The 70,413-nt window shown below is 42.8% G+C and overlaps 6 protein-coding genes across 11 annotated transcripts; 4 read left to right on the forward strand and 2 right to left on the reverse strand.

Moving 5' to 3' along the window:
• Window positions 1-672: 672 nt before the first annotated feature.
• Window positions 673-1,523, reverse strand: LOC133901944 (predicted GPI-anchored protein 58). Its single transcript, XM_062343499.1, has one exon. The coding sequence runs from the start codon at window positions 1,385-1,387 to the stop codon at window positions 1,022-1,024; it is 366 nt and encodes a 121-aa protein (XP_062199483.1). The 5' UTR covers window positions 1,388-1,523; the 3' UTR covers window positions 673-1,021.
• Window positions 1,524-24,625: 23,102 nt separating this feature from the next.
• On the forward strand, window positions 24,626-26,105 carry LOC133901836 (protein OXIDATIVE STRESS 3 LIKE 4-like). Its single transcript, XM_062343350.1, has 2 exons — window positions 24,626-25,146; window positions 25,434-26,105. Exons 1-2 carry the CDS (start codon window positions 24,821-24,823, stop codon window positions 25,876-25,878), a joined length of 771 nt encoding a protein of 256 aa, XP_062199334.1. The 5' UTR covers window positions 24,626-24,820; the 3' UTR covers window positions 25,879-26,105.
• Window positions 26,106-31,948: 5,843 nt separating this feature from the next.
• LOC133901739 (uncharacterized) lies at window positions 31,949-39,042 on the forward strand. The gene is made up of 10 exons (XM_062343208.1): window positions 31,949-32,112; window positions 33,023-33,201; window positions 33,276-33,350; window positions 33,560-34,054; window positions 34,353-34,718; window positions 36,010-36,110; window positions 36,193-36,239; window positions 36,315-36,376; window positions 37,605-38,041; window positions 38,404-39,042. The coding sequence occupies exons 2-9, from the start codon at window positions 33,034-33,036 to the stop codon at window positions 38,031-38,033; spliced, it is 1,743 nt and encodes a 580-aa protein (XP_062199192.1). The 5' UTR covers window positions 31,949-32,112; window positions 33,023-33,033; the 3' UTR covers window positions 38,034-38,041; window positions 38,404-39,042.
• An 869-nt stretch (window positions 39,043-39,911) lies between these two features.
• Window positions 39,912-41,243, forward strand: LOC133901740 (uncharacterized). The gene is made up of 3 exons (XM_062343209.1): window positions 39,912-40,186; window positions 40,799-40,818; window positions 40,948-41,243. Exons 1-3 carry the CDS (start codon window positions 39,912-39,914, stop codon window positions 41,100-41,102), a joined length of 450 nt encoding a protein of 149 aa, XP_062199193.1. The 3' UTR covers window positions 41,103-41,243.
• A 7,660-nt stretch (window positions 41,244-48,903) lies between these two features.
• LOC133902267 (protein MANNAN SYNTHESIS-RELATED 1-like) lies at window positions 48,904-52,147 on the forward strand. The gene is made up of 6 exons (XM_062343880.1): window positions 48,904-49,312; window positions 50,101-50,245; window positions 50,338-50,405; window positions 50,526-50,611; window positions 50,795-51,377; window positions 51,648-52,147. The coding sequence occupies exons 1-6, from the start codon at window positions 49,202-49,204 to the stop codon at window positions 51,924-51,926; spliced, it is 1,272 nt and encodes a 423-aa protein (XP_062199864.1). The 5' UTR covers window positions 48,904-49,201; the 3' UTR covers window positions 51,927-52,147.
• Window positions 52,148-53,604: 1,457 nt separating this feature from the next.
• On the reverse strand, window positions 53,605-62,930 carry LOC133901580 (KH domain-containing protein HEN4-like). 6 transcript variants are annotated; one of them, XM_062342954.1, is made up of 10 exons: window positions 62,441-62,930; window positions 61,244-61,663; window positions 60,666-60,917; window positions 57,481-57,600; window positions 56,967-57,060; window positions 56,689-56,822; window positions 56,328-56,410; window positions 55,980-56,088; window positions 53,946-55,623; window positions 53,605-53,843 (listed from the first exon to the last, which is right to left on the reverse strand). In XM_062342954.1, the coding sequence occupies exons 1-9, from the start codon at window positions 62,900-62,902 to the stop codon at window positions 55,480-55,482; spliced, it is 1,818 nt and encodes a 605-aa protein (XP_062198938.1). In that variant the 5' UTR covers window positions 62,903-62,930; the 3' UTR covers window positions 53,605-53,843; window positions 53,946-55,479. The 6 variants fall into 6 exon arrangements, with proteins under 6 accessions (XP_062198938.1, XP_062198939.1, XP_062198935.1 ...); XM_062342955.1 differs by lacking the exon at window positions 57,481-57,600; XM_062342951.1 differs by having other exon boundaries at window positions 56,689-57,060.
• Window positions 62,931-70,413: the final 7,483 nt, after the last annotated feature.

Raw genomic sequence — 70,413 nt, forward strand, 5'->3', positions numbered from 1 at the left:
AAGCCCTGAGAGGAAAACTTGTTGCCTGAACCTGCATGATCCACCAACTGCATGTTCTTGTGACTTGGAGCTTGGATTCTGCTCGGTTTTCGATGCATGTCTCAGCTCATTGTACAGAGATAGTTAACTGAAGGCTGTGATGATTTTGTATGGATGAACAGAGGTCAGCCGAACAGTTAAATTTGACGTTTATAGGTGCGGAGTAGAGAGACAGATTGGGAATTAGGCATTCAGAGAGATTTTTACTCTGCAAAGATTGATGCAAATTGAGAGTGAGAAAAAAATCATGTTATGTGATCAATAGAAGATTCTCCCTGTTTCTCTCTAGCGTTCGGACAACAAAAACAAAAGTGCACTCACCATCAGAGGAATTTCTTTTTGTTGTTGTTGTTGAATTGATCTGATGGGCAGGGGGTATCTAATCCATCCACTTCTGAGAGTAATGAATAAATTAAGTTTGAAACAAATTCAAACTTCGTGCAGGATTATCTCACAATTAACAATTCTGGTCCGTCTTGCTGTAAGAATGCTGGATCTACCCGTAATCAAATTTTGTCACTGTGTCATCAGTCTTCATGCGCGGTTTTACATCCACCAAATTTTGATCGACGATTAACGACCGAACTCCCAAATTATTTGGACACACAGCATCAAGAAAGAGCACAGCAAAACTCAGATTATGATAAATAATTCTGGTATGTATCATAATTAACAAGATCAGTGTGAATTTTCTTACAAGCTTTTTCTTTCTTTGAACTGCTTCCATTCAGTAACAACAATATCTTCATTTCTAGATTTACAAATTCTCGCTCACACAAACACAAGAGAAAAAGAAGAAGAAAATAAAACACACGTAAAAATAACACGTTATTTATACCGGAAATTATAATTTATACCACGGCCGTGGATACCAGTAACCAAGGAAGAAAGAAAAAAGGACGAGGAAGAAGAAGCCAAGAACTCGGAAGGATTCTCCAAGAAATTGACCAACCATGAAGCCGGCGACGGCCAGATCGCAGCCTCACGACACCCGGATCCGCTTCTTGGGGGGAAGCGACCGGAACACGGTGGAGAGGTCGCGCGGGACGGCGACGAACACCCGCGCGGGAGAGGGCGAGGGCGGCGGTTTCCGCTTCGCCGACGCAGGCAGCCGCGGCGCCGGCGGTTTGCGTGGAGCCGGCGGGCACTCCGCGGGCGGCTGGAGCCTGCTCTCCTTCGACGTCGGCGTCGACGGCTCTCGGCCCTCCTCCTCCATCTCCTTCGCGCTGTCCCGCGCTGGCGACGCCGGCGCCGGCGCCGGGGAAGCCGAGGCAGACGGCGGGACAGGCAAAGGCGCCGTCTTGATGGGCGGCAGCACCGGAAGAGCCTCGTCGGCGGGAGACGCCATTGCTGCCTCTCGGCAAATAGGGATCGAATTCCTCTCGTTCTTGAAGGGGGTGCAATTGCAAGAAGTGGGTAGAGAGAGAAAGAGAGAGAGAGAGTAGCGCGAAGGCTGTTAAATAGCGGTGATCTTCAATGGAGGAGAGAGAGGGAGTCAGAAGAAAAGAAAAGAATGTAAGAGGGGTGTAATGGTAACTACTGGGGCTTCACCATGAATTATTTATTGTGACAGGCAGTAATGCTGTTTACATGGGTAAATTTTACCAAAAAAAAAAGAAATGGGTTGAGGTGAGTTCATGTGTGTATTTGACATGTGGATCATGCCCAACTTGTTGATAGAATACATATATTTATGTGCACTGAAGTTTGGGTTGTCCCTGTAAATTTTACTGATAAGCAGGCTCCCGAGGTATACAGCCACTCAAAGTCCTTTGTTATGCACATTGATCAAGGTCCAATTTGACAAGTTCGAAAAGCTAAAATTGTTTGCAGAACCTGGATGGTACAATTGGACAAATTCAAGTTCCTGGGTGATGCAACCTCCAAACCTCTAGCTCACATTGTCAAACTTCAGTTTATTCATTATTTTTGCAGTCAATGAGTGATGCATGGGCCTAATGGTAGCGTAGGGGAGGAAATTGTATAAGGGTGGGTTCTCCGTGTAGACCCCCGCCGCTGCTCGACACGCGTCCCCCGTGCGCGCCGTCCGATCGCGGCCTGAAGGACGCGGATGGGGGTCTCGCACGAGTTACGTGGGAGCGGATCTTATACAATTTCCTTCCGTAGCGTAGTAGACTACTTAAAAACAGCCAGTGGCACGCATGTCACACCATACGTACATAGTTCAAGGTCAAGGGTACTCTGAAGTTAAACAAACAAACAATACGAGTTTTTTTTCTTTTCTGATGCGGCCTCTTTTTCAAGAAGTGAAGCTTGGACAGGCATGGATTTTTCAGCCATTTCACTAGAATAAGTTTATTCCATCGAACAGGATTCCTGCTTTTCAACGAGACCTCAACTGGTGTCGTTAGATAAGTAGCCCTAACTGCATTTTCGCAGTATTGCCTCGAAGGAGTCACAATGTCGGTAGTGAACCATGGAACTATGGAAGTGCAGGAAACGAGTACCATTTTGACAACGTAGACTGTTGGTGCAACTGTGGTGAGCTCAACAGATCATGTGCAGAGGCTCTCGTGAATCCACCGGTGCCGTTTCTGCGCGGTGACCGCCGAGATTCGATTGGGGACGGCGCGATCTGCGACATGGTCTCCTGGGTCTGTGGTGGCCGCCGGCGTGGTGGTCGATCCTCGAGGCACCGGCCAAGTCCCGCATGGCGGCAGCGTAAGCGGTGGTCACCTGGATCTAAGGGTGTAGCCGGTCCTGCGGAGTTACAACCGGAGCGATGTTCGCCCGCCGTCACCCGCGGTTTGGCGCGGTGGCCATCGGGGTCCTAGCCGCTTCTGCGGTGACCATCGGGGTTGCCGGCCTCGGCCCTTGACCGTGCTTGCGCTTGTGGCTCGGCGATGTCGAAGATGGAGGCGGCCGGCTATCATCGAGTGGGTACGGCACAAATAATGTCTGCGAAGGGGTGCTTTCCTAATCCCCCCACACGGCGCTGAAAGCATGAACAACATGCATGCTTCCTGCTCACGACGTTCATAGGCAGCGGCGACAGCTACAGGTGATGTCTGATGTCTTTGGCGGGAAGGTGGGGGGCTTTGGTGATTGTCAACAAGTTCGGTGGTGGCCGGCGGTGATGTTGTGGCCGTGGACTTCAGGGCGGATTTGATGGCTGGCCGTGTGCAATGGAGGTACGGTGCAGTGCTAGTCTTGGGTGAAAAATCCTAGGACAAGGCGACGATGGCATTTGTCGGCATCGTTTCCCTTTTGGAGGCGTTGTCTAGGAGGTGATATCGTACTTCATTCGAGCTCTTCTGGTATCTAGGGTGAAAATTCTTGATTGAAAGTATGTATCATTACAGATTCACATATCTCGATCATTGGTGAAAACCTTTATTGAAGTCTCGCATGGAGCGGTCCGTTTGACCCTGTCTGTTTCTGATGAAGACCGTAGAAATAGCTCTCACCATTAAAATAAAAAATCTCGACCTCTTCGATATAGAATAGCTCAAGGAGTGCAGCTTCGGTTTCGTGCGAGTTGTCTTAACGGCATAGTCTGTGCAGGGACAATGTGGATTTTGGATTTTGTGTTGGTCGGCCGATGGGGATCGAGACGATCTTTCTTCAGCTGGTTGGCTTGGACATCCATGCTCTTCTCGCTTCATCTGGTGATGCAGATAAACGGAGGACTTTCTGGAGTTCGTCAAGATCCTGTCGATCCATATTGGAAGACTATAGAGGCCGGATTAGCAGCAAGCAAATGTTCGTAAGTTACGACGTGTTTGGTGGTTTGCAGCTAGAGAATGGAGATTTTTTTCTCTTTTTTGTTTTGTTTTTATTAGAGTGAATTATACAAAACTATAACTATTATGTCATTTATAACACAAAATTACAACTACTGTATCTAATATCATAGAACTACAAGTTCTTACATATTTACAACACAAAACTCAAGTAGCCCATATAATAGTGAGACAATCAAATCCAAGCGGCCCACATGCAGAGAGCATAAATACTGTATCTCACTGGCATATGGGCTACTCAGGTTTTATGTTACACATGTGTGTAAGACTTATAGTTTGGTGATAATAGACACAATAATTATAGTTTTATATTATAAATGACATAATAGTTATAGTTTTATATCCTTCACTCTTTTTTATAAAGCCGATTTGTTTCAATTTTTCTAGCTATTGGATGTATAATAACTATATATACCCTTGAAGTTCTATTAGTATAAAGATCAGAAGTTGTAGCTACTTTAAAAAAAAGGAAACTGAAATGCAGAAGGGATGGTTCAAAAGTTAAGGTTACGAGGTCTACCCATGAGCAGATTGCAAGAAGGGCCATGATGACTCATGAGCAGTTGAGCACAGCCGCCACGGGGCAGTTCTGTTACAGCACCCAACATGAGTCATGACCAGCAATTGGAAGGGTGAGCTAGAGAACAGCAAAGAAAGAAACAACATGGACTGGCTTTTTGCTGCGCTTCTAGTTCTGAAAATTTCAGCCGCTGCACCCACCACCACTTTCCCCGGTCTGGCCTCACAACGCTGTCCTGGGCTACGCAGGGTCCGGCCGCGCACACGGTCCCTGGTGGACCAGCACCGGCTGCGTGGCCAGGTAATGGGGATGGCAATAGAGATTCGACCTCCTATTTCTCACAAGGAATTCCTATATTAGAGAGGTTTTATTCCCCATGAATTTATATAGGGATAGAGATGGAAAGATGTTTATCGTCTTGCTTCCCGTTATATCCTGATATCATATATATATATATATATATATATATATATATATATATATATATATATATATATATATATAGGACACCTATTTTATACTCTTAGGAGTATGTACTCCCACATGCAATATACCACCTAAACAAACACTTTATACTCTTTTATCATTTTTAGTATACTCTAATACTAATTCTAAGATACTCCAATATGAGTTGTATGAAAAAAAATTCAATATTAACCTTTCATTTTTGCTATATACTCTTTTTTATACATAAAAGAAGTATATACGTAAATTATGATAAAAATCATGAAATTTCATAAAAAATTTCGTGGGATTTGTATTGTAGTATCTTATAATTACTAATGAAGTATATTTAAAGTGATCAAGAAATATAACACACGTGTAAAAGTGGTATATGAGAGGTGGGAGTACATACACCCAGGAGTACATACTAGTTTTCCTATATATATATATATATATATATATATATATATATATATATATATATATATATATATATATATATATATATATATATATAAGTTTTTATACGTAGAGTAAATAATAAATTATCATTATTATTTTTGTCTAATCTACCATATTTAATCAATCATGTATTAATTGCCCTCATATGCATCAATAAATTACTTATTTATACTACATACACATTATTAATATATAAAAATAATCAAATATAATTTAATTTTACATTCCTATTAGGAACCCGATCTTCACAAAATTCCCCACGAGTATGATGATGAGAGAAACTTTCACTCGAATAACTAAATGGGAACGAAGATTGAGAAGTATTCCTCGGCGAGGATTGGCCCGTTGTCATCCCTAACCAGTTTTGTGCAGGGTTTCCTCGTGGGAAAAATAATGGGCAGGCTTTTCAGCCATCAGTATGCCATGGGGCAAATTGCGTTGATATTTATTCTTTCAGCTATTTCAGATTTTCATAGAAATTATGGGAGCATCTTCTGGTTGCATGTGCAGATTAAATGTGTTTTCCGAACCGTAGGCTTACCGTTACGTACCGTTCCCCTCCAGGAAATAAATTAACTATCATTTTAGTCAAAAATCTAAAATTAGATAATATATATAAACGTATTTGTTAAAATAGACAACATATTATCGTATTTACAATTTTAGCATTCATATTTGGCACATCATTTACCAAAAATGAAATTTCGTTACACCATACGCCGAAAAACTGCGAACCCAGTCATATTCGGTACACCGAGTGCCGAATATACGCTAGAGTGCCATATTCGGCACACCATGTACCAAATATCAACCGTATTCAACACACCGTATGCCGAATACGGGCTATAATACCATATTCAGCACACGATGTGCCAAATATGGCATTTGACTACCGTGCAGTCACTAATTCAGCACATAGTCATATTTAGCACACCGTGTGGTAAATACGACACTGTAGGCCTTATTCGGCACACCGTGTGCCGAATACAACACTGTAGCTCGTATTCAGCACATTGTGTGCCGAATACGGTTAATATTTAACATACAGTGTGCCGAATATGGGTTTTTTGACGTATGGTGTACCGGAAATCCATTTTTGGTAAATGATGCGCCGAATACGGATGTTAAATTTGTAAATACGATAACATATTGTCTATTTCGATAAACACGCTTATATGTGTTACCTAATTTTAAATTTTTGCCACCATTTTGATCTCGAAGAACTTAAGTGCACTCTGCCAAATGCATTGTAAGATCGATATAGTAAGACCATTTCTCATCATATTTTCTTTATTTCATTTTTTTCCTAATTTTCTCTCCATTTTTATTCTCTTTATTTCCATCGTATCTTCAACAGCTTTACCTCTGAGATGATTTATAAAGGAAAATGAGATAATCTCAGTATAAAAAGAATAAAGTTAAAAATTTCTTCATGATCAGAACTGTAAAGAAAGACCATTAAAACGCTGAAAGAAATAAGAATCTCTTCGTGAAAGAATGGAACAACGAAGAGATCCGGTTAGAGATGACTAAGAACAGCTAGGACAATATTAACAATATCGTTTTTTTCATGCGTGTGTGACGGTGAGAAGAATAGTAGCCCTCAATTGTGAGACAATTATGAAAAATAAGAGAGAATCTCAGTATAAAAAGAATAAAGTTAAGAATCACTTTGTGACAAGAACCATGAAGGGAGACGTTGAAACGCTAAAAGAAACAAGAATCTCTTCGTGAAAAGAACGGAACCTCGAAGAAATCCGATCAGCGATGACATAAGAACAGTTAGGATAATATTAACAGTGTCGTTTTTTCATGCGTGGGTGATGGTGAGAAGAATAGTAGCCCTCAATTGTGAGACAATTGTGAAAAATGCCACTGACTTGCAGAGGAAGGAGGGTTGGATCAGTGGAAGTGTGAAACCCGTGGAGACTGGAGAGGAAGACCAGATCTCGCCTCCCGCCCCACCGGATCGCAAAGGTGGTTGGCAACAAGAAAAGTTGATGCTGCCACATGGGTCGTGTTTCTTTGGAAGGGTAGGCTTAGCCGACCGTTTATCAGGATTGTAGTTTTCAGCTTCAAGTTAGATATTTAATTAATACGTAAAAATAAAATGTTTTAAGTTTATATTTTTAAATTAAAATAAAAACAAAATAACTATCAAACATTTTTGATGTATCTACAGTTATAGCTTACGAATTCCTAAAGTTAGTAACCCTGTCTCTAGAAATTCTTGAAGCTAGAAGTAGATATTTAGTCTCGCTAATCCTCCACTTTTTCTTATCACTTTATTCCCATCACGGATTAACTAGCTTGCACATTCTTTACATTGCATACCCATGACAATTGCCGGTGCACACTGCCCGATGAAAAATCTATCCTCGGCAGAAAATTTATCTCTTCTCGTGGAGAATTTTACTGCGCCATACGAACAATGCATGCATCTCACATTGTCAATTTCTAGTAGGATGATCGTCTTGGGTGATCTTATAAAATGTGCCCGCAAAAATAACTGAAGTGAAGAGTACGTTTGTGTTCTACTGTAGATGCAAGTATATACTAATGATGTGTCTTTTCGTGTGTGTTATAAACTATATATGCATGTGATGCAAGTTGATAGATACCTGCCAGGATATAAATCATTTTAACAATTGTATAGATCCGTATCTGGCCACATAAAACTGTATAATATACTCTATCCTTTTCAAAAATATAAGCGGGTATTTTTTTCAATTTTTTTTCTAATCATATAGCATGAGTGTTGATTCACTGACCTTTTTTCTCTTTAATTTGCCACTGTCAGTGACATGGGAACCAGGGATCCTGAGTCCCGAGAGCAGGACAACATAGTGCCACGTGACGCCCTCCCTCAGGGATTATTTTTCCGATGTCCGAGAAGATCAAGTTCCGGGAGAGGATGCTCGGGGCCATGAACAGTGGTTCCCGAGTACCCGAGTTCCCCGATGATCCGAGAAGGCTAAGTTCCGGGAGAGGGTGCTTGGGGCCATAAATAGTGGTCCCCGAGCACCCGAGTTCCTTGATGATAAGAGAAGTCAGTTCCGGGAGAGGGTGCTTGGGGCCATAAACAGTGGTCCCCAAGCACCCGAGTTCCCCGAGGACCCGAGCAATCAAGTTCCGGGAGAGGGTGCTCGGGGCCGTGAACAGTGGTCCTCGAGCACCCGAGTTCCCCGAGGACCAAGAGAATGCATATTTGGGAGAGAGTGCTCGATGCTGTGAACAGTAGTCCCCGAGCACTCACAGTTCCCTGAGGGCCTGAGAAGTCCTTCGTCGGTGGTCCCCACAGGGGCTCAGCGGTGAGGTATCAATTGGTGAGAGACTCGATGCCGCATTTAAGAGGGCGTGTTACCTGTCACTTCTAGCCACTCCCCCCACGCCTGCTGTCAGTCCCTGCCACGGTCTGACAGGGAGGCGTGAAGACATTTAATGCGCGGGTCCTATCGCGCGTCATCTGGCGCGCCTCGGGATAACGTCGCAGGGCTCGAGGCACAACGCCTGCCGCCCTGCTATGTCAGAATCGCTCTGACCGGGCGGGCACGCGGGGCTGCTCGGTGGTTGTCCGGCGGGCCCTCCTCGCTGCACCCTTTGAAAAGCGGAATGATGACAACGAAGACCAGACGGGGGCGTATTTTCAACTCTCCCTGTCATCTCAAGCTGCAGCCCATGATGGTTGCTTTTCATTTATGACGCCTTGAAACTTGCGCCATGCTTTCTGGGCACGCCACCCGCCCCGACCGGGTATAAAAGAGGGGTGGGCTCCCCGGAGGACAGAGGCTGAGCTCTGAAAAACACCGGAACACGTCGGACAAACTCATACGACGGCGACGGAAGAAGCACGAAGCTCTAGACTTAGATAAACATTCTTGTAACATAGCAAATCCTCAGAGAGACATTCTCATAGCATTTATAGCATACACACAGGAGTAGGGTATTACGCTCAGTGCGGTCCGAACCTGTCTAAAAATCCCCTGAGCATTTACTTCCCCCTGCATCCGATCATCCACTCCACCTGCATCTCATTTACTCCCATTTATTTCACGTACGAGGCAGACTCGGAATCATCCCCGGCCGAATCTCAAAGGGGTCCCTCCAAATCCTCGCTTGAGGAGTTCACCCTCCGACAGCCACCATTTATCTCCCTGCACCATGACACACCAGAGATGTGATGCCCACATGTGTGGATTTACTGTCTTTTTTTCTAGATGGTAGAGAAAGAATTAATCTTTCTTTAGAGAATAGAAAGAATTAGTAAGTGTGGGTATTTATTCATAAATTTTAGAGAGAGAAAGATGGTAAAAGGATAAATGGTGGCAAAAATTAGAAAATGTCTTTAAAACCGCATTCATGATGTATATTTATAAAAAGCTTGAAAACAATATTGGCTTTGTATTTTGAAATGGAGAGAGTTCTATATGGTTTATATCACCATATATACATACGGATCCAAACAATTTATTATATTAATATTTGGAGGTTAAAAGGAGCCACTACGTTCGCTCTTAATGTCACGAAATTAACATATTAATTAAAAAAGAAAATGATCTACACCATTGATTGTTGTGGATATCTAATGGTATAAATTAAACCAAAAATTCTATATCAAATATGATTAATAAATAATTAAATTTAGAATTAAATAATATGGAAAATTAGCAATAAGATTTCCATACGGATTGGAAATCAAAATACCTAAATAAAGAGTCCAAATCAAATAAAATTAATAATAATTGAAATTAGGATTAGAATAGAAAAAGAATGATCCACATCAAATATAGAATTAGAAAAAAATCCAATTATTATAAAAATCAAATACCTAAATAAAGAGTCCATATGAAATACAATAATCAAATATTATCGTGATAAAATATTGCAGCGAGCTTAGCTATGTTATTAGCGTGTGCCACCTTGCTAGTTAATTGTTAAAAAGGTATACCTTCCTAGCGGATCTATCAACTTGCATCCCATGCATAGTTTGTTGTATATAATGCGATAATATGAGTATTGATATTATTTTATATGTATAAAAACAAGAACTTAACAACATGAATCAAGTATACATGACATTTGAATGTAATTGCAGGAAAGCAGAACTATCAGATTCCATATTCATGTATATCTCAAAAGAAGGACAACAGATACATATGATGTATAAAAGTGCTCTCAGTAAAAATATAACAATTGGCCTCAGGACTTTCAACGTCATGTTCCCTAATTGTCCTAGAAAGAAAGTCATCGATTAGATAATGTTTCTAAGATCTCGGCTAACAAAATAACCTGAATTTAATTATCTAGTTCTAAAGGCTCATCAAGGACAGTGCTGTAGTTCAATATCAGAGTGCTCATAAACAAAATAATAGAACAAATCATTGTCGAGCCATATATGAGATTGAACATCAAGTTGCACAAAACACAGATAGCAACTTGCACTAGCAAAACAACTAGAAACAAACATGTAAAGATCACTTAGAACTCACTGCATCACTAATCCAATGATAAGAATAACAGGTAGTATATGGATGACCCAAATCAACAAGTGTATCACTGTGAACAGGAATAGAGCTGATGCACACAACACTGAGCCTCTAGAACTACTAATTTCAACCAATCCCAATCTCAAAACAATGAATCATCTTCGAGCATACAAAAGTATGAACCTATTGTATAGAACATAGAAAGGGCAAAATACTCATAAAGTGATTTGCTCAAATGTACAGAGAAGTGAGTCAAGGCATAGCACACCTGCCACTGTCCAGAAATCCTATTCGACGTTGTTTCTGCCGACAAGGAAAATGGAGATACATAGCCTCACTACACCATATCGGCGCGTGCGGGCGAGCCTCGGCAACTACAAGACCAAAGAGCCCAAACAACCAAGCTCCTCCACACAATCACTTTCAGCACCGAATCACAGAACCAAAGCACAAGCTCCACTCAAATCCTGCACAGGAGGTGAACCCCCCAAAACTGAAAGAGATAAAGATGTGAGAGCAAGAACACGGAAATGATTTTCAATCGGTGAACAAGGAGAAGGAAACTGTCGGTGACATGGGAACCAGGGGTCCCCGAGTCCCGAGACCAGGACCGCAGAATGCCACGTGGCGTCATCCCTCGGAGACCATCTCTTCGAGGACCGAGAAGAGCCAGTTCCGGGAGGGGTGCTCGGGACCATGAACAGTGGTCCTCGAGTACCCAGAGTTCCCCGACGACCCGAGAAGAGGCAGTTCTGGGAGGGGTGCTCGGGGCCATGAACAGTGGTCCCCGAGTACCCAGAGTTCCCCAAAGACCCGAGAAGAGACATATCCGGGAGAGGGCGCTCGGGGCTATGAACAGTGGTCCCCGAGCACCCAGAGTTATCTAAGGACCTGAGGAGCCCCTTGCCAGTGGACCCCACAAGGACTCAATGATGAGGTGTCAATTGGTGAGAGGCTCGATGCTGCATTTAAGAGGGAGCATGATCTGTCACTTCCAACCACTCCTCCCACGCTTGTCGTACTGAGTACGTTAGTTCCTGCCACCTCCTGGCAGGAAGGCGTGGGGACATTTAACGCGATGAGTCCCATCGCACGTCACCCTGTGGGACCCATAAGAGAAACGACTTAGAGATATCGTCGCTGGACTCGAGGCGTATCGCCTGCCCCCCTGCTGTGTTAGATCTGCTCTGACCGAGAGAGCATGCGGGGCAGTTCGGCGACTGCCCGGTGGGCCCCCTGCATCTGCTAAACGGGGGCACGAGTTCCCCCGAAGGCGTAGTTTTTCAACCCCTGTAACATCAAATTGTAGCCACATGAAGATTGCTTTCCATTTATGGCTCATGGGAACTCGTGCCCCCGTTTCTGGGCACGCCGAGCCTCCCCCGACAGGATAAAAAGGGGGGTGCACTTCGTAGAAGGGCGGACTTAGAAGAGCAAGACGACTGATAGAAGTCGAAGAAGCTGGGCAGAGGTTTACTAAGCTCGAAGCAAGACCAAAGCTCTAGACTTAAATAAAAAACCTTGTAACACAAGAGATCTAGAGAAAGATATTCTAAGAGCATTAATAGCATATCATACACACAGGAGTAGGGTATTGCGCTCTGTGCGGTTCAAACCTATCTATAGTCGACGATCATCCGTCCCGCCTAGATCTCGTATATTCGCATTAAATCCACATACGAGGTAGATCCAGAATCAGCCCTCCGACCGAATCTTAAAGGGGGTCTCTCAGGATCCCCGCTTGCGGTGTTCACGCACCGACAGAAACCGGCCTCCATATAACGGCAGCAGCGCCCTCCAGCACCACCCGAGCCCCCGAAAGGGTCGGAGGGTGGTTACGCCGCCGCCGTCGCTTGAATGACGCCCGCTCCCCTCTGCTCTTTTTCGGTTTTTTTTTTCTCAACCCTAGTTGCACCGACGCCCCTACCCTTGTACTCCCAGCCGAATGGGCCCAGGCCAAATAAAGGCAAAAAGGGTCAACCGGTCCAATTGAGAAAAGCTCATAAAAACATTAGATTTTTATGAATTTCTCAACATAGTTTATATCTCACTCGAGAAACACATATAATTTGTATATGAGATGAGGTCAGATTGGAATAATGGATGTGGTGGGTCTCATAAGCATGCGTGAACGCATCATACATAGACATCTCAGCATAAATCATTTGGGTACGTGATCGCCATGCATGTGATCGTGCGCCCATCGCCTAGCTTTCGATGAAAGGATCGGATCAGTGGCGAAGCATGAGCGAAGAAGATCCTGGAGCATCACTTCATCATGTATATAACAACCATTTCATTTTCAAACAATACAACATAAAATAGCATCGCAATTTCTTGAGGATCTAGTGCATGTACGGTGTCGCCGCCACTTGATCCGATCGATGCACATACTGCCGGTGTGTCATGTGGGCGCGTAAATTGTTTAAGCTCCATCGATCATCTGAGCCAATAGAATATGCTCTTGTAATCATGAAACGGCGCCGTCGATGTCGGCCACGTGTACCGGCGTATGAATGGCAGCTCTTATCTACTCCAGTTTTTTTTAAAAAAAATTACTATCGTCTCGGAGAAACTTAACTCATCTATTTTTTTATCGAATGGTTTAGATCGGTTAGAATACTACCTATTATTTAGAGTAGTATGAGTAGTGTATGGGAGAAGTATATATAGTATAAGGGTATTTTGGGAAAAAAAAGAAATTGCATGGTAGTTATATCGTGTAAATTTATAGGTTTAATGTTTAGACTAGTCTGAATGCTGATTATTTGGTTGAACGATTATTTAGGGATTAGATATAAAAAAAAATTACAGTGTCTTTCAATGGTATTATGGATAAATATTAACACTACTGTCGTAATTACAGAAATGTCCAATCACGTGAACGATCAAATTAAATTTATACTACCTCTTACTTACAGATAATATGGATCACCGTAAAAGGACTATTTTTTTTATGTTGATTCTAGAGCATATATATAATCTGACTGGTTTTTGTTTCGAGTGAAGACAGAGCAGTCTAGATGTCTTTGACAACCTTTTGAAATTCCGATGCGTACGTGGCCAACTGCTGCTCCTGGACGGCATATGAATTCAAAATTAAAAAAGTGCACAGGGTTGATTGGCCTATTTGTTGGCATTGCGCAAATAAGACAAGATTGACCAACTTGTGCCATGTACAATGTACATATACGAGTGATGTTAAGTAATGGTTCGTTTCATTCGTATCCAAGCTAGCGTTACAAAATTTTGGTTGTCAACATTTAACTAAGAATTGGCAAGACAATGTATGAGGTCGATGTACCCAAGGGAATGTATATGTTTTTTGCCAAAATTTTGGAAACCATTCAAATTGAAATGTGTGTCGAACGAACTCTTGAAATTAGCCAAATCTCGGCAAGATTGAATTGGACACGAACCAGACACAGGTACTCGAAATCATCCATTCAAGACCCCCTGGAGAAGAAACGAAACGTAGCCTCCACTGTCAATTTGCAGGGCATCCTCCTTTCCTTTAGTTCACTGTTCCTGTCGACAGGAGGAACCTAAAAAGTTTAGGTCATACACACATGCATGAGTGAGTGGCCTCTCCACAGTGGGACCCGGATCCTCTGAAGAAGGCAACGTATACTGTAGCATTTGAAACAGTAAAATGTGGGCAGATAAATAGTGATACGAAGTGGCACTGTAGCAACAGTATTCATTTTACTGTAGTACTGATGATCAAGTTGCTAATTGTAACTGCAGACCCGATCACTCCACTGTGCTAGCTCGCCTTTAGTTAATTCGCATGATTCATCGAGCTAGGTACGCATGCAGCTAGTGATCCCCCCAAATGATATGACATGTGTCAATGTGATCCAACCCGGCCGACGTGGTCGCGTACGGCCGCACAATTATCGACGCAGCCGGCGGGGACCGGCGGCCGTCCATCTTGCCGGCTGGAGAGAAGAAGACAATCGGATGCATGCATGGTCAAGTCAGGCCGTCAGAGGTCGTCAGGCTACGTATGATAGGGATCCATGGGCATGATGAATCGGAATTCGGAGGTAGCTGCAGACTGCGCCGCTGCGGAGACAATCAAGAGGACCACCTGAGGAAAGGCGAAGTTTGCAGGCTTGCAGCTACCTCTTTCGATTCTCCTTTTCCCCTCTCCTGCAGGCTTGCACTGTACTGCATGCACGCAGACGCATCCAGTGGCACCGTGTTCTTGGGGCCCTCCAGCTGGCCGGCCGGCCGGCCGGCCTCTGGCCTCTGCACAGTGACGGCAGGAGCAGAGGAGGAGGAGATCGGTCGGGTGATTTGCAGCGCGGGAAAGCGAGGTTTTGTCAGGCTCAGGCACGTGCTGCAAGAAAGAAACTCGCCATCTCTCAATTGTCTCCCGCCCATGCAATGCAATTACTGAATCACACGCAGCTACACCTGCAAGGCTGCCTGCAGCTGACTCTTTTTCCTCCTCTGATCGCCTGGTTTCTTTCTAGCCCTGAGCATCTGATCATCGTCTCATCGATGCATGGATCTCCTGTCTTGCAGTTACTTCCGTTCGGCATTGCGAGTCAGAGCAGTAATATAATTTATCAGCTCGATCTGCGCGCGGTGCAGTAAGTCAGTACATGTCAATGGTGGGTAAGTTCCTCCCGGAAGAATTACAGTTTTGAAGCTTGTGATTTCCGGCTCCAATCATCTCTCTGACAAAGATCTCTGCAGCTGCAATAGCCGAACATGCGTTGGTCTTTAGGCCCGTCAGGAGTCAGGACCGGTTTGTGTGACGAACTGGGAGCAAAAGCACTTTCTCTGGGATTCACTCGCCAGGCCCAGCCAGTTGAAAGGCCACAACAGAGCCTACCTGGCTTGGGCCTGATTAGTTCACAACCCTACTTATTGTCAGTAAGACAGAGCAGAGAGAGATGTATCTCAGGCTCGGCCCAGACAATGCTTCGTCGGATCAGAAACGTTCCTGGCCAGAGGATCGAGGGAAAAGTATTTCTGACTTACAACATTGATTTGCGGTGATCGTTTGTCTTAAGGAAACTAAGATTGAAACTCTGGTCCCCGTTTTACCTAGAACTTCACGTGCCTATCATCACGATTCACGAGGAACTGTCGGGGGCATTTTGCTTGCTTGTTGGGATTCCTTTTTCTCTCTTTCTGACATCCGAACCACCTGGACATGATCTCAGCAAAGATTACTATGCAGAATGAGCACACCACTCGGTCCTTTGATTGGGGTCTACTGTCCCAATAAGATGCGGATAAGCGACCTTTTCTGCAGGAAATACAGAACCTCAGATAATATATAAACCTTTGTTAGATGATTTGTGATGATTTTAATTTAATTTATAAAATAGAGGATAAAAGCAACGCGAGAGTTAACAGAACAATCATGTTTCCGAGAAGCTTAGACAACCTGCAGCTACACAAAATGAAACTCAATGGTAGGAAGTTTACCTGGTCGAAGCAGCAGCAGAACGCGATGCTTACTAGGATTGATCGTTGCTTCTACACGTCGGACTAGGAGTTGTTGTTCCCGAACACATATATGAAGGCTTTATCTTTTAACAATTCAGACCACCGTCCGTTATTCATCATAGGAGATTATGTCAATAAGGGTTTTTAAGGGTTCAGATTTGAGTCATACTGGGTGAAAATGCCAGGCTTTGCTGAAGCGGTACAAAGAAGTTGGGAAATGCATGTGTACTTGGGTGATCCAATGTTCAAACTCCACATAAAGCTTTCCCGGCTACAGAAAGATCTACGTAACTGGAAGCGTAGTACAATTGAGGATACTAGACTAAGATTAGTTGTCACACATGAGGTAGTTTGAAGGCTGGACCAAGTGGAGGAAAAACGTAGCCTTTCACCAAATGAAATTGAGTTTAGGAAATTCCTGAAAAGTAGAGCAATCGGTCTGGTGGCCATCGAAAAGACTCGTCTACGGCAACACTCTCGCCTCACATGGATTTGGAAGGCCGACGCAAACTCAAAGTTTTTCCAGCTGAAAGCAAATGCAAGGAAGAGAAAAAAAAACTTCATCCAAAAATTAGAAACGGATACTGACATGGCTATCACTAAGGAGGAAAAAGGCCATAATTGCACGTGTACTTCGTCAGCATATTGGGACGGCAAAGGACAGATCGGTGGGGCTCAACTGGGAGGCCCTGCAGTACTTCCAACGTGATCTCAATGAGCTGGAGGATCCTTTCGAAGAAGAAGAAGTCCTATCGACTATTAGATCTCTCCCCTCTGAAAAGTCGCTAGGACCCTACGGCTACATTAGGTTGTTCTACAAAGCATGTTGCCATATTATCAAGCTGGATCTTCTGGCCGCTTCGCGTGCCTTCTATGACTTGAGATGCGCCAATCTTCACCTCCTAAATGATGCCAACATCGTCCTGCTTCCCAAAAAGACTGATGCTTCTAAGGTATCGAACTATAGACCCATAAGTCTCATTATCAGTTTCTCGAAGATCGTCTCTAAGTTTCTTGTCAATAGGCTTGTGCCACGCCTGAATGATATTGTGCCGAGGAGTCAAAATGCTTTTATCAAAACAAGGTGCATCTATGACAATTTCATTTATTTACAAGGTGTGATATAAGAATTGCATAGGAAAAAGGTGGTGTCCTTGTTCATGAAATTAGACATAGCAAAAGCTTTTAACTCCGTAAGCTAGTCATACTTACTCGAGGTCCTCGTTGCGTTGGGTTTCGGGTCTGTTGGAGGGATTGGATTGCACAGCTTCTAGCCACGGCTTCCTCATGCGCTCTGCTTAATGGGGAGCCTGGAAATAACGCCAATCATGCAAGAAACCTTCAGCAGGGAGATCCCCTTTCTCCGATGTTGTTTATCATTGCAATCGACCCGCTGCAACGTTTATTTCAGCTGGCTGAGCCGAAGAGGCTTCTTTCGCCGGTCCTACCCAGAAAGGCAAACATCAGTTGCTCTCTATATGCTGATGATGCGGCTTTATTCTGCCAACCAGACAGATCACAGTTATGGTCTATAAACAGAATCTTACTAGTGTTTAGAAATAGCTCAAGTATGCTGAACAATGTCATAAAAAATGAAATCTTCCCGATTAGTTGTGATGATGCCCATCTTGCCAACATACAAGAGGAGTTTCCTAGAGCAATCAAGAGCTTCCCTTACAGGTCTTGGCATGCCCCTCCATACAAGAAAATTAAGAAGGGTTGACGCACAACCTCTATTGGACAAGCGGGGGTGGGGTGGGGTGGGGTGGGGGTAGATTACCGAGGTGGAAAGGAAATTTGTTCTCTTTGGCAGGTAGAGATGCTTTGGTTAAATTAGTTATGTCTTCTATCTGCAAAAATGGCTCCTATGCCAAATTAACCGTATTAGGAGAGCCTTCCTGTGAAAAGATGGAGAACCTCAGAAGGTAAATGATTCATATTCCCTAGTAAATTGGAAGGTGGAAACTAGGCCTAAAGGACTCAGGGGCCTAGGTATTCTTGATTTAGAGCGTTTCGCTAGAGCTCCGAGAGTTCGGTGGCTTTGGTTTCGATGGGTGGACGAGGAAAGACCTTGAAACAAGTTACAAATTCTGTGTGACAGAATGGATCAAGATCTCTTCATGGTCTCCACTGAAGTTTCAATTGGCAATGGAAGAAAAATCGCTTTCTCGGATGATAGTTGGCTGAACGGGATGGCACCTAGGATAATCACCCCTAATCTCTATAATTTGGCTGAATGTAAGCTATGCAAGGTGCACAAGGAGCTACAAAATGGAAACTGGATCCCCAACCTGTGTCCTCTTACAATGAGGGACGAGATAGCACAATTTATAGAGTTGTGGATTGCGCTGCAGCATGTGCATCTTGATCCGGATGTCGAGGATCAAATCTGTTGGAGGTAGACCGAAGGAGGAACATATGATTCGTGGAGTGCTTACAATTTATCAAAGCTTCCAAGCGTTATAACATGAAGCCTATCCGGCTTATGCTGAGCCGAAATGCAAAACGTTTGCTTGGCTTCTTATGCAAGAGAAAATTCTAACAGCTGAAAATTTGGCAAGGAAGGGTTGGCCACACACACAGCTTTGTTCCCTATATCACACGGCAAATGAGGATGTCACACGCCTAGCAAAAAATTTCCCCTATACGAATCATGTGTAGTGCACTTATCTCTTTGGTTCGGATGGAGTGATCTCCATACTCTTTCCGACCATAATAGTGTCTGGTCGTGGTGGCGACACGCACGTATCAAGATTGCAAAATAAAGTAGGAGAGAGCTCAATGGAGCTGTCTTTTACTTTTGGTGAAACGTTTGGAAGAAAAGAAATCGACATATTTTTCAGGGCAATGGCTTGACCTGAAAACAGTGGCTATATTGATGAAAACAGATATTAATTAAAGGAAAAGAGCTTGGTGTGAGTGGTCTCCTATGTAAGAGGTTCATTTGTTGTAGTTCATAGCTCAACGGCTGTTGTCCTTGTTGTTGTAGTGGTCTTTTATGCTTGTTGTTACCCCCGCTAGCTGGCGGGGTTTTATTATGTTGGACTTCTCTCTTCTTTAATAAAACACGACAATCTTCTTATTGTCATTCAAAAAAACTGACAACATTAATCCATCGGTAATGGTGGTAGCAGAGTAGCAGTGATTGAACATGTTAGCAGAAGTGTTTCCTAAGCTGAACTTGGGCTAACTTTATCGAAATTCTGATGGATTTTGAGTTTGGTTGCATACATGTAATCCTGCTTTAAATATTAGACGAAAAGAACCGCCCCAGACGATGGTCAACACAGCTGAACTACTGAAGCCGGCGCGTGTTCCTTGTCCTAGGCTCCCTTTTGATCGAGGGGCCAATGCTAGGGAAATGCGTATTTTACTGGCATAAAGGGACATCTCTGTTTAACCAAAGGACATTATTTAGATCGAGTTCAGACAAGATTAAGCGGAAACATACAGTGTATACTAGTCGTACGTATGTGCCGGCTTCCTAGCCAGTAGCCAAGGCTTTGCATGTGCATACGTGTACAAGGGTTATCTCTAGCTTCTGGTTCGTAAAGTTTTAGCTTAGAAATTTTTAAGTTAAATATTTTTAATTCTAAGAATTTATGGAGCTGAAACGGGTGAGACACTAGGCTATTTGAGCGAGATAATTTATTCACATTTCAGACAAACCACTTTAATTTAATCTATAAACTCCAAAACTGAGGTAGAACTGTGATTTGAGCCCTACCAAGCCCTAACCTTATCGCGGAAACAGAAAGGATTATCTCTCCACCTGCAGTCAGCACTCATCAGCAAGGCTCGTGACTCCTCAGCTAAGCACGCCGGCGTGGGGTCGCTCTCGCGAAATGATAAGTGGAGCAGAGCAGCGCGGAGCGTCTTTGCGACCGGCAAGGCGGCAACCTCGTCCACGTCGCTGTCCCGGCTGGGTCGCCAGCCTGCCTGCCTGCTGCCGTCTCTCCCTCGTCCAGGTCCACCGCCAGTGCGGCGCGCAGAGGAGCGTGTCAAATACGCCTCACCACCTCAGCTCGCCTCATCCAAACCCTATCACAGATAATCTCCAATTATATTATATTTATTTTGTTCTCTTCTTGATTTCCCTCTTCATTCCTATTTATTTTATTTTATCTTATCTTCAACAGATTCTATTTGTGAAAGAAAAGGATAGAGAATCTCGTCCTGAAGAGAATAAATTTGAGAATCTCTTTGTGACGGAAACCGTAAAGTAAAATTATTGGAGTGTTGAAGTGAACGAAAATCCTTTTATAAAAATAATTTAGTTCTTGACGAAAATCCTTAAAGATGATGTAAGTAAATTATATAGGATTCTGTTTAGAAAGATCTTAGTAAGATCTCATATATACTATTTATCTCATAATTTAATAATTATAGGAAGAAAAAAGAAAGAAAGAAAGAAAGGATAGGTAAGTAATTTTTTTTATATAAAATTATATTTTATAAAATCATATCTTATAAAATCTTATAAAATCTACTTTCGACCTCGTGCGGCAGGCAGGAGGGAGGGCCCCGGAGTCAGTGCCCGGGCTGACGCTGCTCCAACTGTAACGGATAGGGACGGCACGGCTGCTTCCTTCGTCGCCTCGGCCTCTCTCTCTCTTCCGGCCCCGAGCCCACAGGAACACGGAGTGGGGAGGGGGAAACCGCGGGTGGACGCGGTCCAACTAGCCACGCAAGGGAGCTCATCCGCCCGGCGTGCGGGGCTTGGGATCCTCTGCGTCAGAAGAGCTGAGCTTTGGATCGCTGGGATCTACGTGCCGGGGTGGTCTTCCGACGGTTCGTCGGACAGCTTGTCGTTTTCTTTTCGTTTGCTTTGCTGCTATAATGTGTTTGTACGTTTTTTTTTTTGCGAGGAATAAGAGAGCTTTATAACTCAGGTAACAGGTTACAATCAGCGGCAATTGCCGCACTAATACAGATTGGGTAGTGAGACATCACAATATCTGAACTACCACTCACCTTTGCAAAATTCGCTAACTGATCTGCAGCCCTGTTTTGTTCAAGCATCAGCGCAATGTGGATAGTAATTCCACGCTGACACCAGGACCTCTCCTTCATTTCTGATCGACTCATTCGAGCTCCAAAAGAATGAGAGTCAGAGATCCTGTTTAGTAGAATTCTTTTTAATTTAATTTTTTTACGAGGAGTGATCCTCTGGAGAAAGTGATTTTGTGGTTAAAAATGATTCTCTAGTGATTCTTAAAATAAAATATATAAATAAAGTAATTCTGTGCGGAAAATAAATAAAAAAAACTGTTTTTTTCAGCTCTCTTTTTCAGCTCTCTAACTTCTAGTTTATTTTAGAAAATTATTTCCACAGATTCCACTCAAAAAGCTAAAAACTAAAAGTTACTATTTAACAAAGCTCCCATAATTTTAATTTAAAAAAACTACTCTAAAAACTCTACTAAACAGACCTAAAATACTACATCTCATTGCCTCAACGGCACTCCTGTACGTTTGGCTCACAAAATTAGCGACAATAATGGCACTCCCTTACGTTTTGCCTAGAAAATTAGTGACAAGAGAAAGGTTATAGGTTTAATGGCCGCAACGAGATAGTGCCTGACCTGCAGGGTTTTGTTGTCGTGGTAGCATCTAATGTATGTTTTTTAGCTAAAACTCTATAACAAAATTTCACAAAACAGCGTACGTTAAAACAAGCACATCTTTTCTTATCATTGACAACTCAAAGGTAGATGGTTAAGATATGACAATAACATCTAAATTAAGCGGCTCGTCAAAATTGTTTCAGATACTCTAAAATACGATGCTAGCTTTTACTTCCAGTTTGACATAGGGCACCACTGCCAATGCCTTGTGAACATCGTACGGTAATACGCTGATGTGTCCTGAAACAATCAATTGAGATATTTTGAGATACAGTACCAGTTGTAGCTTTCTATTTGGTGTACCGAAGATACACAGTAGAACAAGGTATTATCTTCTAAGAATACGTAGAAGAGATGTGCATCGTTGTATTAAGATATAATATGAATTCAATATTGTACAATACAACGGCCTTAATCGAGCCAAGATACACAGTAAATTTGAAAGGAGATTATAAAATTCTCAAACAACAATAACAACAAAATGTTAACAGGGTGCTAATGAGGCAACGGTGCCGAAGGAGCGCAGCCGTTCCATTAGTACATTAAGTTGTCTTGCGCCTGCTTCACACCATCCATCAACGTCATCCCAGATCATGGAGACCAAGGAGTCGATGGAGATATGGTTTATTATCGAATATGATGCTGTTCCTTGACAACTAAATCCTTCAGCAACTAAGTAGAATTATCGAGTCTAATCCCTTTCTGAAGATTGAGCCCACCCTTTCACGGAGGTGAAGCCACCATTGAAGGATTGAAGAGTCTGTCTGGGGCGTCTGAACCCCCCAACACATGCCACCACACCTGTCTTGAGAAATTGCAGTGCAGCAGAAGGTGATCCGTCGTTTTCGGTAACTAAGAACAATGTGTGCATAAGTCTTCATCCCGGAGACCATGCCGGCGCCTTCTGACAGCCGTGCAGAGCCGACCTCGAAGCATCAGCCAGGCAAAGAACTTGACTTTAGCAGGTGCCCAAGACCTCCAAATCAGATTGGCCCCCTCGAAGCGAATACTCCCTTCAAACATAAGACGATAAACTGAGCGTGCTGAGTAGATGCTGGAAGAAGACCATTTCCAAACGGTCTTCATCGGCACACATGTTGACAGAATCAAGTTGTTCCCATAAGTGCAAATATTGGGCTATAGCCGAGATAGATAAGGGTCCACTGATATCCTTGATCCATTTTCGATTGCTCAGGGCATCATAAATTATTTTGCTCTTGCAAGCCGAAGGGGCGACACAACCGAAGAGCTATGGGGCGATGAATTTGATTGATTGGCCCTCAAGCCAAGCATCAGTCCAGAACATGGTCGATTTGCCGTTGCCAACCACAAAGGAAGTGGAAGCATAAAAAACTCAATGACCTCTTTCTCATGTCTCATCGGTATAGCGGCCCAGGGTTTAGACGACTAGCTTCACTGCCACCATAGCCACCCTAAGCGCAGAGCCACACCGACCAAACGAAGGTCCGGAATACCCAGGCCTCCATACTCGACCAGTCAGCACATAGCAAGCCACGCAACCGAGCTACGGCCCCCAAACATAGCATTGTCATTTTCCCAAAGAAATGTTTCCCTTAGTTTGTCGATCTCCTTGATCACCTATGGCTGGACCTTGATGGCGATGAGAGTGTGTATTGGAGTGGAGGAAAGCACCGTCGTGGCAAGGGTAGCCCTACCTGGTTTGGAGATAAGTTTAGCTTGCCACACCGGAAGCTTAGAAGCAACTTTTTCCACTAAAGGTTGGAGATGAGACTTGTGTAGTCTACCCGTTGACAGAGGAACACCAAGATACTGAATGGGGAATGAACTCAGCACGCAAGGAAGTGAATCCTGGAGAACTGCTATGTCTTCATTAGAGCAGCTAATAGGGACTACCGTACATTTGAGAAAATTCATTTTCAGCCCAGAAACAACACCGAAGAAATCAATGATGGCCAGATGAGCATGGATATCTGAAGGTGTTGCCAAGAAGAAGAGAACCACGTCGTCCGCATAGAAAGAGTAGCGATGAGAGATCGTTCCATGGCCCACATTGTCCAGGACACCAGCCTCACATGCAACGGAGAGAATGCGGTCGAACGTATCCATAACAAGCACAAAGAGGAAAGGGGATAACGAGTCCCCTTGCCTTAGACCTCTTGCGTGAAATAGAGAAGGACTCGGAACACCGTTAAGAAGGATCCATATTGAAGAAGATCGAGGATACCCACGATCCAGTTGCACCATATATGACCGAATCCCCTAGCACGAAAGACCTCCAAAAGGAATGGCCAGTTGACAAAATCAAACGCTTTGATATGTCCAGCTTGAACAAAACTTCAGGCCGTTTTGCTTTCTTGAGAAGCTTGGCAATCGAATGGACCAAATTCAAAATGTCCAACGAGTGCATTTAGATATAGAAATAAATGTTACTTACTGTCTGGAGTGCTAAAGATTTAGCATATAATGCATGATGCAATGAGGTAACCTTAGTGATCTATTAGAGATACATTGAGATATGATACTGACTAATATAATAATCGTTACACCTAACATCCACCAAGACGTACATAGTGTATTACAGTATGTTGTATCCTATTGACCTATTCATTGGATCAGAGAAACACCAGTTGTAACATGATCTGAAATATTCATGTGCTATACATTGAAATATAATACCACTATTACTTCTAATGTATATGATATTTGATACGGTAGAGATACATTGATATACGGTGCCAGACTTACCATTTGGAGTGCACATCGTGTATTTTACGCTACGCTGCAAAGGATCCTGGACATTGCGGCCTCCTTCATCCTACAAAGACCCCGCCTACCCAAGTTCCCTCGTCCTTGCTCTTATCCTAACCTGCGTTTCTCTTCTTTCCTCTCTCTCTCTCTCGTACTAAGTTGTTGAGTTCTGGTCCCTGTTCTTGGACGGACACATATCCAATTCGCCCGAGATTTGCTCAATTGCTCTAAGCACACACTGGCATCTTCCGAACTGTCGAATCTCGCAGCTCAGGCGACATGTCGACGGCTGTGGCGGAGGTGCGGCCGGCCTACGGCTTCCTCGGATCCAGGAAGAAGAGCGGCGGCGAGCATGAGGATACGGAGGTGGTGGCGGTCGGGAAGAGGAGGAGCGACGGGTTCTTCATAGAGGAGGACGAGGTGGAGGAGGAGGTGCTGACGGAGAGCTCGTCGATCGGGGCGCCGTCGCCGTCGTGCTCGTCGATCGGGGAGAACTCGTCGTTGGAGGCCGGCGGGGAGGAGGGCGAGGAGGAGGTGGAGAGCAAGCTCAAGGAGGGGGACGGGCTGGGCTGCTTCGACGCGCTGGAGGACTCCTTGCCCATCAAGTGAGTTCATAAAGCTTTCATTTTTCTCTTGCTTGGATTGTTCATGTTCTTTTGGCTTCTGCAAAATGCAAACTTTTTTTTAAAAAAAAAGTAAGCTTTTTTAGACAGTCTTAAAATGCTATAAGCTTGTTTGCGATGTGAAATGAAGTTCTAGATCGCGGAAATGGGGTGAGAACTTGTAATCCATGGGTTTTCCCCTTTCTAAAAGAGAAAATGGTAGCTTTGATCCATAATTGCCTGATGAAATAGCGCACAGAATTAACTCGTGTTTAATTTGGAGTGATCAGGAGCGGCCTCTCCAACTTCTACTCCGGCAAGTCCAAGTCGTTCACCAGCCTCGCCGAGGCGACATCGACGGTGGCGGCTGCCAAGGAGCTCGCCAAGCCGGAGAACCCCTTCAACAAGCGGCGCCGCATCCTGGCGAACTGGTCCCGGCGAGCCTCCTGCAGCTCGCTCGCCACGGCCACCTACCTGCCCCCGCTCCTCGCCCCCGACCACGCCGTCGCCGAGGGGGAGGAGGGAGAGGAGGACGACTCCGACGACGACTCCGACGAGTACAACCACCTCCCGCACCGCGGCAAGAACGTTAGGGACGCGCCGGCATTGCCGTTGCCTCCCCCTAGGCTCAACGCGAACGCGCAGATGGACATGGCGAGGAGGAATGGCCTTGGGACCTTCAGGTCTCCTAGGTCCTTCTCATTATCTGATCTCCAAAATAGCACTGATACTTAGTGGCTGCAGATTTGCAATCAGCTCTGAATTCTGATGTATCTTGCCTAGTAGAGAACTAGAGATGTTACTAGTTTAGTTATTACTATATAATTGCAATGTATAAGAAAATCCAAATTTGATGTGTTTATCATGGTTTTCTTTGACCTGAGAAGGTGTGTATGAACAGACCTCACCTGGGGGTATCAATAACCAATGATGATCATAACTTCATGATGGGGGTTAGTTAATTGGTTTGCTTTTGATCCAATGTTAATCTGTTTCTGTGGTATGATTTGCTTGATGAGGCATCCTATGATTGTAGTACTACTGCGCCGATTGCTCATGGCAAATGTTATGCTTGCTTTGTGAGGTGAACTGGTCAATGAGAGGATCAAAGCCTGATCTGATCCCAAGAACGAAAGTCACTTTGCAGCTAGTTAACCTTGTTTTGAAAAAGCACCAAACAGATCCGTCCATGCTTGTTTCCTTCATCAATCTGCGTGGTGCGTAGATCGACTACGATGGAAAAGGTTCTAAAAAATGCACAAGAACGCCCTCTGTTTTCGCCAAACAAGGGAGACCACCAGCGAGTTGAGTTTTTTTATTAAGTACAACCGAGAACGCACACGATCTCATATACACATATGCGTATTCTAAACAAACACTAAACTTATACTGTATGAGCACGCATATCCTACTTAACACGTATATATATACCTACGTTGTGCCTGAGAGCCATTATCCCAGAGCAACCGAAGGGAACCCGGGTGACGGTGCTCACGCCTGGAGCGACTGACCAACCGTGCCGCTGGCTCGTTCTCAACACCAGCGAGTTGCCACATAAACAAATTGAAAGGCACCGCAAACCGATTGTGAATTTTTTTGTTTCGTTATTGACGGCTCTGCGACATTGTTTCCATACATAAAAACAGCGTCGCATGAGCTAGTTTCTTTTTGAAGTACTAAGTCGGACACACTTACGCTCGCACATTATATTTATGCTTATATATATTTATGTAGGTGTGTTTTAACACATATATAAATAAAATTGAAAATATAAACTCATATAGCGCAGACACGTGTTTTGATCCCTAAACACATTCATATATACATGTAATTATTATTAATCTTAAGATTTAATCCAAAACACAAGCAACTGTGCCAAATCTATGACTCGTAAATCCGAATGAATATGTTCCATCATAAAAACTCTAACTAGCTCAATTCGCTACGAGCTAGTGTTCTTGCTGATTGTATGTTACAGTATTCTTTTAGGTTTTCTTGTCGAGTAGTTAGTCAGAGAGAGAACTGACGAAGGGTGGTGATGAAGGATCCTATGTTAATTGTTAATACTATTGCTCTTTGATGTCCTAATCCATCTGCAATATGAGCAAATATGATTGATAATTCTACTAGGTTAGGTGGAGAGAGAGAGATAGGGCTGGGGATGACTGTGCATGTGCAATATGATCTTATCCAGTTGCACAATTGGCATCGAAAAATATTCCGAGTTCGTACGATGGATATGCTTTGCTAGGACATTTTAATGCTTAGTAGTTGGGGGCCTATCTTTCCAACTTGAGGACTGGAAAGTTAGGTCAGCTCCAGCCTCGAACGAGACTAGCTGGAAGAACTAGATTTTTCTTTTTCTTTTTAATATTAAAAGGCTGCCATTTTTTAGTTATTATTAGCGTGGTTGGCTTGAAAGTAGATCCACAAATAAAAATCTTACACATAGATGGAACTATTTTGTTGTTCAATATTTGTGCATATCCAACTTCGAACCACCTTGCTTAAAAATAGGTTTGCATTAGATACTTGTGCGACATAAATACATTAAAAAAAATCATGATTGAGCCACCTAGCTATGGATAAACGAAATGCGTTGCTGATATTGGGACATGTGATGCATGCCTTCTAGATGTGAGCGACTTTCGTTGGGACTCGTACATCGTTTGGAAAGGCAACTGAAGCTGAAAATGAAATGAAAATGAAAGGCAAACCACATAGGAGTACTATCTGATGATCATCTTCCCCTGAAACTAAGCGTGGCGACGAAAGCACACATCACGCTATCACATTGTCCTCGTGGATTGTGGCCTGACTATACTAGTAGCAATCTGTGTAGCCGCATAAACAGAAATTAGAGTAACATATGAGAGTCATGAACGCGATTTTTATACATGCATATATGTGTTGATGCGAGAGAGCTGGCTGCTGGCAATGCGTGCACGTATTTGGTGAACCCTGTTCATGGCATCTCGATCGTTTGGTTCCCACATCATACATTCCATTGAAGTTCAAACTTGCACATAAATAAACTCAAATAACTAGAGAAAGGACAAACAGGCGCAACAACATAATTATGCAAAGATTTATATTTAACAAGTTTTTAATTCGAGGTAAGCTTTATATTCTAAATATTTTTTTAAAAGAAGATAAGCTTAAGAGTTTTTGACTTACTATTAAGCTTTACAATTGATCTTAATTTATAACTAGGTTTGAAACTAGAACAAATTATACAGAAAGTTCTTAATTTCCACTGATTTTCATTACAGGAATTATATTACAAAACACTGAGCGTTACAAATGCCGTAAATACGCCGGCTCACACCTCCAGCAGATGCATCCACCGCGAGCGCACGGCGGCGGGCGCAGGAGAGGCCAGATCACGGCGCGGCACGCAACTTTAATCTTCTGCATCACGTGTATAGCCGGAGGGGTCGGCCTTTCAATCCGGTACGTGAGTGCATTTTCGAAAAAGAAAAAGAAAAAGAAAACCTAATGCTGCATAGGTACAGATTGGTATTGGTTCCCCAGCTTGCGTGTGTTCTGATCGTCGTTGTTGGATCTGTTACTGTGTTCTTGCTTTTCTCCTAATATCTGTATAATTTTAGATCGACTCGGGAATCCGGATTTATCGTCTTTTCAGTTTTAGTTGCTTTGTAATCGCAGTTATTACACTAAATCTCTATGAGCGCAATACATAACTTTTGTTACTGGAACCTCACTGCTGTATTATTATTAGTAGCAGGCAGGGGCGGATCTAGCCTAATGCTAAGGGGTGCTGGGTCTCTTGCTATTGGATCAAATTCATAGTTTATAGACTAAAATGATATATGTTTTCTGGGTTTTTTTGTTTCTTTCTCTTGAGTTTTCTGCGCTTGTGGGTTAAAATAATATATTTTTTAATTTTTCTCTATCTTCCTCTTAGCTTCCTAGATTGGATCCGTGCTACAGCCCCCAGCATGGCCCTAGATCCGCCCTGGTAGCAGGTAAAAGTGATAATCCTTCGAGTTGGATCCTGATGCGATCACTTTTTGTTCCTGGTGCTACCGGAGTCGCCACTGGCCTCACACTACATGGAGATTGAATAGTGAAGTTTTGTCTGGGACTGGTATATGCTCTGGAAAACTTCCTCAGATTGGCCAAATGAAAATAAAATCGATAGTGTTGTCTATTTCCTCTTTCTGATTAGTGATTACTACTATCTTGGACGGGGTAATATGTTTTATTTGGAGCCAATTTTCAGTTTAGGAAGGGATTCAAATTATAAAGAATTGTACTAACTTTTTTGCTTTACAGGCTCAGTGCTTATGCTTATGCTACTGTTGATGTGTCACATATTGGTTCAACTCCCTTGCAAGCTTTTCATACAAGGTAGCTTTTATTTGCAGCAATTTCCCACCAAGGAATGGTTGCACATAATAATAAAATGTTCATGTTTTCCTTGCCTTAGTGCTTTGATGCTGATAGGAGACGGGAAATTATTTTTTAGGTATGCAAACTTAAACTTAGGCTCACTTAGGTCAGCAAAACATCATATATTTCCTAATCTTTTCCCCTAACAATCTTTCTTAGATGATACACTAGGTTTAATATTTAAATGTGTCTTTTTCTTGCAGATGCCAAAAAAAATTTTTTTGGCTAAGCAAGGTGGCACATTATGGCTCCGAGGGTTGATTATTGAAGGTCTGTGTTTTGGTAGTAGCCAGAATGAAAAAGATCGGTGTATTGTAATCAATGAAAAGATAGATGTATTGTAATAAAAAAAGTTTTGTTCTGTTATTGCACAAGGAAGTTGTTTACGGAATTTTAGGACATTTATGTTGGACTTAAGTATTGTTTCCAGAATAATGTTTTCAAAGTACGTTTCCTTGTTCTTTTGATAGCCAAGTGCACATTAGCTTATCTTGAATGCATGCATGGCATCGACATTAGCAATACCAATGGATGTGCTTACGTTAAATGAAAATATTGTATTTCCGTAGCAAGGCATGTGCACTCGGGTGAAAGTTTTGTGTGTGGGGGCATTCAACTAGTAGTGTGAAAATTTCCTTGTGAAACACTGAAACAGCAGCATATTACTACACATTACATAACCTGCTGTTTTCAGAATTCCATGCCAGTCCAAAAGTACTAGGCAGATTGACGCGCCTACATCGTGCTTGTTTTTTCACAGAATATAACAAAATAAGTCTAAAAAAATTACGTTCACCATTTTTAGGTATCTCAATATTTATTTATAAATTTATTAATATTTAAGACATTCATTTAATTATGGGAAAAATAATACTATTTTTATGCATGCACATAATTTTAATAGGTAGACGAAAATAATACGAACCTAACAAAATTTGTTTCATATTTTTTTTAGTTTTAGATATTTTCTGTGCATTTTAGATTATTTCAACCGATTGATCAATATAACTATTATACCTTTCACAATTTTTCTAGATTTCCAAAAATTATATTATACATGTAACTATATATATGCATATATACATACATACACATATATGTACATATATATGTATCTGTATATATACATATATATAGGACCCACATAAACAGTATCTACAGTACATAAACAGTATCTACAGTAACTTGAACCTTAGAATCACTTCAATTGCTTTAATATATATATAAGTATTGATGCTCAGCGAACTTGGTAGGCACAGACTCCTATTCAGCATCGTTACATTCAAACAGAGATGTACTTGGAGTTTTACTCGGCGTTTCACGCTGGGTTAAAAAGGCATACACAAGCGAACCACAAATTGCAACTGTGAGAGCTAACTTTAAACAAAGGGTCTGTCCAGAGCCCATTCTGGGCATTTTAGGCCTAGCCCACACTCGAGTTTTAGTCCGTCCGATCTTTAGAGCCAATGGCCCATCTTTCCTCCCCAATATCAGCCCTATCGTCGTCCTCCCGAGATTTTTTTTTTAATTTCAAAAATAAAAAATTGCAAAACTAGACCTCCGTTTGAATATTTTTTTTTTAAAATAAGCTACTGTCGCATGTTTGTCGTCCGTTGTAAAGACGACATTTGTATTTTGTAAAGGTGTCGTCCGTTTCGAAGGGCAACGCTTAAAAAAACAAAAACAAAAAAACTATTACGTTCGATTACTCTCAAAATTTAAAATACTATTGAAATAGTTATAATTTTTTTGAAAAAATGTATGTTGTAGATGATACTATAATCTAGGTCTTAAAAAGATTTCAAACAAAAATATAATTTATACAATGAGAAACAAAAGGATAAATTTTATATCCAGTCTAACAAATATCATTGTCCACAGTTTGTACAATGAAATTTGTCTTTTTTATTTCTTATTGTAAAACTAATTGTTAGAGTTGATTTTTTTTTAGAGAAACAGATTATAGCATCCTGTACAACATATTTTTTTTTTAAAAATGTTTATGACTATTTCGATATTATTTTGAATTTTGAGATAAATGAAATACAATGTTTTTTTTAACATTGTCGTTCGTTGGAAGGACGCTATTTTTATTTTATTAAAGGTGTCTATCTTTACAATTTTTTCAAACTAGTTTTACAATTTTTTGATTTTCGAAATATAAAAAAAGGCTCGTCCTCCCGATCCCAACCCGACGTCCCTGCTCCTCGACGTCACCCGATACGTATTTGCGAAAAAAATAAATCAGCAAGATCGGAATACGTCGAGGCTACTTCTGTGATACTTCTTCGATACGGCCCGGCGCGGCCCAATATCTGACTCTCCGGCCCTGATCTCAACCCTAAATGACTCGTCTCGCCACACCGCCGCCCGCCCCCGCCCCCCCCCCCCCACTCGTCACCCCAGCCGCCGCCCGCGCCCCGCACCGCTCCCTCTCTCTCGCCGGTCGCCACCGCACCGGCGACGCCGTGCGAGCCACCGACCCTGCTGCCTGCTGTCCTTCTGTCCTGCCGGCGGCGAGCCGGAGCATTGCGACGCCCTCCACCTGATCTGGTGAGTTCCTCACTTCCTCTCCTCTCCTCCCTCTTTTCTTCCTTCTTTTTTCCCTATCCCCTGCCGTGCCATGATCTGAATGAATCCGTTTGCCCTGATCTGCTGTGCCCTGATCTGTTTGCAAGGAATGTACTTCATTCTGTCATATTAGCCCTCACCATGTATTTTTTTTTTATTGAGACCCTGTCATATGTTCTGAGTACTGATGTTGGTGTTCTTTACAGCTCTATATTTAGGTTATGTCTGTTTGTTCTCCTCAACCTAATTATGTACTTCATTCTGTCATATGTTATATGCCTTATTATTAGCCCTCACCATGTATTTCTGACCTTTTTAGTGGTTCAATCATTTGGAAGGTCATTTGTTTGGTTGGTATGTGAGCTTCATCTTTTTCCGTGTAACCTTTACATATTCTGTCCATCTCTTGGCATGTCATTACCAGACTATCAAAATTCGGCTCTGATCCAACTGTTTCTACTGTTCTGTCTAGTGTGTTGATTTGCTGAATGATGAATTGAGTTAAACCAGACTATCAAAGTTCTGTCAAGTATGTTATGTAATAGAACTTAAGTAGAACATGGGAGCAACTTATTACTGCTTTTTTTAAAAGTATTAAAACATATCCGCGTACTGAGTTTTCTGGAAAAATGTTGTATCCCCATATCCATATCGGTGTTGCATAGGTTACCACATCCAAATTTGTGGTGAAAATTTAATGTTTTCCTTTTGCAGTATAAGATATGTTTTATGTTTCAGTTATGCATACTCCATTTTGAAAATAAAGCCCCATTGTCTTCGTGGTCTTCAATATCATTGTTTAACCATTTGTATGTCTTACAGTATATTACTAACAATACAAAATTATAATGTTTTTTTGAATGTAATTTAAGATCAAACCTCCTTGTTTCAGTCGAACAAACTATGGTGAAGCTGCAAGCCAGTTCTGCACCAATGGGGAATAAGGAGGCAATGCAAGCTTCTTGTCACGCAGATAATGATAACCGTGAAGAGGGAGCAACCACAGATAACATGGATCCTTCCCGTCCTTTTCTATATCTCGAGAAATTCGATGTGGAAAAGATGCGTGAGGTATGGTATCTACCCATATGTATCTTCCTCTCGACTTCTACCCTTAGTATTGCTTTTGATATTTTCTCTTCCAGTGGAGTCGTTTAAGGTCTGCTTGGCTCGCCAAGTCCAAACCAAATGATATAATCATCCCAGACCCTACTCCCCAGGTATTTTGATATCTTCATTTACAGAATTCAGTTGGCAAATCATTCTGTTTTAGTTAATTCTTTTAATCCTGCAGTACTTTAGATTACTCAAGTTGTCTACCGAAACAATATGTTTTATTGTCATAAAATGCCTACTTCTGTTGTTTTGGTTTGTTAATCGGATAATTGATTGCCTTTCGCTTTTTCCAATTGTGAATGGATCAATCTAGCGGGTGATTGATGCCTTCTATAATTTATGCTCCCACTTGGGGCCCATCCTGGAAAAGGATAGTGTTCAGTGCTTCCTCCGCTTATTCGTGAAGAAGGCAGGCATGCGCTGGGATCATGCCGTCACTTCACAAACCTTGACCTTCCTGATCATTTATAATGCCTTGCAATGTGCAAAAGCTGTATTAGAGGGCAAGGAACCTGAGCTCAACGGGAAGCGTGCCAATCCCAACTGCATTAACCCATATGGATACTTCCCCCTTCATGAAGCTGCTCAAAAGTTCTCTGTTGACATGATCAAGTTGCTCTTCTGCCATGGTGCATCAGCCAATGTACGCACAGTTGGTGATGTCGTCATTGCTGGCCTACTCCCACTCCATGTTGCAGTTGAAAATACTTGCCTGCACAAGTACCTGGAGGACAATCTTTTTCCTCCTACCAAGGATCATCAGGATTATATCTACAAGCTTATCACTCTGCTGTGCCTACCTGAAATGGTTTGTTTCACTTCCCTCTCAACAGAAAGTACTACTTTCGCATCATGACAAATAAAAAATAGCGGTGGCCATGTCATATATTAGAGACCCTAAGGGCTTAGTATGTTTACATCGCCGCTTGTTTTTTTATGTGTTCATGTGTCGTGGCAAGTTCTTATTTTAAATTCAAAGGCAAGGAGAATTCATACTTAATACGTTTGGGGAAAACGATACGATAAAACAGGACGTTATTAGGTACTGTTTGCCTGCATACAAATGTTAAAAGGCCCTCAGATTTGGTTCCTTGTTTTTTTAACAGAAGATCTTCTTGGATACGGTTAGACTGCTTGCGGAAGAAACAGATAATATAGTTGATGAGATCTGGAATTACATAAAGGATGAAAAGCTTGTACAGACTGCAGTTTTACTCCTGGCAGCCCAAAAACAGATCCGCGAGGACTGTACCTCCGAGATAAACGTCAATGGCAAGCAATCAGGGCTTGATATTATCGTGCAGCGTATAGTGGATCGCTCTCTTTCCCTAGGATGGAAGAAAGGTGAAAATGGAGAGACACAGCAAGAGCTGGAGGAAAGTGTAACATTTAATCATTCTGCATTGCTGCTTGTTCGAATAATTTCCCGAGCTGGTGAAGTTCTTGATGCGTACATTCAGGGACATTCAGAGGTACTACATTTTGTGTATTTCAGTTACACTGCCTCTGATCTATTCCTTTCACTTAGCATTTTACATTAGTATTTTACTATATAAGCTTTGGCTTTTAGTTTTCCATGCTCTAATCTGAGCAAGGATGCTAGTTATTCTCACGTTGATTGAGAAAGGGCTAATATACGTTCTCTTTGGTGAATTCTGAAGTTTTACGTTTCATTCAACCTTATATTGAATATTATGCTTATTCTTTTTTATGCTTTCACTGCAACCTTTTTGCCCCTGTTATTGTTTTGATGTAGTCTCGCTGATACTGATGAACATTGTTTACAAAAATTATCTAAAATGATGTATCAAAACTGTCACTTTTTTTCATGTAGTAAATATGTATTAGAGATACATCAAATCTCTATAATTTTTGTTGTAGGTCAGCACAGCTTAGCCTTAATACGGTGCAAGTATTCGTAATCTTTTTAATATAACTGGTGGCTGATTAGTAGATATTGGTCAGTGCTATTGCACATGGTGTATGAATAGAGAGCATGCCCTTGCATCATTTTTCCTTGTATACGTTCTGTATGCATGACACGTAAGGTAGTAAAAAATGAATACTAACATGTTAGTCACTGGTTCTTGGTAGCAGCTAGTGGATTTTGTTGCATACCTTAAGTTAATTGTGTCCCTGAGAACTGCTTAGTTTAGTTTAACACACAATGGATGCTAGTCACGACTCACCATTTTGAAATATGTATATATTTTACTGTTAGAAACCCTGAAATAATTGACAGCTTTCATTTTTGAGAAAATCCAGATAACACACTTAAGATACATTTGAATACTTTTGTCCATTTATTTTAATATTTTACAGATCAACTACATTTTTAAAGTTGAAATGTGAACAACCAAACGACTGTTCAATTGAGTTAAAACATACGTGAGAGCGATGCGATTCATGATTCATACCTTTTGAAGCATCTAGATTGTAGTCTTCGGTTACAAAGACTGAAGAAACGAGTTTCTGCTTTAAGAAAACCAATTAAATGTTTGTCTATGTACTTTATGAAACCTGGTACTTATATTCAATGCGATTGTAAGCCTGTAACCATGCTTGCAAACTCTTCTATTGCTTTGCAACTAATATGGTATAATTGCAGTTTTCTCCTCCAAACCATTCTCTCGATCATCTCTTTGGTGGCATTAGTTATATGATGGTGCTGCATGATATACTGTATCAATATATGTTATCTATGTATTGCCTTTTCTTTTTCACCTTTTCTGTATCTTATACAATGGCATAAATGTCATGCAGGTGCCCCATGTGGCCCATGTGGAGATCCTCAAACATGTTTCATGTATTCTCGAGGAGTTTGGGTTTTGCCCTGTTGGCGAAGTCATTGATGTGAAAAACCTGTACTGTTCTTTTCACATTGTTTCAATACACGACATGGTTTGTTTGTTGATTATTTAATTATTTTCCCACTTGTTCTTGAAGGCGCCCCTATGACTGCAAAAAGTTTGACAGAGTGTTGCATGACCAAGGTTCATGTTTATTATTTAAGTAGTTCTTCCCAAATTTCACAAAATGCACCCTGATGTTATTTTCATGGAAAACAGGGCATGTAAATGCAACCACTGAAGTTACAGAAACGGCTTATCTGCATGCTGCAGAGGAAAAGGTAAAGATGTTCAAATGTTACTGGAGCAGTTCAGACAAACAGTATCACGTCGTACTGTAGCACGCAGGGGGCAGCAGCAGGACAAGTCACATCCCATGCATGATTAGTTTCTTATCTTCCAAATTAGATTTGGTTGTTAGTTGCCATCTCTTAGTTGCATTAATATCTTAGTTATCCACTGTTACAGGCTGGCATATAGAAGCCACACCATTATTATAGCTGGAAAGTCAAGAAGAATGGAAAGTAGATATATTTTTCTCTCCTGATTTGTGTGCGTGGTCTTGCGGGTAACTTTAGGTCTGGAATGACCTTGTTCTGGTTGCTTGGATCATTATTTAGGTGAAAGCTGTTAGAACAACAGCATGATTGATCATATTGCAATTGAATAAAGAAAAGAAAGCTGTTAGAATAGTTACTATTGTGTTTCCCACCAGGCACTTGACAAAAAAACGGGGAAATAGATTAAAAATTCAAAGAAAAGGAATGCAAATAATAAGCTCTTGGTCACAATCCTTTTTTGGGGAAATTGGCTCAATAACATGGTTAAACTGTGTAGATTGCCAAGTAATAAAACTTGACAAATGTGCCTGGCATACTATTATTCTTTTCCAACGCAGTGGTGGAGCTTCTTGAGGCCCAAAAGGGGCCATGGCCTCCCCTTCTCTATAAAAGTAGCTAAAGAAGTGCCTAATTTTACTGCTCAAGTACTAAGTAAATACTAATATGGCCCTCTCTTGCTATGTTGTCTAAGCATGTGATGTTAACTTGGCCCCCTCTCTGTTTTCGTCCAAGCTCCGCCACTGCCAACTAGCATGACCTTTAACTCACTTCACTGTTAATTGATTAATTTGTTCCATCTGAAGCTTACCTGATGCTTGTGAGAATGATTCTGATGAAGGAAATTGTGGAGTAATATAATCTCTAGAGACAATAGCAAAAGCATGTTTCACTTGCTATTTTTCTGCCATGCAGCTTGCTGGTTCAGCAGCTTATCATGTTGCTTAAGCACGGTACTCAACTATCACACTACATTAACATCATTCATATCTAACTAAAAATACAATACTGCAATTAGCTTAAGTATCACATTTTCCATTAGTAATGCAAATACCATTTTCAATTAGTAATGCAAATATTGTGAGTCGAGTACTGCTAATGTTGATTGATCATTTATAAACTTGGAGTTTTTCGTTTTACGAAGGTTAATATTTGTCAGACTACGTGACAGGCTGTGAGAAAGAAACTCCCTGTAGGATGGGATCCAGCATACAGGAGGAGAATGTTTCTCCCATATTGGAGATCGGTGTTAGGAGCCCGGTGTCGCGTGAGGTTGTATCCACCCTATGCACCAGCAGATGCGTCTAAGGAGCTTGATCCTGAACGGCTCCGTAGCTGGATTAACTCAATTAGCAATGGATCTTCGGTGAAACCAAACCATAATCTTGGTCCGTCGGGAAGAACTCCTGAACTAGCAAGTAATCATCAATTCAAAAGGCCCTTTGGTACTGCTGCATTCACAGGAAATGGATCTTCTCGAATTCCAAATCATAATCTTAGTTTGTTGGGGAGAATTCGGCAACCAGCAAGTAATCATCAGTCAAGGAGGCTCTTTGGTACTGCTGCATTCACACTCTTGAAGGTGCTAAAGAATGCATGACTCGAAAGGTATGATGTGATTTCTGTTTTTTGATTTGAAGTTTCTGAACATGTCAACATAAAACACATGGATGGAAAGAATTAATTGTGATGCGCCTAATACCTCAGTAGATTTTTTGCCAATTGAATTGATCGAGGTTTACCAAGTTGCTTGTTAGGGATAGGGCCTAGGTGTTTTATGATTGTGAAACAACGTCCCCCTTGTTTCTATATTTTCACTTATGGGGACGCTGGTTTCCCTGTGCACCAACCAATTTCCCTTTCCTTTCCTTTGTATGGCTTCTTGCTCCACCTTAAATCTTGATGAAATATCTGTGCAAATACTCAAGACTTTATCCATTCATCTCGTTGTATTGTTTTTGTCCATGCAGGTGCCTGGTGGCAAGTTTGTTATTTATAAATATTTCTGAAGCTGTTAATCGGTGCAGTTTCTCCAAGATGGGGCTGGTTAGTGATAGAGGGTATGTGGTTTGTGGACACCACTTTATAAGAAGGTTGCCGAATAAAGGGCCGTCGATTAGCAAGTGCAGGGTGGACGACCGCACAGGGCCCCACACTGCAAGGGGTCTATGTGGTCATCAATCCTATCTTACTAAAGTTAATTTCTATATTTTTAGGTTATTAATTAGGTCAGCAGCACATTAACTTGGTAATTCATCTCACTGCGAACAGCCACATCTCATGAATTTTCGTGCGAAAATTAGATAGAACTATACTACTAGTACTAAGCATATTTTAGCCTTTAGGTGCAACTGAATTTTCGTCGCCCGTTCAAATTGGACACTATTGTATAGCATATAGAATATAAATAGACTTTTCACAAACCACAACTCTCCTAGATTGGATATTATTATATTTTTATGAATTTATCAAATATTCCTCTTTTATTTATAAATATTAATCACATATAATATTAATTCTGTTTTTAACGGTACACATACAATTGTATTCGAGAAAAGATGTTTTCTTTTCTAAGAGTGTAATTTTAATTTTACACCCCTATATACTGCGGTACGGCCGTGGCCGAATATACATGACCTGTCCAAACCTTATTCAGTGTCATGCTAAGTACCTTATGTTGCTGTGGCCTGATGTGACATGGCGTGTATTTGGCTTGGACCTTTGGAGGTAACTGTTGTGAGACCTGGACACGGATGTGGTGCTAACAATGAAATTGCATGCTGTATTATGCTATTATGCAAGTAATGGTATTTTTCAGGTTCGACGTTGACCTAAGCATTAAACACATAAAACGTTTGTCATTTTTCCCCGTCTCGGTAGTGGGGTTGATATGTTGCTGTCCGGTATATGTGAAGATGGCACTGATGTTTGTGTAGAGCCGGGCAACGACTGCAGATCTGAACCTGTGTCCATTTTTTGTGTGCTCTGTTTTCATTGGTGTTCAGGCGATACAGAAGGGAACACCTGTTGCTTGTTAGAGTGATTTTGTTCCACACCAGATTGCGATGCCACTGTACAGTATTATCGACGATGCAAAGGTATTCGATGCAAAGAGATGGAAGACAATCTCTTCTTGTTTTCATCTTTCCAACCTGGTGGAAAGAAAGGGGCAATTACGGAGGGACCTTGGGAATTTGGAGGGGCTCTGTTGACCGTGATGGACTTTGATGGTAAGAAGAGGCTGCAAGATCTAGAGTTCTCGTTTACACCGGTCTGGATCAGCCCTGCAAATGGTTTGGGCTGAAACTGGTTTTAGCAAGTTGGTTTTTTTTGTTGGGCTGATTTGGTTTGGTGAGGAATGGGCTGAGATAGGTAATGGGCTGGTTCGATTTGGGCTAGCAATTAAAATGGACTGGTTTGGAATGGATTGGCTCTACCTTTTCGGGTTGAGATCGGTTCCAAGCCGCGGGTTGAGACCATGGTTTGGACCCAGCCGAGAGTGACCGAATCATCGTCGAAACCCTCGACTCCGTCTCCTTCCATCGCGGCATCGCGCCGCCCCTCGTTGGCTCGCCACCGCGTCCTCCTCCCCGGTTGGTGGCTGCCCTGGGGATCGCCGTTGTCCGTGGAAGGTCCTAGTCGTCACTGGCGCGGGCTACGCGACCTCTATGGCGCGCACCACAGCCAGCTCGTGCGGGTCAAGCAGCTGCGTGCCAGGGAGGAGCAGGCCGCCGCCGAGCTCATCAAGAACCAGTAAGAAGCCCCTCTCCCACCCGTGTGGCATACTTGGATTTTTTTCTCCCTACTTTTGCTGTGGGTTGTGTGGCCATTTGGGTGGGGATTAGCAGTTGCGCGAGAGGGGTAGATTCTGCAGAATCAATTATAAGTTCGAGATTAGCTGTTTGCTAACCGGAATTCAGCCTAGCTGTCTGAAATTATTTTTCTTTGTAGACTTGTATATCTTCCTGTGAGGCTGTGATGTAGCCTGCAGGGGCATAACTCACACGGTTGCCGATAAAGAATGTTTTGGGGATCAGATTATTCGATTCCAACTCCAATCCTTGCCGTCATATTCTTGCACCTGAAGATGATTAGTTTACTCGCATCTGAATTCTGATTGCTTCTGCTGCGAGGGAAAATACCACGGAAAGAAAACGAAGCAGCAGGGGACAACACTTCATCATCCCTGTTCAGTCAATCATGTCACTGTTCAGTAACACTAGATCCTGAAAATTGCAGTTTTTGCAACTTTGGAGTAGAGATATTAGTTCACATTGTCAACTTATTTGACTAGTTTAATTACTTCAATCTGTTGGCTCATTACTCACATAAATGAGTTAATTAATTGCTCTTTCTCTATTTCAGCTCACTCACACTCAGTTCAGGTACTTAATACTCCCTTGCATTTGGGTCAGGCTGCATATATATACTACAGTCTCTTCATTTTCTGTAATGGATGTTCATTTCGTGCTCAGCTCTCTTGAATTTATCGCATCTTATGTTTCGAGGTGTAGGTCCGGTGTCGGCTGCCCCAATGCAGCCATGCGTGCGAGTGCAACTGGTGAACAAAGCACAGACAGGGAATCGATGTGAAAGGGCGACCATACAGTCCCATATGGGCTTTTTACTTTTCTTCCCCTTTTTTCTAATGGGCTCGCAGTTGAGCTAACTACTAATGGTCTGTTTGTTTCGGATTCTGAATTTTAGACTGCGCTCCACAATCAGATTATGTAAACAAATGGACGGATTTTGGAAGCAAATTGCAGTAATCCAAACCTAGAATATAGCATAATTCATAATCCACATTAAAGTAGCTTCTACAATCCACAATTCAAATTCTTACAATTTGCAGGGAAATAAACTAGCCCTAATAGAAAAAACAGCAAAAGTCGAGGGTAGTCATAGGCATACCTGGTGTACCCATTGGCTTCGTCCATGGATGTGATTTGACCCCAATAGGTGGAATTGGGTCCAGCCAAAAGGTGAGCTGCACGTGTCCGATAGGTACTGACACATTGTTCGATCGGAGACCTGTGACCCACGAATTGATGGGGTGTGGCGCCTAGCCCAAAGTTTTTTCTTGGGTCGCACTTAACGGAACGACTGGCTGGTGGGTAGCATGACGGGTTGAGGCACGGGGATGCGCATGCCATCATGACTCTTGAGGCACGTGGTGAGGCGATGTGTGTTGTGCCCGCGGTGCACTACCGGCCGATCCACCAACCTATATATCACATACATATCACCAACCTATATATCACATATATATCAGAGAAAAGAAAAAAGAAAAAGAAAGATGATATAAGCCACTACACATATCAGCCCAATACCTCTTAGAAGCCTAACAACCAATCTAAACACCCCCCTCCATGTTATAACAGCACCGCCAAGCGAAAAAGAGCTCGTGAGTGTTCCAGAGGTGGCGAAGAAAGAGGCGACTTCGAGGTGGAAAGCGTTCTCACCGCCGATTCGGCCAGACCCCTCGCCTCCGACGCCCTCCCGACGTTGGAGTTGAGGGTGGCCCGGTCCCTCAGTGGTTAGTAGTGGTTTTAGCTTTATAGTCTAGTTTAGCATCTAGATCTGTTGTTTGTTGGGTAGTTTCGAGTTGTTTCCTGTGGAGTCGTCGCTGATGATCTTCGACCCGCTTTTGTTTCTCTGAGCGGTTGATGGGGTCTTCTCCTTCCTTGGCGGAGTCTCTGGCCACAGCTTTGGGAGGGTTGTTGTTTACCATAGCCCAGGAAGAACGGGTTGTTGGTGTTTCGTTCCCGTTTTGGGACATGCTCCCTCGCCGGTTTGGTCGCCGACGTGGGTCTCGGCACCGATGTTGAAGTTGGAGATGTCAATTGGCTTGTGGTCTGGTGAGGGGTCGATCGGAGGTCGATTCATGAAGCATGTACGTTCATCGTTCCCAAGGCTTGTTTGTGACAAGCCGTCTCTTGTGCTGCTGAAAACTAAAGCTTACTCGTCGGTTGAGTGCATGATCTCCAACTCCTTCCAGTGTGGTTCACCGTCTAGCGCCGGCGAGGAGATAGCGTGTCTGGTTGGATCGATCGGAGATGAAGCAGCAGATGAGGAATTCTCTGGTGTTGAGTTATCTAGAAGTTCCTGTGGTCTATATTGTTCATGCTTTATCAATGAAATACCACTCGTTTCCTAAAAAAACAGCACCACCAAGCAGCATGCAGCTGCCACTCCTGTTGACCAGATCTAGATAGATGGATTTTCTCCTCCATCCATTCCTCTTCCCCTTCCACAGATCTTGATCGCTCTCCCTCCCTCTCCCACTTCTATAGTTTTGGATCGGAACTCCATCCTCAGGGAGAATGCTAATAATTGTCACATCGATTGAGAGAAAAAAGAATTATATTTGATAGACTTTATATTAAGAATTAATTATTTTTTACAAATCTATGTAGGTATGAACTTCAAAAAACCAACTTTTTTTTCAAGATCGTTGCTTGTTTCGTAACCTGTCGAATCTGGTTTGTTTGGGGTAGCTTAGCTACCATAAAATGTTCTATTGTTCTGTTTGGTTGAATTTCAACTTTGTCTATTAAACATCACACTATTAAGGATATTGTCGGAGGATTAACTACTATCGCAGGGATCCCGAGAGACCCCTTTTTAGAGATTCGGCCGGAGGATGATCCTGAATAAATTCGTCGGAGAAATGAATGAGAGTAAATGTAACGACCGGTGGCGGGGGAGATGACCTAGTGCAAAAAAAAGTAAATGCACCGGAATTTTAACAGGTTCGGGCTGCACGGGGGCGTAATACCCTACTCCTGTATGGATGTAATAACCGTCCTGAGGAAGTCACTCAAGGATGTTGCTGGTTACAAAAATATTGACCTAACTAAGAGCTTGAGGCTCCTTGTTCTTCGGCAGGGACTGTGCCTTATGCTTTGTGTTCGTCTATGGTTCGGTTCTTGCTATGTTCGTCGATCCTTGGACCTATCTTCTCTTCTGTGTGCCGGCTCTTTTTGTACTCGTCGGTTGAGGCATGCCCCGAACGGGAAGGAGGGGGGCACAAGTTCCAAGACGCCATGATTGGAAAATGCGTCATCATTTCTTCTGGGTCAAGTGACCGGGGGTGAAAAAAATGTCGCATGCCCGGTCACCTGTCACCATAAATGCCCTGGCAACGGGCGCCGTGGAGAGGACCCACCGGGCAGCCGCAGAGCAACCCGGCGTGCCCGCCCTGTCTTGTTCCTCTGCCACAGCAGGGCGGCAGACGGAACGCCTTGATCCTTGCGATGTTATCCCGAGACGAGCCGGATGATACGGGACGGGATCCGTGCAATTAATAGCCCCACGCATCTCTGCCAAAACATGGTAGGAACTGACACCGCGGCGGGAGCAGTTGGAGATGTCAGGCCACACACGCTCATTAAATGCGACCTCGAACCTCTGACTGATTGACACCTCATCGACGGGCCCCTCGGGGGCCTTTCTGGGTCATCGGGGCACCGGGTGCTCGGGGGTACTGTTCACCTCCCCGAGCACTCTCTCCCGAGAATGCCTATCCTTGTCCTCGGGGTACCGGATGCTCGGGGGTACTGTTCACATCCCCAAGTACTCTCTCCCGAGCACTCTCGCACGATCCTTCGGGGAACCGAGTGCTCGGGGGCTGCCACGTGCAGCCCCGAGCACTCTCTTCCGAGAACTCTTACGCGGATCCTCGGGGAACCGAGCGCTCGAGAGCTGCCGCACGCAGCCCCGAGCACTCTCTCCTGGAACTTAGCTCTTCTGATCATCGGGGGACTAGGGTGCTCGGGGGTGACCGGGTACCTCCCCGAGCACTTTCTTCCCAGCACTTGGACTCTGTGGATCATCGAGGAACTGGGGTGCTCGGGAACCAGTGATTGTGGCCCCGAGCACATTCTCCCGGGACTTGAGCTTTCCTCACCCCACAGGAGGGATCTCGCGGGATGGCGCCATGTGGCGGATGGCTGGCCTGGCCTCGGGACTCAGGGACCCCCGGTTCTTGATACACCGACAGATATGTTTGGTAGATTTCTTCTTAATTTAAATTCTCTGCGGAGAGTGATTCTCTGGAGGAAGTAATTCTTTGGCTGAAAGTGATTTTCTAGAATAAACTATATAGAGAAAGTGATTCTGTGCGGGAAGTAAATCAGAAGAAGCTACTTTTTTCAGCTCCACAGCTTCTAGTTTATTTTAGAGAATTACTCCTACGGATTCACTCAGAGAGCTAAAAACTGAAAACTGTTGTTTGATAGAACTCCCCAGATTCTAGTCGGGAAGCTGTTCTGAGAGCTCTAACAAATAGAACCTAAACTTCCCCAAAAGTGTTGTGGCTTAACAGTAATGTTTAAGTGCCCCCGTTTGGATTGAGAAGCTGGAGCCCCTATCTCAACGAGGCTCCAGTAGTAGTGTTTACCGCTTAGTTCATTGGTGTCACGCACAAGGTTTCACTTACCGATCGGAGTTCGGTTACCGAGTCCGTCCGGTAACTAAAAATTTGCGATTATTGTGATAATTGTTTGAAATTTGGCTGAAATTCAGATAAAGTTCATTTTATAAAATTTGAAATTTGGTCAAAAATTTGTCAGAATCGCCTCTCGGTAACTGGTCGAATCGGACCAGTTACCGAGCGATTTTTTCGATTTATCGAGCGGTTTTCTCAAATTTTCCGTATTGTCAGTAATCGCTCGGTTTTGTCGGTAATCGCTCGGTTTTCTCGATTTATCGAGCGGTTTTCTTGATTTTTAGTGAAGTTTAATAAAAAATCTAAAAATTGGCTCAATCTTGTAAAATCAATAACTAATTCATCTAAGCTTCAAATCAAGTGAAACAAATTTTGTTGGTTTCCTTGTAACATGGTCTACATGATAAAAGTATTTATACTCATAAAAAAGATGAAAATTTTCTGTGAAAAAATGTATTTGTTAAACCAAGTTAAATACATAGTTTACTCTTTGATAATCCAAAAATCATGAAACTAATTTTTTTAGTCTTTTTACATGATCCTATGTCTTTTAAAAATATATAAACTCATGAATTAGTTATTGTAACATGCATGATTGTGTAAATGTGTTGCGACTAGATTAATTCATAAATGGTCCATCACACCTCGAAAATTAGTTAAACCACTTTTATTAGTTTATTTATGCTATGCTTTATGTAGAAAAAATAATAGTATACATGAAAAAGTTAATACAGTTCTGTTTCTTAATATATTCACTTTATGCTTGTGAACTTTGTAAAAATCATGGAGAAATTAATAAAACTCTAAATGAAGTAAAATCAATTTTAAAGATCCTCTTAAGATACTTCCTAAAAAAAATATGTGTTTGCATGTTAAACTTTTCCTTAATCTAAGTTAATAACTGAGCCGCACGCTTCAATTTTTTTTATTTTTTTCAAACTTCCTCCCTATAGAATATGATGCAAATGACATTGTTTTTGAAATGTTTTTTCACATAAGGTCTTAGAATTGTGTCTAGTTTTTTTAGGATTTTTTTATTTTTTTAATTCAAATTCGGTTACCATTCGGTTTCTGAAATCGGACCGGAGCGAGAAGCTTTGTAATCGCGAATTTTGACCGGTCACCATCAATAAATTGAACCCTTGTCACGCATACCAGCGAAATCTTGCCTGCGGTTCCATTAGTTTTCCCGTGGAACTGTTTAGGCCTGTGCCATGCAGCAGTGCCACCAGGCGCACACGATATTAACACCAAGCCGCACCGTGCAACTCTCATCCAATGGTTACAGGAAGGTAGTCGTTGTTTCGTCTGGCAACCACGGTAGCTGGCAGGGGTTGATTCACGGCATGTCTCCACCGAGCTCCTTTAAAGTTGATAAAGGTGTGATTGGTTATCGTTATTGATGGATAGGTGTGTATAATCTTAGGAAGAAACATGTTTGATTGTTGTATGCATTGTTTCAATCTGACCCGATGGATGTAAATGTACGTCCATAACCTGCTCTGGTGGATGCAGGCTCATACATCCATTCATACAGGTAGATCCAGTGTCACAAAATCAACCTAATACAAGCAAATAATTAGAATCTCAGCTTTTGCATCCTCTCGTATGAACTCAGATTCAGTCAATCAAATAGAAACTCAACTCAATCTGTCCAAACAGATAAAACCAACAAAATATTTATTTTTCAACAAATATGACTCCACTCGACCTGCTTCCCCTTAATTTGCATATACGGTACATGCAGGTAACCAATCGCACCCTAAACCTTCCACTTGGATCTGCATGTGAGGTGACCTTCTTTTGCCTGGGAAAAATGAATATGGTTCACAAAATTGGCTGTATGAATGAATCGGAAATAGGGTTTTCACTATCCCTGTCCTGTTTTACAGAAACAAAATCATATTTCCGGAAAAGTGCAAAGGTAAACTATTACGGTTTTACCTGCCATCGCCACCCCCCCCCCCCCCCCACACCACACACAACCATCAGAGAAAAGATCCAATATTGAATCTTGTCCAACGCGGCCAAGAGTGTGCCAGTTTCCCGCCAAAATCATATGGCAGCTGCATGGACTGTAGTGGGTCTAGGAAGCTTTCCATTGGTCATTGGAGTAACTTTTTTTCACGCATTGGAGCGAATTCCTGTCAAGCTTCTTTGCAATACCATTTTTGCCGAAATCCTTCATAGCTGGACTTGAATCTCGTGAAATGCCACTTAGGACAACTGCGTTCGATAGCCAGGACGTCAAAATACATCAAAATTAGATTCTTAATTCTCAAATCTTAATATGAAGGAGCTGATGCTGATGATCATATGCACAAATAAAAGGTAGATTATAGACATAATTTACCTTGAAGCATCATTGCCAGAAGACTTTGTAACATCGAGATGCATCTGAAGGTACTTTCATTCGAAATATTTTTGAAAAATTCAAATTACGTTTGAAATTTTCATTCAATAGAAATCCAGAAAGAACCTGAAAATTCTGGTTACCGGGTTTACCGGTGACCTCAAGATTTCACAAGCTACAGATATGGAGAAGGTAATAACGATCCATGATGAAGTTAACTGAAACATGGAGCGTGTACCCGGTTCCACAACAATAATTATCAATCAGCCGGCAAAGCAACCAAATGGGCAAGTGCAGCACCTCGATCTCTACAGTTGCATCAATGGCCGCAGCAAATTCGGCATGAACAAGTTCAAGAATGCTCGAAATTACCAATCAGCCAGCAAAGCAAAAACCAAATAGGAAAGTGCAGCACCTCGATCTCTACAGTTGCATCAATGGCCGCAGCAAATTCAGCATGAACAAGTTCAAGAATGTGCACGAAAAAACTCAATGCTCTGAAGCATGTCCAAAGCTTACACTTGAAGAGAAGCTAAAGCTGGTCGATCGAACGCGCGCGTCCACGTGCAACCGGCGGCCCATCGCCACCGCCAACTGGCCGGCCGGGCGGCGTTTCACCCCGGGGCTGCGTCCCGTTCGACCAATCAAGGTGGAGGGCTGCCGGCCGGCCCCGCGGCACTCGACGGGAGGACGAGCAAGGGGGCCGTCGCCCGTCCGGGCAGGAGCGGCCAGTGGAATCAGTGATCGTGAGCTTTGTGAAGCCAACTGGTCGTTTTGTACGCACATACGAGTAACTCGCCTTTAAGATCTGTTCTCTCAAGCAAAAGGAGTTAGTCAGCGCCGGATCTTCAGGGTAGGCTCAAATCCCCTACCGGATGCCACTCCCTCTATTTATTTACGAGAGAATGAGAAGAAAAGAAATGAGGTGGAGAAAGAGAAAGAAGACAAATCCCTGCATGATTTCGTTGCGTCCTGTCACTGGAGTTAGTACTAACACTCTGTAAGGCCATCTCCAGCAAATTTGCAGATTCTGTAGCTGTACTGTTCATAGAGGCTGACAACGAGACTGAAGAGAGAAAAAGAGAAGTAGAAAGTAGAAAATAGGGTAGCTGCTGGAGATAAAAAAATAAGTGATACTGTAATAGTGATAGGGGATGCTGTAATTGTATTTTTGAGAATGAAAATTTAAAATAACTACTGAAGATGACCTAAGTGTTAGATCCACTCGCCCAAGAAAAAACTTGATATGGCCTAATGGCTAATGGCCTGTTTGAACTACTAAACACGGTCAACTCTAACATGTTGAGGTAGTACGTACCAGAGTCTAATTTATTCGAGTTTTTTTCATACGTAACAAGTTAAAGTAAGATCTGGTATGAGAAATTATAAATAGTAAAATTCGTATAAATTTTGAAATATATGCTTTCTTATCTAAGAGCTAGCACTAGCTCTAATTATTGGAGTCCTCTAGCAAGCCCCACCTCAACATATTAGCTATAAAAAATATAAATAACGGAATCGTATAAATTTAAAAAAATATGCTCAAGGTAACACTAGCTCTAACTATAAGATGGTCTTAGAGTTACTCCACTATCGACTGACAACTGGGCCCCTGTCAGAACAACAAACTCGACGGCGGAAACCCCCACCCCCACCTCGCCACACCGACGCCGCGCGATGCCCGCCGCCAGTCACCCACCCACCAACCCAGCAGGCCCCAGCGCGCGCGGCGGTACAGGATGCAGTCCACATCATTTACCACCGCGTGAGCCGGCGGCACCCTCGGGCGTCGCATCCGGAAGGGGTGTGTGACTGTGACACAACTGTGACTCTCTCACTCTCTCACTCTACTCTGTGTGCTCGCTCCTGCCGGTGGCCGCCTGCTTCCTTGCTTGCGTCGATCTTCTTCTCCTTCCCCTGCTTCCACTCCGACTCCTTCCCCTCCCTCTTGGCTCGGTCCAGTTCAATGGCGGTGGACCCGCGGCAGGTGGTGGCGGGGTTCCTCACCCTCTCCATGTTCGTCATGCTCGGCAACATGATCAAGCACGACCACTTCTCCTCCGGCTCCGGCACCGAGGTAGCATCTCTCCTCCTCCTCCTCCCCTCTCGCCTTCATTTTCTGGCCCTTGGTCTCTGGCTTGCTTGTGATGGCCAGTGGCGCCCTCTTGGTTCTTGATTTGGTTTCCGTTGTGAGAATCGATCGCTTGTTTCTAGTAATCTGTGTCGTTGGTCCTAAAGGGGGCGATTGATTTGCTTGCTGGTCTGATCTGTAGAGTGTGGTGTGTGAATTAGGATTGAGGTTTCCATTTCCGTTTGATTCTTGCCAAATCTGAAGTGATTTGGGGATCTATTGCTGAAGAGGGATCTCGCACTGTTCTGTGACCTTGACTTTTAGGGCATAGCTGGGGTTTATTATTCAATTCCAGTCCATTAGCACGTTGGCCAATGGCTATTAGCTAGACAGTCAAAAGAATCAGAAGCTCGGTATCTGTAAAGTGTAAACAATAGTACATTGCGAGCTTCCCCAAAAAGGCCCGTTGGTGGGGGCCGCATCATTGATAAACAAACACCTATTGCAAAGATATAAAGCAAAAGGAGGAAGCCATCATTCTTAGATTTCTTTACAAAAAATCACTATCCTTAATCACATTTTGAAATTTGAGCTAGCGCCCTCAGTCTCTCCAGGAAAAAGCAAACAGATATCCTGAACTAGCCGGCTGCATCTAGTATGCCAAACTGCTGAATTATTGCATAGTCTCGGGAAAAGGGAGCTGTTATTGATATCTGATCAATCAGGGTCATTGGAAAGTTCAGCTTTTTTCCCAACTGATTCGGGCGCTGTAATTGATCCCAATTTCCAAACAGCTGGTTTTGGATGCAACAGGAGAGGAGTTCAATGCAGCGAAGGTTGCAGACGATGCTGAAATGACCAATGCCAATAGGGTTGGAGTGGAGCACCAAATGGAGGCTGACGAGGAGATGAAACCTTGTTGGACCAAACCAAGTCCAAGTAAGTAATGCCGTGTTCTTATATTTTAGTAATTCTTTATATCCGAACCTTTCCCTGAAAAATGTGGTTACTGATACTAATGATATCTGCAGAAGTCCAGCCGTCTAATGGTTTTGTTACATTATCGCTGACTATGGGCCCTGAATATCACATCTCACAGGTGAGCCTCTAACTATGAGCTTGTTGGCATAACTGATTATAGAAGCAAAAACTAGCAGTGTGCCTGCACATTCTGTTTGACTGAATTCCTGGAGCACCACCTCACAATTTTCATCTGCAGATTACAGATGCTGTGGTTATTGCAAGGTATCTAGGTGCGGCACTTGTACTTCCAGATATCAGAGGAAATGAATTAGGAAATAAGCGGTATGTTTCTTGAACAAGGAAACAATTTTCCAGTTCCTTAAGATAAATCCTCTTGCAGATAAGTAAACACTGAAAATTTATGTGTTTACTATATGAGCCTCTAGCCTCTAGGTATTTAGAATTGCTTTCACAAATGTGACAATTTTTGTCTATATCAACTAATGGCATAAGTTGTTTAAACAGAAAATTCCAAGACATGTATGATGTGGATAAATTCATGAGCAGCTTGGATGGTGTTGTCAAAGTAGTACACGAACTACCTGATGAAGTGAGTGCTAAGAAGCCAGCGGTTATTAGAGTACCAAACCGGGTGACCGAAGGCTTCATCACAGAAACCATTCAGCCCATCTTCCAGAAAAATAATTACTTAAGGCTTGCAGTTGTTTTCTCTTCAATAAGTTTAAAACCAAACGAGACGGATAACAAGGACTTGGATTCAACTGCTTGCCTTGTAATGTTCAGTGGCCTCGAAATGAAACCTGAATATTCTGAAGTGGCCAAACAGATGTTGGGCAGGCTTAAAGAATTAAGCAAGAAATCAGATGGGACGGTCTTGGCAATCGATATGCGGACTGATTTGCTAGGAAAGAAGAGTTGCAAAACAAATGGAGGCGCTAGAAGAAAAGGCTGTTATAACCCTCACGAGGTTCTGGGTTTCCTGAAGAATGTCGGCTTCTCTGCTAATACAACCATCTACTTAACTGAGACGTGGTGGCACAAAGGCCTGAATGCTCTGAAGGAAGCATTTCCAAGCACTTACACCAAGGCAAGGAACTTACCACTCATTTGATTCATGTCAATTACATTCTGTTTTATCCCAAGCAATTCGTCCTAACTGCTACACAGTGAAAGATAATGTCTTGTTGCCTTGCCATGATGTATTAACTGACATAAAAGCTAGTCTTATACTGCATAGGAAAACACTCATAAAGTTCAGGTGATCCACCCAATTTGATCATTGCCTTGCGTTTCGGACTTCATCCGCACAACCATGTTTTGGAAGCAAATTGAGCTGCACAATTTTGTGTTTCTGCAGGATGACATAATGCCAGCTGAGAACAAAGGCGAATTCCTGAAATCCGTCAACGCAGACCTAGCGAGAGCTCTGGATCTCGAGATCTGCTCCCAGAGCGACGTATTTGTCCCTGCTATCGATGGCCTGTTCTACGGGCATGTCACGGGTAAGAGGATTGCGTCGGGGCGGACCCAAATCCTTGTGCCTGCTCTGGCGTCCAGCGCTTCAGCTCAGGCTTCAGACTTCATCTCGACATACATCTCCAAGAAGAGCCACCTTGCCTACTCATGCTACTGCTAGTGTTGCTTTTGTACTGTTATTAATAAGATCGGCTGAAGTGGGCCGCTTGGCAGTGCTTTGGGCGCATATATAAGTACCTTTGTAGTACACTAGTTAAGGTTTTGTTTTGAGAAATATTAGCATATGCTGTATGTTGGTTACTTAATGTTGTTTGACATTGGAACAAATAGTGAGGACCATAGAATTGCAAGTGTGCTATGAAATGAATGTAAGGTTAGGCATGTGAAAAGAGTGTGCTTCATGTAACCAGTAGTGCTCATCACCTTCTGTCGGCTCACGAGTTGCCGTAGAAATGGCTCTGAAAATTTCCATAGAAATTGTGTACATGTGTCCGTGAGCGCTGCTGACCTGCTCTGTAGATCGCGACGACTGCATGATGTCGAGGAGGGCGACGCAGACGGCGAGGCATTGCGTTTCGTGGGCGGCCGCCGGCCGGGGTGCTTTGAGCTAGCGAAGCGCCGCGGTGGTCGCAGCGAAGGGGTCAGGGAGCTCCGCATCCACGAGCTCGAGCCCCCTGGAGGCGGCGCGGCGTGGGCGTTGGGCCCGGGGAGAACGATGCCGTCCGTCCACGACGCCGCGGTTGCCCGCTGGCTCCAGGTGGGGAAGGCCGAGCTCGCCGGTCGGCGGTTGCGGGACCCACCGTTGACCAAGTCAGTGGCGGCGCAGGCTTGCCAGTTGCCACGGTGGAGTGACTGAGAGATGTTTTGCGCAAGAGACCCTCCGGTTACTCGAAAATTCCTGTTGGACTCCCGGGACTCGGGTCGCGATTATTCATCGCGTACCCACACCTAGGCTACCGAGGTCCCTCCGATCACACCTAGACGGCCCAGATCGATACAAATGGAGGCGTGGAGGGAGGTTTTTAAAAACGGACCCTCGACTACGTATGAATATCGTTTAACCCATAATATATTTGGATCGCGATCAAGGGGCCTTCACGAACCGTCCGATCACACTTTCACGAGTAAATAAAATGTTTCTGGAGTACGATCCTAGAGGCCGCTCAGGGCCAGGGGATAACAAATGTTTCTAGAGAAATCGAAGGATTTTCAACCACAAAGATCAACGTTCTTCCCAAATAGTTCAAATGATCAGCGTCAGTCTGGGCGTTTGCAGGAGCGTGCCACCTTAGGCAACTAGTAATATTGTGAGAATATCCGTCATGTTGCCTTTTAAGATTCCTAGTAGCTAAGCGGGCTATGTGAGCTCCTCACTTGTATTTTTGCCATAGCTCCGTACTCAGTTCGTCGGGCTCTTTCTTCTAATTAATATAACGAACAGCTCTTCTGCTGGTTCTTTTAAAACACGATAAATTAAAATCGGTTAGGAAGAGCTCTCAGAGCAGCTTATCGGTTGGAATCAGAGGAACTCTGTCAAACAGCAGCTTTAAGTTTTTAACTCAGTAGAATCCGTGGGAGTGATTCTCTGAAATAAACTAGAAACTAGGAGCTGAAAAAAATAGCTTCCTCTGATTCACTTCTCCAGAGAATCAATTTCTTCATATATTTTATTTTAAATAATCACTTTTAGGTACAGAATCAATTTCTCTAAAAAATCACTTTCTACAGAGAATTTAGATCGGAAACAGCTCTAACAAACAACCCTTAGTCTCAACAAATGTGTGAGGAATTTGAAGGGTGACACAGGCATAGACGCATAGTGATCTTCTGCACAGCACTGAACAATGCGAACCGGTTCTCTCTTATTCTTCTGGATCATATATCTGCAGGGAATGCACGCCCTGGCTGTTAGCTGAAACTCCTGCTGAGAAACATAGCCTGGCACAGCCTGCGACTGCTCCAGAAAATGCTGTTCAAACAAACGGAGCGGAGGTGCGTCCTAAACGCCTTTCAAGCTGCGGCGCTGCACTTGCTGGCGTACCTGCTAAATCTCAGCTCTTGCAGCCCTGCTCTTCATCTGCAAGATGCAATGCAATTCATGCAGGGGCTACTGTAAGGTTGCTGAATGCAGTCGACCGAAGGGAAACTGATCGATGGTAGACATCTACTCGTGTATTACCTTGGCGTGATCTTCTCCGCAAAGAACAATGCTTGAAGTAGTTCTGGAAAGGTCTGGCAGACACGAGAATGAATTTCCCAAGATACGTGAGAGGCCAACTGGGCAGGAAATGAATAGAGATCAGAATGTGGCAATGGAGGAGTTAAAAGAATCGAGGGTGACTGGGCTGTTGCCGTAACAGACCAGTGATTGAACTAGTAATTTGAAGGCTGGAAAATTGTAGTATAGCCAAAATTGAGGCATGTTCCGACTTGGTTACTGATATAAGGGAGAACACAAAATCAAGGCTTAGGTATTTTGGTTGATGTAAAAAATCCATGAATGCAAAAAATTGACATTCCCAGGTAGGTGATTGGTAATATGCAAAAAATAAATTGTTCCGGGCTAGGTCTTTCTAGACAATGAACTTGTCTGAAATGGGAAATAGATAAACAAATTTGCATATTGGAAGGGTATTTTGTATCATCTCCCAAAGCTATCACCTACGGTCCAATTCACCCTGTTCCTTATCTGGCTACAAGCCACAGCCGGTACCCAACAACTATGCTTGACGGCACAAGATGCTAGTATGCTACTATACAGGAGTAGTACAGTTCACGCAAAGTCCATGAGACCAGGACGACTTCTTTGCAGCCTAGTCCAAGGCATGGGAATATTACAGTGATAGAACCGAAAGAATATGAACAAGATGCTACAAATGTCAGGCTTGCAGTTGCCTAGAACTTCCTTGGGGAGACCTTCAGGCTCTTTTGGACCACGTCCAGCGTCACTGCTGTGATATGCTGTCCCTCTCTTACCCCGGCTGTCACTGAGGACCAATGCATATTCCGAATACCCATGTTCTCTTCGAAATTTCCAAGGATCTTAAGCTGTATAAATTGGCTGGCTAATTGCATGCATTTGCATTTACCACTTACTCTTGGGGTTGAGTGCATCTGATCGGATCTACTCGACACTTGTAGCTCAATAACAAGGACACTGACACTGTCCTTTTTGCTCTTCTGTTTCCTTTGGAAAACGGTTCGCTGACACTTGCTGCTTGTACATCTGGAGGGAAGAAAACTAATGCCCGGTCGTGGGTCAAACTCAATAATGGGAATCTCGAGGAGTGGTTGACTCTGGTCGTCTCAGCAAGTGAAGCCATGCCAGCACAAACGAGCAGCTGTAAGCCTGTAACTGTTTCCACAGTCCACAGATAGCATTGCCTGGAAATTGCGCATCTCAATCATACAGAACTTCCCAGACGCGACATGAAGAATAATCATGACAAAACTTTGTGCTGATGCATATTTTGCCTAATTTGACACGGGTGCAATAAGGTGAAACAGAGGTGCAGGCAACCCATTCCATGGTCATTTTTCAAACCAAAAGCACAGGACTACAACAATGTACACTGGCGTTGTTTCAGCAACGCATGTATCAGTTGTACCAACAGCCATCCCGGTAGCAGCGGTGCATGTACTACATCCTGTCAGGAGACAAATTCTCCTCATGGTAATCAGTAATCATTATGGTGTATCATCATCATCACAAATCAGGTTTGATACAGACCGCAAAATATGAACGCGTGAATCAGGCTCTGTGCCTTCTTAGTTTGTTCAGGATCCCCGCATATAACAATTGTTGAGTTTGTATCGCCAGGTTTCGGATCGTGAACTGTAATTGAAGCACCTGACATCTGAAAGGTAAACATTACTGAGAGAAATAGGAGTGTGAATACTCGAAAATGAACTACAATACCAAAAAACTAGCACAAGATATTTGTAGGTTTATCTGGGACTACAGAGACAAAAGTATCAAGATTTCACGAGAACCTTTTTAAGTGACTACAATCATATAAACAAATATGAACAAGTGGTGTGCATGGACTACATTCTCGCAAAAGGATAAACCAACATGGTGACAAGGGTTTTCACTCGATGATAGTAAGTCAAGAACAATGGCATATCCTTCTTGCTGTTGATGAGCACAAGGCAACAAGAAACAAGCGTAGGTTAACTGGATGTTAGATAAATAACAGAAGAGAGTAAGTACCTTTTTTATCTCTTCAAGATCACTGCCATTGGTCCCACAAACAAAACTTACATACTTGCAAGGAATAACAACTTCAGTTGTACTTGTTGGTGTGGCCACTTGGTTTTCACTGTTGACGAGAATAAATCAGACAATATCATACCCTTCTTTTAAGAGAATTTGCATTCAGCTTTTTTATTTTTGTGTTTAAAGATGGCACCGATTATCTATGGCTTTAAGCCTTCTTCCACATACGCTCTAATACACCAACATTTCAAAGCTTTGGGTCATAACTAATCCTAGTTTTTATCCAGAGGTGTAAGGATTGATAGGAAAAAACTTGAATCAAACACTTGGCATTTAACTTACCTTGCTACTGCTCCCTTTCTGAAATCTGTGGCTGGTACAGCATCAGGCATGTTTCTTAGTGCTTCACTGTTTGTCTTTGGTGCCTGCACAGGATAAAGGACTTGATTCTGAGCAATTTAGCCAGTACATCCCCTCAATCAGAATGAAATGCAGTGTGAATACTAACATCCTAGTACAAATTTTAAAAACTCCGATGATAGCCCTTCCAATTTCAGTTGCACATGTCAGAAGTTTGTAAAAGAGACATTCGTGAACACTATGAAACCAACAAACATGCTAAAGAACTTAAGCTTACTTTCTAACACCATTCCCTCTGTACTTGTCGCCTTTATCAGCAAATAAATAAATATGAGCAGCTTACCTCAGGAGCCCAGGTTCTTGGTGGTGGTTGCTCTAGAAATGGCTGAGGGCCTCCTTGCTCACAACCATACGAGTATGACATCCTATCTGCACCCATATGTTCCATTGAATGTGGGGGAGGTCGTCGATGATCACCTGTATCAAAGGGACCCATAGGAGTATCAGCTCTGAAAGAATGCATAGGATATGGAGGCATGCCTCCACTGGGATGTGGCGGAGCTGGTTCTTGTCTTGATTGGTGAAGAGGGATGTTTCCAACAGGTGGATATGGAGGCATGCCTCCACTGGGGTGTGGTTTGGGAATGATGATGTCCCTAATCCTTCCAGTGATATGAATCAATGCATCTTGAATGGATTGGAAGCTACCAGTGACCTGTAAAAAGCACTCGAGAAATGACAATTTCATATGCATCTGCTAAAGGAATTCTCATTCAATGAATTGCTTTTTCCCTATTAGATTATTAGACATTTACTTGTTTACTATCTGATCAAACACAACTATGAATAATCAAGCACATTTTCCTTTAAATGGACACATCAAGTAACCAACTTAAGAGAGCTGATTGACTCAGACAATATTTAACAGTGTATCGTTTCCAAATGGAGGATCACTTGCAGCACAGAACAGGTTGGAACAGTTTCAAGAAAGAATTACAACATATGCAACAAGGATCTTTTTAGAGATTACAGTGTGTTACAAGTTTTGGAAAAAATTGAAGAACGAAGAAATCTATTCATTCAGGAAAGAAACTTCAAAAGAATCCTTAAAAAGCATCTTCTCAAGCTACTCAACTGTAAAAATGAGTATTGGCGGAAAAGATGTACTATCAGACGGGTTACTTTTGGTGATGAAAGCACCAAATTCTTCCATGCGGCAGCCACTGAAAGATTCAGAAAAAATTCTATCACTATCCTGCAAGCAAATGATGGCAGCCTCGTAAGTAACCATGAAGAAAAAGCAGCTATCCTATCCAATGCCTTCAAAAGCAGATGGAGTCTTCTGCTCCCTTGAAGTGCTCCCTGATCCTTTCTCCATAGATGAAATTAATATGGTGGTAAAAAATATGCTATCTGACAAATCTCCGGGCCTGGATGGGTTGAATGGCTTTTTCTTCAAAAACTGCTGGTAAATCATAAAAAATAACTTCTACAGGCTTTGTGCAGACTTTTACAATGGGAACATCAATCTACAGGCTCTGGATAGCTCCTTCATCACCCTGATTCCTAAAAGTAATAACCCTGTCACTGAAAAAGATTTTAGGCCCATTTCCCTGCTCAATCGTGGCTTAAAGCTTATCACAAAATTGCTGGCAAATATACTGCAAAGGGTCATCATTCCCATCATCCACAGAAATCAATACGGCTTTATCAAGAGTAGAACAATTCAAGACAGCCTAGCTTGGACCTTTGAATATCTCCATCAGTGCCACTCCTCTACGCGAGCTAATCATCCTAAAGCTGGATTTTGAAAAGGCGTTCGACACTGTGGATCACAATGTCATTCTCATAATGTCTCGGAAACTTGGTTTCCCCACGCGATGGATCGGTTGGTTGAACTCCATCGTGAGTTCGGCTTCATCTTCCTTTCTTCTCAATGGCATTCCTGGACAAACTTTCAACTACAGGAGAGGGGTGAGGCAAGGTGATCCACTCTCCACTTCTTTTCGTGCTAGCTGCTGACTTATTACAATACATCATCAATGAAGGTCATGAAAGGGGTATTCTAAACAAGCCTATCCCAAGCAACGATAGTCAAGACTTCCCAATCATCCAATATACAGATGACACCCTGCTATTCATGGAGGGTTCACAACATCAACTCTTCTGTCTAAAAGGAATACTGCATTCTTTCTCAACTTCTACTAGCCTGAAAGTGAACTATGATAAATCTAGCCTTGCTCCCATTAATATGGGTCAAGAAAAGACCTCTCTCTTGGCAAGGGTCTTTGGTTGTGTGGTGGGCTCCTTCCCTTTCACCTATCTGGATTTACCCCTGGGCACAACTAGGCGTAAAGTGGAAGATCATGCACCTTTGATGAACAAGATTGAAAGGAGGTTATATGCTATTTCTAACCTTCTCACCATGGCGGGAACACTTGAAATAGTTAATTCAGTTATCTCAGCTTTGCCCACTTATACTATGTGCACCCTCCGACTTCCTTCAATTGTGATCCAAACAATAGATATAGCAAGAAAACATTGTCTTTAGAGGGGTGCTGACATTAACTCTTCTAAAAAGGCTTTGGTGGCTTGGGATAAAGTCTGCATGCCCAAAATGAAAGGTGGCCTAGGAGTTATTAACCTCAAAATTCAGAATGAAGCCCTCCTTCTTAAGCACTTGCATAAGTTCTACAACAAGCATGACCTCCCTTGGGTCTGGAATATCCATTACTTCAATGGTCCCACATCTAGATATGACAAAGGGCTCCTTTTGGTGGAAGGATATTTTAAAATCTGTCGATCACTACAGAGGCATTGCCAGTTGCACAGTTAGGAATGATGACTCTATCCTACTCTGGAATGACATCTGGAATAATTCCATCCTTAGACTTAGATTACCAAGACTGTTCTCTTATACCAAGAATGAAAATATCTCTATAGCAGAATTTAGACAGGACATGTCACACAGGCATTTTTTACACCCCTATCTCAGAACAAGCTTTCCAGAAATTCACAACTCTTACTTCAATCATGAATTCCATTCAAAGCAACCACAGCAACACAAATGTTTGGCAATATATCTAGAGCTCTGGAGATTACACAGCAAACAAGTTCTACAACCTGACCTTCAAGGGGATCCATCCACCTACGCCTTTCAGTTGGATCTGGAAATCCAAAGGTAGCTGAAAGCTAAAAGTCTTCTCCTGGCTGTTGTTCATGGATAGACTAAACACTAGAAACCTTCTGAAAAGGAAAAGGCTCAAAATTGAAGGAAATAACTACAATTGTGTGCTTTGCAATGATATAGTGGATAAAACAGCCTTCCATCTATTCTTTGGGTGCCCTTTTGCTACCAGGTGCTGGACTCATATCAACATGACTTGGGACAAGCAACTTCATTTCTTCCATATATTGAGCAAAGCCAAGAGAGATTTCCCTCATCCGTTCTTCATGGAGATATTTATTGTTGCAGATTGGTCTATCTGAAAAGTGAGAAATGATGTCATTTTTCGAAACTCGGTTGTTTCCTTCTCGGCCTGGAAAGTGTCCTTGTAAATGAGGTGTTTGTACAATCCTGTAGGTTGCTTCTGTCCTTGAGACCCCTTGTCTATTCCTGGCTCTCTTCGCTGCCTTAGCTCTCCTCTCCCTTTGTATAGCCCCTTGTTTTCGTTTTCCTGCTTGTTTTTCTCTTTTGTTTTTTATTTATTTAACATATACCACAGTAGGGGGTTTTCCCTACTGTTTTCCCTCAAAAACATATGCAACAAGGCAAAAAAATGCTTTTTTTTCTCAACTTAACGTGATAAAGATAATCTGCGGTTCATTGTTTCCATAAAAAGTTCTGGATATTCAATTTGGGGATCTAAGCCAACTTGAAGTTGACACATGCTGTTATTTCCCAATTGTAAAAGTGATCACTCTGAACACCATAGATACTTAGCTCTGAAACTCATTGCAAATAAATGTTGTTTATTTCAAGTCTAAATCAACAGTGGATTGAAGGAAAATAGAGCAGAATAGACGATCCATTTAATGTGATTTGAATCAGGTCAGAGTTGAATCACATTTTACATCAACCATTTTAGTTATCCAACTTTCCATTTTTTACTACACAACTAGATTCAAAACAAAATTCACTCTCTCACCAGGCGCACCGAGTAGCTACTATGCATATTGGTGGAACTTTCAAAAGGTCATGCAAACTTAGAGACCATTGTAGCATAGCATACACAGTCAAAGAGTACAGCATTACTAGTAAGAAATCAAAACATAGATGAGAGCAAAACTGGGTGGTTGATTATTAGAGCTGTGATATACCTGAACCATCTCATCATTTCGTTGTGCACATCTTGGGATCTGTTCATTTGCGAAAATCCGGATGCTAGCACCTGTTACTTTTCTCATCTCTGCAATAATGGATCCACCTTTGCCTAGTAGGCAACCGATATGCTGTGATGGAACAAGAAGCCTTGCAGGTGCAGAAGAACTTTTATCCACAGATGCCTCTGAGATCCTAGAGTGCACCCGAAGCACTGCATCCTGAGCTGGAGAATGCATCATGTCAGAATTCTGCATCAAGAAAATACACATCCATCAAACAATATTTCAGATAGAAGAAAATATAATTCTTAAGACAAAATTAATCCCAAATTATCAGTTCAAGTTGACAGGACAGAGGCAGCAGGCAACTAGCTACACATTGACATGACATGCCAGTACTCGCAGAGAAACAGATTAATATAAAATTTGAATAAAATATCATGGTTTTTTAAGGGATAACAGTAAGGTAAGCCCGTACTGTGGGAATAAAATATCATGTTATCCACAAAGAAAACAAAGCATTTCCATCACTTGAAAGAAAACAGGAGCAGATCTTTTTAGGTCCATAGACACACCTCGCGTGCAGATATCGCAACAGCACGCTCATCTGAATCAGCAATAGGTTCGATAATCTTAATAGAAGCACCAGTTTCACTTTGCAATGCACGGATAGTGGAACCACCTTTTCCAATTATGCTGCCCACCATATCATTGAGAATTATCATCCTGAACACAATCTCTTGTTCAAAAAAGAATCTAGGACCAGGGGCACCAGCATTACTTGAATAATTCCTTGTGTGGTAATCAGGCATGTGTGGTGGTAAATAACTTCTTTGAGAATGAGGATCGATGCCAGGGGGACAACCAGTTCCACCACCTGGAGGCCCAAATGATCTTCCCATTGGAATATTGCTTGTGTCTGGCCTAGGATTATCTTGGAGGCAGGTTGAAACTGCTAACAGTGCTTTCCGTACTTGAGGAAAGCTCCCACTTATCTAACAAGAAAAGGTTATCATGTCATAACGACCTGAATTTTAAATATTAAATATTCAGGGGAAAGATTAAATAGGCCCATGATATTAATTTTTTTTTTGTTCAAGTCCCTAGGGATCCCAACATTCCATAGAGAAATCCCCCGGTTCCAAACGTCCCCCCTTAAGCACCTTCAATATTGCAAGATTGTGATTGCCTAAAGTTTCTCAATCAGAGTTATGAGTTTCAGAATCAGAGGGATGGGATTCAGTCATAATGAACTCAGCATCTCTGCAACAGAAATATACAACCTTCCCATGTTGCTTTTTAACTATATATGTGCCCAACTACAAAATTTCCTGAGAGCAAAGTTCAAAGCAGGGAACACTAACAAAGTTTGCTCATTTCAAACTAATATGTTCATATGCGCAGATAAACTTCAAGAGAACGAAATACCAGGACATGTGGCATCACCACGGTCCATAAATAACTTACAAGAATGGCAGAGCTTGTCCTGCTATCTATTATCAATATCACCATGCTCCGAAAGTATTGTATTTTCAAGATTCTATCATGTCCTATCGCAATGCAAAACTTTAGATCATTTTCTGATTCAGAAGGAAGCGCCAATATTTATGCGAATACTGCAAGCAACAAAAGCACACAAGCGCATTCACGAGATGTGGCATTCCAAGTTTCTAGCTGACCACACCGGCGCGCCGAGAAAAATTGATGAAACTGTTCGCCCAAGCAGCGTCAACGCACCAATGCTACATCAAGAAGGACCTAGAGAGGCGTACATGGATGAGCTCGTCTCCCGGCGCAGCGCATGGAGGCAGCTGCTCCCTGTTCCGGAACACCCTGATCTGGGCGCCGCTCTCCTGCCTCATCCGCTCCACCGTCTTGCCGCCCTTCCCCAGCACGCATCCGACCTGCCCGCCGGCGGCCAGCATCCGGCAGCCCACCGCGCCCGCCACCTCCCTCTCCCCCTCCTCCCCTCCCCCCGCCTCGTCGCCCCCAACCCTGTGGCCCACCACGCGCTCCCACGCCCTCACCGCCGCGTCGGGGGCGTCCCGCCCGGAGATGGTGAGCACAGCCTCGTCCCCCACGGGCGGCTGGTCCACGTGGAGGTCCCGCGCGGGGCGGAGGGCGGAGGCGCGGCTGGAGGGGCAGAGCAGGCGGAGCATGGTTGTCGAGCGCTTGGTGGAGGGGGTCGAGGAGGAGGAGGAGGAGGCGGCGCCGGCCGGGGTGAAGATTTCCATGGGGGTTGGACGGTTAATTAAGCTAAAACCCTACTGGTGTCCGTGCCAGCTGACCGCAGCAGTTAGGATCGACGATTGTCGAGGCTGAGAGCACGCTCTGCGCCGTCCGATCGAACATCAACGGCAGGGCAGTGTCGAAGATATGTATCGTACGTAACACTAATTCAGGGGCGGGTAATGTTTAAATAGTTCTTGATGGTCATGAACTGCCTACGAAGATCTAAAAGAGGCCGAGGGAGAGATTTGGAGTCGATTTCACGGATCTCGACCGGAACAAGATATTGCGAAGAGGTTTACAGGCGAGTAAAATTTGTGTCTCAGTAGTCAAATTTACAAAATTAAATATGACACAACCACAATTTTTTAACAAAACTATTACTTTTTATGTTAATTTTACGTGACCAGAAAACTATACCTTTTTCTCTGATTCTATGAAACTACTCATTTTTTTTCTCAATAATAATATTACTAGTTACTATGAAGTAAATAGCAATAACAAGTAAATTTAGGATCGTTGCTCTCAAATAAAAAATACTAATAACAGGGGGTTTTACCTTAGGACGTAGGATATCTCGTCACGGTGGAGGCAGTAAATGCTTGCTTGGTCTGCTTTGGCTGGATTTTTCTACATATGTCACATTTTTATGATTCTCCATTTTCAAAGATAGATTGAGTGGATATGGATTTAAAGGCAAAGATGTGAGAAATGGATAGTAATCGGTGTGGCTAAATAGCATGATGGATTCATAGCGATGACCGATAACAAGAATGAATGGTGGGTAAAGTGTGGGAGACGGTGGTGCCCTCAAGAAGAATATGATGTGGCAAGCAAGGTTGGTTGCCATGGAACACCAAGCGGCATGTAGGAGGAGGAGAAAGAGGCGACGGTAGGGTTAGAGTAGAGGAGCAAGAGGAGGAGATGCAATATAAAGAGGGGAGGGAATGGTGAGCCACTTGATCAAGATCTAATAGCTAAAAATCAGGTGTATTCGGAAGCCATCCAAATAAGTTATTTTTTTGTTTCTTTAGTTATTTAGTTTCTAGCATTAACCACTTTGCCCCTCGTTATGTCATGCAAAGCTCACCTAGCCAACCTAGTCCGTCACCATCTAGTAAAGTCTGTGTGACTACCTTCATATGGTATGTCACATAAAACCTCATGTTGTTGGTGCACCAGAGTTTGTAACATCTCAACTAGAAGACGATTGGATCCTTTAGGTCATCTCGAACAGAGTCTGTATCCAGTGCTACAGTACCCCCTGAAAATATTGTAGCACTCGAGCAGGTACTCCAAATTTACCGAAACACTGTAGCAACCATAACACTGTTCATAAAGGTTGACTGTGGGTTCGGAGCGATGAGAAGAGTAGTAGAAGTTAGAAAATATGGTAGCTGTTAGAGATAGAAAAAATAAAAAGTATTGTAATAGTATTAGATGATACTGTAATAATATTATAGAGGATAAAATTTTAGAGTATCTGTTGGAGATGATCTTACCAATTGCTTGCCTCTCCTTATCAGGCAAAGAATCCATTGGTTGCTTGCATTTGTTTCGTTTGTTGTCCGCCTCGGTGCTCGTGCTTTCCAGCTATTTTTTTTTTTTTTGCCAGCCCAAGAGAGTCAAATTGGATCTCCGTCATTAGCAATGCTAGCCTCGCTCGGCAAGACGAGCAAAATAAGAACACGCCTCAAATCTGGCATTCGTGCCTGCGGCGATAGATTTCTCTCTACTCACCCCTATTTTTTTTATTTCCCTCTTTTCACCGCTCAATTCACAAATCTGGGACGTACAAAGCTTCACCCTTTTTAATGGCAAAGTTTAGGCCGGCCTTATGCCTACCATAGTTCCTCAAAAAACTGGACAAGCTTTTCATTCATGTACATAGAACATGAACTCCAAATCATTGATCACTCCCAACTCATGTTAGCCGAGACCAGAATACATATGCATGGGCCGAGATCTGCAGAAAATCAAGCAGCGATGTGCATAAGTCAACGATAGGACGATAGGTTGGATCTTGGATCCATTACATAGACTCTGCACCAATTTGAAACCATTTCTTGAAAAAAAATGTCATGTGAAAAATTAAAGGCATTTCTTGATGATACGTGCATGCATGTACCGGAATCAAAGTTATACGGAGTAAATTAAAGTTTGACATAGAGAGAAACTCATTGTTTGACAACTTCGTCCATTGTTTACTTTTTCTATCCAGTTGTCATCTTGACCATAAAGAACCCAATCATATGTACTACCATCTGGAATTGTGAAGGGTTGACTATTTGAAAGAAGGTTATTGGAAGCTGAAGCATGAAGGTGCACATACCACAGAATCTTTATGAGATTGTCAAAATAAAGGAGAGTGAGATCCAAGTCAACCAAGTTAACAAAGGTTTGACTAGCAAATACCTAGAGCCACAATAATAATTCATAGGGCTACTGCATATCCACTTCTTTCTTCGCAGTTAAGGATGCAAGTTTTGCCTTTTTGAATCATTGGTTAACCCAGAACCCACTCAGTCAAACAAAATATGTATTTCCACCTACCAAGAAAGTAATTAAAAATAGTAACCAATAATTACCAGTTGGATATCCACTTATTACATCACTATTCGCAGTCCTAACTTTCATATGTGTATTTCCCTTTACAATTCATGATCCGAACTAGCCTATTAGCCTCTGTCAGAAAAAAAGAAGAAGATGAAGGTAAGTGGGTGCGGCAAGGGACACAGCTGCTGCGCAGGATTGATGCTGATCTCTACAACATTGCGAAGTCGTGGGTTCCTTTGAGATGAAGACTGGCAGAATGAAGACACATAAGCTGCTGCTGGCTGTAACATGTTCTGGTCCTTTGGATGCCGAAATCCCTGTTGTCGGAATTAAGTCGTTACAGCACTTTCAGTCTGAGAAATGATAATGTTTGAGAATTTTGCTAGCTTATGTATGTTGGTAGCCGCATGGTGAGGGTACGAGGTGGGTGGGTATCTATATCATTGCTATCAATTACGGACGCATAATGAAGATGGATTGTTAGAAGACTCATCTCCTTTCTCCCACAACCCCTTTCTCACTCATCTTCCCTCTTGTATCTCTCCTTCCTCTCCGAGCACCAGAGGATGGGGGAATTGAGCCTCCGCACCGAAAGCAAATTTTATATGATCTTGTTCAGTCTTTCTTATGAGATCTTATCCGTATCATCCATCCTGTTATTCAAGAGAAATTTTACGGTGGTCCAAAATTAATATGAGCCATCTATTTTTAGAGTCCAACGATCCAGATTAATCAGAATACTACTCATTTTCTACTAGTAGTATATGTAGTATATGTGAGTAGTATAGTAGTATTAGGGTTATTTTGGGAAGAAAAATACGTTGCATAAAACTAATTAACTGCAGTTATGTGTCTCTAAATAGAGTAATATTTTATTGTTATTTTAACATTTTAATCTGTCTTCGGCATGAGAGTTCATTTGCTACCCATCGGCTAGGGTTAGCGATCCGATGTTTGCGGCGTCAATTTTTCTATTAGCAAAAGCATGGTAGTTAATTTTAACAAAATTGCCATAATTACCAAAATATCCAATTATATAGATCGTCGGATTAGATTTATACTACCTCTTACCTCTAGGTAGTATGGACCACCGTAAAAGAGCTCTTATTCAATGGCTAAGCTGAAAAAGAGAGAGAGCAGTAGACACGTGTCATTACATGAGAGATGATCTTTTATAGAATCAAATCTTACAGAATTTACTTTTCCGCACCCCTGCTACGTAATAACTGTTACGGTTTGTCTATTAAAAACGAGGGATTCACCCCTCTTATCGAAAAAAAAATTGAAAGCCCACGGCAAATGCCAAGCTCCAAACAGAAAGCTACGGTACACATGCCGACGTGGTGTGCGGTGTGGACCGTGGCTGGACGTGGTAGGCCTCTCCACTGCACGCACATACGTACTTGGCTCCACGATCTCCACACTCCACCGCTGCTTTCTTTCGGCAACAGAAAGTTTGCGGCCGAAGAAGGTAGCAGCCCATGAGCGTGCATTTTGGCCACATGCATACGAACACAACTGATCCGTTTGGCGGAGCATGCGTTGGCTTCAGTACTGGCCAACAGGAGCCTAGTCAGCACCAAGAGGCCTAGCTTTTGTCACTTGTCTAAACTGCTAAGTTTTTACAGCTCAATCCCAAAGAAGAAGAGTAACTTAACTCCTCAGCTTTGGGCCGTAGGAATTTCGCATGAATTTAATAGGAACCAGTCTATTTTCTAACGCAATTGAGAGAAACTCGTCCTCCAAACGAGTTATAAGCTAGTTTGCACGCTGTAATTAGTCGTCTTTATTGAAATCAGAGGCGCAGTAGGAGGAATCGCTGACCCTATCTTGGATTCAGCGTGTTGCATGTTTGATGATATCGAAAAAGCCCCGATCGTGGCTTACATATATAGGGGTTCAACCTGATAATATCGGCCAAGGAAGTTGTTACAAGTCTATCTCTATTCCGTTGGCCGAGTACACCAGGTAGAAGAGATATGCACGCATGAATACATATCAAATATACACTACATCTAACAGCCTCCCTCAATCATAACCGTGCTAGGTTAAGATTGTACTTGAAATTCTCCTAGAGTCGAACTGAGAGTGGTTTTGTAAATCCATCAGCAACTTGATCGCCTGAAGAAATAAAATCAACTTCCAGTAATTTCCGAGACACTCTCTCTCTGACAAAATGATAGTCAACCTCTATATGTTTGGTTCTAGCATGGAATACAGGATTAGCTGTCAAGTATTTAGCACCCAAATTATCACACCATAACTTAGCAGCCCGTGGACTACTGATATTTAATTCTCGAAGAAGAGTCTGTATCCACATCACCTCTGCTGTAGCATTGGCCAGAGCCTTGTATTCAGACTCAGTACAGGACCGTGATACTGTACCTTGCTTTCGGGCACTCCATGACACAAGATTGGACCCCAGAAACACAGCAAAGCCTCCAGTTGATCTCCTGTCATCTGTGCTTCCTGCCCAGTCTGCATCTGAAAAAGCACTAACCAGAGTAGAGGTTGAACTATGTATTTTAAGTCCCAACTTGGTACACTGTTTCAGATATCTTAAAATTCGTTTCACCGCTGCCCAATGAACAGTGGTTGGTGCATGAAGAAACTGACAAACCTTGTTCACTGAATATGCAATGTCTGGTCTAGTGAGAGTTAGATACTGTAAAGCACCTACTATACTCCTGTACTGTGTTGCATCATTAGGACCGAGAGGTGTACCCTCATGTATAGATAATTTCTCACTAGTGCTTAATGGAGTTGTAACTGGTTTGCAGTCTGACATGCCAACCCTTTTTAATAAATCAGAAGCATACTTATCTTGTGTTAGTATAATCCCATCACGTACCTTTGTTACTTCAATACCAAGGAAATAATGGAGTTCTCCTAAATCCTTCAGTGCAAACTCACTCTGAAGATCTTGAAGTAGTGCTGTTGTTCCTTTCTCTGTGGAACTTGCGACTATGATGTCATCAACATAAACTAACACAAATATAGTAATGCCTCCCTTGCTATAGAAGAACAGAGAGGTGTCCGCCTTGGATGCCTGGAATCCAAGAGAAATCAATTTAGCACTCAGCCGAGAGTGCCATGCCCTCGGTGCTTGTTTCAGCCCGTACAACGCCTTGTCCAGCTTACAGACATAGTTTGGTTTGGAGGAATCTTCAAATCCTGGAGGTTGCTGCATGTAAACCTCCTCTTCCAGGAATCCATGAAGAAATGCATTCTGCACATCAAGTTGTCGAAGGCTCCATCCACGAGAGATGGCAATAGACAATATAACACGAATAGTGGCAGATTTAACGACAGGACTGAAAGTATCCTCATAATCTATTCCATACCTTTGTTTGAATCCTTTAGCCACCAAGCGAGCTTTATATCTGTCCAAGCTTCCATCTGATTTTCTTTTAATTTTGTACACCCATTTACATCCTATCACATTTCTTCCTTTTTGTGGTGGAACTAAATGCCATGTTTTGTTTTTCATCAATGTGATGTACTCAGTATTTATTGCTGCGCTCCAATTCTTATCTTCAAGAGCTTCATCAACACTGCAGGGCTCACCAGTGGAGGTTAGGAAACTGTATTTAACTGTGCCATCAGTATATACCTTTTCTTTCCTAATCCCATGCTGCAGACGCGTGCGAGGTCTGTCCACTGGTGCAGCACTCGGATCACCATTTGCCTCAACCACAGAGGATCCAGGCGATGGTATTGCATGCGTTGCATGCTGCGATGAAGACGCCAAGTTAGGGTCACCTGGGCCTGGGCCCCTCTCGGTCGGTAGCAGAGGGGACACGGAGTGCTCGCCCCCCGTCGTGGCAGGCTGGGACTGGTGATGACCACCAGCGCCTGGCGCAGGAGTTGGTGCTGATCCGCCTGCCGCGATTCGAGGAAGGGATCCCGAAGGGAATCCACTGCCACCGCTGTCAGGTCCTGGCGCCGGATCTTCTTCGTGTTCTGAAGCAGCAGAAGGCACCTGATTTGTAGATGAACTGTGCTCCAAACTTCCTGTATTTTCTACTGGATCTTCTTCATTTAACTCAACAACAGAATTAGCATTAGCAGGAGGACAATTAGTAAATTGGTCTACAGCTGTTACACCCCTAGGATTAAGCAAAGTTGGATGAAGGAGATCAATTTCAGAACGTAAACGGGCACCAGCATTGGAATGTAACTCAGAGAAGGGAAAAATATTCTCATCAAATACCACATCCCTAGAGATGTAAACACGGCCGGAGGAAATTTCAAGGCACTTGAAGCCTTTGTGGAGATTGCTGTAGCCAATAAAAACACATCGTTTCGATCTGTACTCAAGCTTATGAGAGTTATAGGGACGTAGATTTGGCCAGCATGCACAACCAAAAACACGAAGAGCAGAATAATCAGGTTCCTGCTCAAAAAGACGTTTGAAAGGTGTGGAGTTCTGTATGGTTCGACTAGGAATTCTGTTGATTAAATAGGTAGCTGTAAGAAAGGCTTCATCTCAGAATTTTAAGGGCATAGATGCATGCGATAAAAGAGATAGACCAACTTCTACAATATGACGATGTTTTCTTTCAGCGGAACCATTTTGTTGATGAGCATAGGGACATGAAATATGATGAGCTATCCCAATTTTATTGAAAAAGGAATTAAGCTTCTGATACTCCCCTCCCCAGTCTGTTTGCATAGCAAGGATTTTCCTGTTGAACAATTTTTCAACAAGAGTCTGAAATTCTTGGAACTTATGAAAAACTTCAGATTTATATTTTAGCAGATAGATCCAGGTAAATTTGCTATGGTCATCAATGAAACTCACATAATATTTATTCCGACCAATTGATTCTGGTGCAGGACCCCAGACATCAGAAAACACAAGTTCCAAGGAAAATTTAGAAACACTAGATGACTTTGAATAAGGTAACTGATGACTCTTAGCTTGCTGACAAGCATCACATACAGACTCACTAGTTGA

Source organism: Phragmites australis, chromosome 20 (assembly GCF_958298935.1).
Source record: "Phragmites australis chromosome 20, lpPhrAust1.1, whole genome shotgun sequence".
Classification (NCBI taxonomy): domain Eukaryota; kingdom Viridiplantae; phylum Streptophyta; class Magnoliopsida; order Poales; family Poaceae; genus Phragmites; species Phragmites australis.

What these genes read in the sequence shown, in the direction of transcription:
- LOC133901944 (XM_062343499.1), bottom strand. Translation starts at nt 1,387, where the DNA reads ATGGCGTCTCCCGCCGACGAGGCTCTTCCGGTGCTGCCGCCCATCAAG.
- LOC133901836 (XM_062343350.1), top strand. Translation starts at nt 24,821, where the DNA reads ATGTCGACGGCTGTGGCGGAGGTGCGGCCGGCCTACGGCTTCCTCGGA. An exon ending in GAGGACTCCTTGCCCATCAA is followed by an intron (nt 25,147 to 25,433) that starts GTGAGTTCATAA and finishes TGGAGTGATCAG; the next exon opens with GAGCGGCCTCTCCAACTTCT.
- LOC133901739 (XM_062343208.1), top strand. Translation starts at nt 33,034, where the DNA reads ATGGTGAAGCTGCAAGCCAGTTCTGCACCAATGGGGAATAAGGAGGCA. An exon ending in ACATTCAGGGACATTCAGAG is followed by an intron (nt 34,719 to 36,009) that starts GTACTACATTTT and finishes AATGTCATGCAG; the next exon opens with GTGCCCCATGTGGCCCATGT. An exon ending in CAGAGTGTTGCATGACCAAG is followed by an intron (nt 36,240 to 36,314) that starts GTTCATGTTTAT and finishes CATGGAAAACAG; the next exon opens with GGCATGTAAATGCAACCACT.
- LOC133901740 (XM_062343209.1), top strand. Translation starts at nt 39,912, where the DNA reads ATGGTTTGGACCCAGCCGAGAGTGACCGAATCATCGTCGAAACCCTCG. An exon ending in GCCGAGCTCATCAAGAACCA is followed by an intron (nt 40,187 to 40,798) that starts GTAAGAAGCCCC and finishes TCTCTATTTCAG; the next exon opens with CTCACTCACACTCAGTTCAG. An exon ending in CTCACTCACACTCAGTTCAG is followed by an intron (nt 40,819 to 40,947) that starts GTACTTAATACT and finishes TTCGAGGTGTAG; the next exon opens with GTCCGGTGTCGGCTGCCCCA.
- LOC133902267 (XM_062343880.1), top strand. Translation starts at nt 49,202, where the DNA reads ATGGCGGTGGACCCGCGGCAGGTGGTGGCGGGGTTCCTCACCCTCTCC. An exon ending in CCTCCGGCTCCGGCACCGAG is followed by an intron (nt 49,313 to 50,100) that starts GTAGCATCTCTC and finishes ATTTCCAAACAG; the next exon opens with CTGGTTTTGGATGCAACAGG. An exon ending in AATGAATTAGGAAATAAGCG is followed by an intron (nt 50,612 to 50,794) that starts GTATGTTTCTTG and finishes TTGTTTAAACAG; the next exon opens with AAAATTCCAAGACATGTATG.
- LOC133901580 (XM_062342951.1), bottom strand. Translation starts at nt 62,902, where the DNA reads ATGGAAATCTTCACCCCGGCCGGCGCCGCCTCCTCCTCCTCCTCCTCG. An exon ending in CGGGAGACGAGCTCATCCAT is followed by an intron (nt 61,664 to 62,440) that starts GTACGCCTCTCT and finishes TTTTCTTGTTAG; the next exon opens with ATAAGTGGGAGCTTTCCTCA. An exon ending in AGAAAGGGAGCAGTAGCAAG is followed by an intron (nt 56,089 to 56,327) that starts GTAAGTTAAATG and finishes TCTCGTCAACAG; the next exon opens with TGAAAACCAAGTGGCCACAC.